The sequence below is a fragment of the Mytilus edulis genome, chromosome 8 (genome assembly GCF_963676685.1).
Source record: "Mytilus edulis chromosome 8, xbMytEdul2.2, whole genome shotgun sequence".
Taxonomy (NCBI): domain Eukaryota; kingdom Metazoa; phylum Mollusca; class Bivalvia; order Mytilida; family Mytilidae; genus Mytilus; species Mytilus edulis.
Window position 1 is genome coordinate 14,649,179 of NC_092351.1, and position 72,089 is coordinate 14,721,267.

A 72,089-nucleotide genomic window follows, 5' to 3' on the forward strand; every position below is an offset into this window, starting at 1 on the left:
TCTTTAAATCAGTTAAGCGTTTGTAAAAGTCAAGTTCATCAATGTATTTTAAGCATTTACCTGAAACAGATTGAAAATAATCTATGTAACTTAGAAGCTTAGAATATATTTTTGAAAATGGTTGACACAAACGTACTGATGATTTTAAGAGTTATTTCCCTTAACCTAGGTCTACCTCCTTAACTCAATCAAAAAGGCTGTTTATTCATAGTCACATTGAAGTTAAGCCTTAAACTACAATTGACAAAACTGGCACAGATATAGAGGAAGAGACCCGTACCAACTTACATGTTCCGGTTTTGAAAAACAAAATGTTATAGCAACACTCACAATAATTGGAAATGAAATCCCTTCAACCAAGTTATATTTTTTAAAGTCAACGCATTGTTATTTGCATGTAATATTACAATATAATTTTGAATACTTAGTTTCTCTATCATATTCACTCATATATTCTAGGATGGATTGTGTATGGAAATCGCACTGCCTACGGTATGTACAATATATATATATATCAATATGTTTTCGTTTATAAATGTTTAATCCTTTTATTACAAAAGTAACGGACAAGATGCATTTTGTGGTTCTGTAAAAAATAACAAAAAGACTGGATGACATTACTAATGACATTTTATACGCAGCGGAGGAATGGTTAATTTGTATATTAGTGAAATTTGTAACTAAAATGAGCTAATTGAAAGAACGTTTTCCTTTAATGAATACTAGTCACAAGCGTCAATAAAAATATGTTTGCCAGTATATTGATAAACACAAGAAATCGATCCCATAACTGTATACATATCTTTTTGGTTGTGTTTTTTTTTATCATTTAAGTACCATCCAACACGCAAAAATGTTTGCATGATTTTCGTTTCTGTATAATTCCTGAAAATATTAACATACTTTAAACCCAAACAAAGTTATTTCATAACAGTACAAACATTCAATATCTATTTTTGAATATGCATAATACATGTAGTTTTCAATATAATTTAATGTCAGTTTGAGTCCCATATCTTGTCTTGTTCAAATAGTAACACATTATAAAAGAATGCAAGATTTTGATTAGTTGGTAGCCAGTTTCTTTTATACATATTTTTATCTTTCCTTCTCATTTTAAATTTGCATTTTTTAACCACTGCCGGTAAATACGACACAAATCCCCCTCTATGCAACGTATTTGCCTTTTTGGTTATTCCCTTTTTAACCTCGCAAACCTCCTCACGCCAAAGTTATTCGGAAGATTTCTCACCTTATTCCAATTATTACGGTACCATTTTAAGGCAATATTGATTGATAGAAGTAATCCAAAAACTTTAAACAAAAACATCAGACAACAAGACTGTTCGACACCAATATGGTGTTTCTATCCAGATGAACGAGAGATACCATGAAGTTAAATTAAGACATCACAAGCGTATCTGTATAATTCCCGCGGTACTATGATAGTCCCTACTTACCATCAAAGTTATGCATACACATATGTATGGATAACATCAAACTATGAACCTAAAATTCTGTATTGTTAGTGTGTTTGGTTGTACAAACCGGATTAACATGCGTCAGCTATAAGAATTTAAAAGGTAGAATATGTCAATGGTGAATGTAGTAAAATCCCTTTGCCACACAAAACAGCCAACACCATTTCTAAAACGAGACAGAAAATATACTTAGAAACCAAATTCAACATTAAGCAATATACATGGACACCAAAAGAACAATGAAGAACGAACCATATCCCTCAAACTCTGGTGGTCAAGATTGCCATCTCTTCGTTATCAAATTTTAGTCCACAGTCGCATTTAGGAATGTTTTATTTCACATTAAAAATGAGCCATAGGGCTTATTACAACCTGAACGCATTATAAAAAATATCCCAGTTTAGTGTGTTGGGTAAAATAGGGGATACATATGCTGCAAATCTTTGCAGAAAAACCATATTATTTTGACGGTATATAAGTCATATAATGCATATTTTATTTTTTGTTGTTGTTGTAGAACACACCTCGAGGTGTCGAAATTGCCCAGAGAAAGACCTCCCGGTCGTGATAAATTATTATTATATATGTTAAATCCTCATGGTCTTAGTCAATTTCTATATAAGAAGAGATAAAAAAAAAAAGTACAAGTCACTGTGAAAATCGCATTTCACCAAAACATTTTGAATGGCCTACTTAATCAATTTTAAGAAGGACACGGGTTATGTTCTTCTCATGTATTATATATAATATATTATATCTTATGATAGCATGATACTAAACCCCTAACGGAAGGGATTGTGCCTGATATTCATATGATGAAGACATAATCTTTCAATCAGTTTAATTGAGGTCTAGAGCTGGCATGTCAGTTAACTGCTAGTAGTCTATTGTTATTTATGTATTACTATCATTTTGTTTATTTTCTTTTTCTTCTGACATCGGACCCGGACTTCACTTGAACTGAATTTAATGTGCGTATTGTTATGCGTTTACTTGTTTACTTTGGCTAAAGGTATAGGGAGAGGGTTGACATCTCATAAACATGTTTGATCCCACCGAAATTTTTGCGCCTGTCCCAGGTCAGGAGCCTCTGGCCTTTGTTAGTCTTGTATGGTTTTTAATTTTAGTTTCTTGTGTATAATTCGGAGTTTAGTATGACGTCCATTATCACTGAACTAGTATACATATTTTTTAAGGGTTCAGCTGAAGGACGACTCCGGGTAAGGGAGTTTCTCCCTACATTGAAGACCAATTGGTGACCTTCGGCTGTTGTCTGCTCTATGGTCGGGTTGTTCTCGATTTTACACATTCCCCATTTCCTTTCTCAATTTTATTAAATTAATATTTCCGCAAATCTTGCAATTATCTTGTATGATATCTGATTTGTACCTTCGGTGAAGTGCTATCTCTTTTGAAATCACATGAAATCTTCTTTTTGATATAAACAATGTAATTGCATAAAACAAAGAAAGCATTTTAATTTTCAATTTCAGGGCATTTCGGAGCAAAAGATTTTAAAAGAAACTATGCTGTTATGCTGAACGTGTCTTGGGCTGAAGCATTCGATAGATGTACACAAAATATCAACTCTGGACGACTTTTTAACAGACCGAGTGCTGGAATGAATATGCATTTACAACATGACAGAAGTGTTCTCAAGCAAAAGGGGTGGTAGGTGAATGTATATGTAAAAACAGTGTTCATATGACCAAAGATTTTGTGTGTTTCAATATTTTGTTTATAACAGTCAAAACAATGGGATTATACATTTAAATAACATTGATATTAATGAGCATATAATTTAATGACTGAACTGTTTGAGACCAACACAAAAAATATGTAGGGCGGATTAATGTGAGTGACACCATTGTCATGCGGGCTGATAACGATTTTGTTTTTGTCATAACGAGGATATTTTCATTACATTATCATACAAAAAAAAATGAATTATATTAGCAAATAAATCGACATTCATTAGTTCCTGTATTGAACTTTAATTGTATACATTTTTATTGAAGGCAAAATGGTGATACTTGGTTAGGAATTATGAAAACTGATAAAAGCAAATGGTTAGCAGCCACACAAGATAACTGTGAAGATGTTATTTCCGGATCAGTTATGAAAAAACTACCTCCTTTAACTCCAGGAGTCTCTCAGTGCCTGTTGTTAAATATGTCTGGGTCTGGTTATAACGACATTTACTATACAGCATCATGTGAGGAGTTACATCCATTCCTTTGTCAATCGCAGGATATTGTAGGTATAAAATACAAATATAATACTACTACAATTGATTAATTGTAGGCTGCTTAACGTTCATAAAAAATAAACAATACATACAATAACTAGTTAATGTTATAGGATCGATCAGACCGAAAGGACTGAAAGTCAGACTACCACTTGAAAAAAGTGCAACCTATGGACCTTTTAAAAAAGTTTTTGCAAGAGTTCATGAGGAGAATGGCACGCTATTTCTTGCTATACAAAGAGTTTGGTTTAACACCCGCGTGTCGGCCAGCCTTGGATCTTAATTGAAACATTCTGCTCGGGTTTTAAGTTAGTTAGACGAAAGAAACAACCATATATCAAATTATTTTTAAAGATACTCAAACCCCTACCAAAAAGCTGCTGATGTGCCGTCATACTTGAAACAATCAGTTCCATCTTCATTCACATATTTACACAAAAGACACCAATGAATTGATATCTAGCTATATAAAAAAGTAAAATAACGAAAATATGGAATTCCAAGGACACTTAAAAAACGGAAATTTCATAATTTATTTTTGGTACTAAATGTAACGATCAACATACAATGTACATGAACATCATATAACTGATATACATTTAATTTTATCTTTTAAAACATTCATATTTAAACAATGCTTGTTTAAAAAAAAACACATTTGTTTTAATTAAAATATTTGCTTTACACTTATTCATTTATACAGGAACTGTAAATACAACCATGTATAGTGAGATGATGGTTAAACGTGATCTTTTTAACTTCGTACGTCTAACAGTAATACATCACGCTGTGAACGAAGCAAATGATTGTCTAGTTAAGATTAACAATAATGCTGCAGCTTTTGCCGCGGTTTATAATCAGTCAATAAATGTTTGTGAGGTATATGTACATAATCCCACAGTAATATATCCTGTCCGAGTACAAATGGAAAATCAAACAAATGTTACGAGCTTCGTGAAAACGAAAGGCCATGAAGGTACGTAATAATATAATTGTATACTACCAAACTCATGAAAAATTAGATCTTCATCTTGTAAAAACCTATTTTTGTTTGATATCAATATTTTACATTAAGAAGACACTTCAGATTTAATATTTTAAAAAAAAATATGACTTCCTTCTTTCCAAGATGAACATTAAAAGTCACCACTATTAAACGTAAGAAATACAAATTAAACATAAAAAATCTCTATCAAAGTCTAATATCTTCTCTAAACGTTAGGAATTTCGGTTCTCAATGCTCTCCCTTCTTACTCTATTTGGCCTTTTATTTTTTTATTCGAGCGTCACGGATGAGTAGATGAAACACGCGTCTGGCAATCAAAATTTCAATCCTTGTATCTCTAATGAGTTTATTTAGGTTCGAAAAAAAGCCAACACTGTTCCGCAAAATTCACAAGCAATTAAAAATATTCATGAAAGTTAAGATGTCATCTATAACACTTTCGAATTTTACTTTTTGGAAGCGTTGACATGACAGTCCTAAGAAAAGATGAATCATTAAGCTCATTATGCAGTGGAAAATTTAAAGTCCACATTTTTTTTAAATGCTACGCAACTAGGCACTTTCATCATAATCATTTTGACAATGCGTTGACACGGTTTTGTTATTTCGACATATGACTTTCATCATTATCAAATTAAACAATAGCTTATGATTCATACATTAATATTCTATGAGTTGCCTATTGGAAACGTTATCATCATTATTTAGGATTTTTTATTTACCGTTGCTAAGATTACTCAAAATTGCTATCAATGAATGAAAGAAAACACTATGTAGTTCGAATTTCATTATGTTTGTATTTTGTATGTATTTAATTTGTTTATAATTATTCAATATGACACATACAAAAGGGCTAAAAAACTGAAAACAACACGTTATAGATATCGGTCGTATGAATCGCTTTTCTAGATTTGTGTTTTTTTGGGATCACTCAAAACAAAATAGTTTAGTGCCAAGGATGTTTAAGAACTGCAGCAGCCAAGGAGATTTTTATCAAAAAATAATACCGAAAAGATAAAGTTAAGATTGTACACTTCATATCTGTATACATTTATGCATGTTATGCATTGTACTGCAATGACAGTAATTATAAATAATAAATTAGTTATGATGAAAATTCATGAAACGTCTTATATGAAAAATATAATTACTCTTACGCATTGTACATAAAGAATGGCACTTTAACTAAAACAAAAATAACACACACAAACTATGTACTTTATCAGATGCAAAGACTGAAGGAAAATACAATAAAAGCCTGCTAGGAAAAAATAAATAAATATTTTTCTCACAAATACCTTTTATCAGTTATATAATTTAACAAAGATAGAAGAGTATTTAAAGATAAGACAGCTTGATAAATATGGCAATTCAATGGTCCTTGAATCATAAATTTAAATCTTAGAAGACTCTTAACAGTGTTGCGATACATATATAGTATGAGGTATATACGTACAATCATCAGGGTTTTGTCTTATTTCTAGTATTCTTTTTTTCACCTACGAATACATTTGAATGTTTATGCAAATATACTGTTATGAATTATCTGTAAGCTGCCAACCAAGCATATTTTTTCACTACCAATTTTACTTGGGAAGTTAGATGAGTAAACGCATTTTTTTCTGTAATAATATCTGAAACAAGTACTGTAATATCTTGACTATCAAAACAAATAACTAGATCATTCATTCTTAATTATGTACAAAAAGGAAAAAATGAAAACAACAAGTTAAAAATGTATGGGTACGACGCACTTCTCTAGATTAACTTTCATCTTGAACGCTTAAAGCCGAATATTTGAGAGCAGATAATGTATAAGAACTGACATAATTGATGAGCTATAGCAGCCGAAAGGATATCAAAAATGATTTCTGGCGTTCAATGAATTACTAGAACTAGTTTAAGCTAAAAGTGAATGTTTTGTAGTTGTAGAAACTACTGATAATAGCTCATACGATGGCATTCAGGTGAAAAATTCACAGAAATGTGAGTACATAAGATATTTGAAAGCTTGTTCATTTATTTTAAATATGCAGATTCGAAAATTACAAAAGAAAAGAAAAGAGATTTTCCGTTTTGAGTTTTCCTTGCAATTCGGTATTTTTTTTACCTTTTGAGACGTGATTTAAAAACTCTTTCGTGTAACCTGAGTTAAATTTAAACGCAAACAGTTCAATTTGAAAATTACTACTTTTCCTTTGAATAATTGTAGTTCAGGCATATTAGAACTTTTTAAATATTTTCAAATAAGCATTTATATTTAGGTATATCAAATCGACAATTACTGTAAAACCAAAAGGTGAAAGACAACGATAACAAAGTATTCTATTTTTGAAGGTATCAATTATGGACTATCCTCGAACGTATCAAGTACAACAAACATACCATATATAGCTAACACAACTACCGTACCAGTTACCATGGCAAACCCGGGTAAGTCCGTACCACGTCAACTATCAATCAATGAACAGTGTATATATAGCATCTACATCTAATCTAAAACCTATCATGTGTAGTACCGTAAATTGAAACATTTTGGCATCCCGATATTTTGGCGGTTGTCTCTCGAAAGGCATCTGTTTTATTTTGATGTCTGCAATTTTGGTGCTTCGTCCAATTGATATGTTTAACTTTGAAACAATAGTAGTTAGCAAACTCATTCATATTTGTCATTATATACACGTTTAATGACTAATAGACATTTGCGGAAACTGGCATACACCTACGATTAGGATTACAATTACACTTACAGGTAACATTTAAATTTTGGGCTTTCTCAAGGTGTAAGACAATATAAAACAATTCAAACGAGAAAACTAACGGCCTTATTTATGTAAAAAAAAATTGAACTGTTATAGTCCTAACTTGGTACAGGCATTTTCTTATGTAGCGATGTTGAATTAAACCTGGTTTTATGGATAGCTCTCATTGTATGACAGTCGCATTTGAAATACCATTATATTGGCAACATTTTTTTAACAAAACAAACAGACATAATAGGTAAAAATGTCAAAAATATGGGTACTGCTTGTACAGTCAACATTGTGTTATTATCTTAATCGTTATAACAACAAACAAACATGTAACACATAAACACAGAAAGCATAAAGACAAAGCACATTAGCAAACATGAGGAACAAGACAAAAATTTACTTTAGAACAATAACAATCATGAGATGAATATAACATACAAGTGATTACTAGTTAGACCACTCAGACACAGGTTTTTGTTTTAAATACTATACATGTAAATGACAGTTTTAATTTTTTTAAGGAACTGCTAATGAAATGGTAGACTGTGTTTGTGTTTGTAAAAATTCCACTACAAGTCAAGGAATACCTATTTCATTACCTGATCTACGAATCGACAAAACAACGTTGTCATCACATCAACGACGTTTTATATCAGTTGCAGACCATAGACTTTCTGCTACGATGATTGGTTTGTCAGGCGCTCTAATTCTAACAAGTTTGATTCTTGCAATTATTGTACCAGATTTTATTCTCTTTGCAAAACATATAAAGCATCATTATAACAAAAGAAATCCTAAACATTAACGAAATAACTATTTTGTAGTTTTATATTTATTAACTTTTTGATTAAAACAAAACTTTGTTTTGTAAATATATATTTCAATCCTATAATTCATCTTAATTCAGTGACACTAAAATTATTTATCTACTTTAAAGATCAATATGTTCCAATTATTGATTTCGCTGATAACAAATCGTTTTTAGATAGCGTCTTCCAAATTATACATGTGTTATTGGATCATCCCATTTCTATGTAGCAACATTTCAGCAGCACCTGTATATGGAGAATATGTGTACACCTAAAATCTGTGTAAGGCCTCAAATCTGTGTTCGTTTCTCAAATATGTGACCCATCTTTACGTCTATCCCTAATATATGTCCGTTTAATAAAGTTACGTCCTCAAATATTTGTGCTTTTTTTTCCTATTTGTTTTAATTTTTCCATTTAAATTTATGCTTGGTAATTAAGTGCGGCCTTATAGGGTTTTTGTTTTATTGTGTCATTTCCATAATTTAATGTTAAGTTGGGATGTGTTCTCCATGTGTGTGGTTTTAAAATTGACAGGTGTTTCATTATTGTATGATTTACATTTTATTGTAAAACTACAACATAACCACAATGTTTGCTTTTCTTGATTCAGTGATTAATTGATCTGAAGTTGTTATCGTTACCTCCCTTTATTCATTGATTACAAATACGAAATAACCTGAGACAAAATGACATCTGTATACACGCAGCTAAAGGTGCAATTACGAACTTCAATACAGATTGGGATTATAAAGGACATAGATTTGAGACAATAAAGGATTTAGATTTGAGACAATACAGGACATAGATTTTTGAGTCAATAAAAGGCATAGATATGAGACAAGAAAGGAAATAGATTTGAGACAATAAAGGATTTAGATTTGAAACCATACAGGACATACACTTTTAAGTCAATAAAAGGCATAGATATGAGACAAGAAAGGACATAGATTTGAGACAATAAAGTACATAGATTTGAGACAATAAAAGGCATAGATATGAGACAATAAAGGGCAGGGATTATCCATTTGGTATCTGCCATCTCTTTTTATAAATTTAATGTGTCCGCAGGATTTTATTAATCGATTTATGAATTTCGAACAGCGCTATACTAAGGTTGCCTTTATTTCCTGGAATACCTTTCAAGCATCGCTCAAAGCCAAACAATTGAAAGAAAAGTTATTGTAAAATAGGTTTCTTGATGAGTCTTATGTCGTACTAAATTATAATCCTGGTACCTCTGATAACTATTTACACCACTGGGTCGATGCCACTGCTGATGGACGTTTCGTCCCTACGGTATCACCAGCCTAGTAGTCAGTATTTCGGTGGTGACATAAATTAACAAAACTTTGAAATATCGAAAAACTAAGGATTTCTTATCCCAGGCATAGATTACCTTAGCCGTATTTGGCACAATTTTTTGGAATTTTGATAAGCAATGCTCTTAAGCTATGTAATTGTTTGGCTTTAAAAATATTTTAATATGAGCGCCACTGATGGGTCTTATGTAGACGAAACGCGCGTTTGGCGTACTAAACTATAATCCTGGTATTTTTGATAACTATTTCTTATATCAGCAGTTTTCACATATATATATATATTTGAAGGACTTTTTTATTTGGAACGTTCGGTTTAATAGCTTGCTTTGAGAAAGTCCTTTACTGAATATGCATAAAGCGACACCGGCCGTAGATCTTTAGAGCCACTAATTTATTTCTAGGAAGAGAATCAGTTCGATGACACCATTTTATATTTCATATTTCATAAAGCATAATCAATGCATAATTGGTAAGGTGTACACACAATGTAGAGAATATAATAGAACGATGACCCATACTTAACATTATATTAAAAAAAACACATGTTTAAATCTAAATTTTGGTAAAATATTAGGAAATCCTATCTGAGGAAATACATATTGATGATCCACTTCAACAAAAGTAATGGGGTAGTTCCTACAAGAAAGTCTATAGCAGTGTAAACTTTTAAAAGACACCGTAACAAACCAATCACCTACATGATTCGGTTGTATACGGAACGCGCTTGTGTACAACATTTTAATTCTGGTACATGTTATGAGTTTATTTATTATTATTGAAGAATTTGTCTCTATATAGATCGTATAAATTTTTTAAAGTATATCTGAATGTCTTTCAATTTGAATCATGGGTATATTCATTACAGGGTGGGAATAGAAATGTATGTAAATCCTTTTTAATCTCTTTCTATTAGTTTCTTATGAAAAAAACCTACAAATTACCTTGCTCTAATGAAACTAATGAAATCTATAATGCAGACAAATTCACTATGTCATCCTCGTGAATGACTGTTTATGTAAATTACTCCCCCTTTTCTTAAAGCATTAAAGCTTCAGTATCGTTACGTCATTATGAAAACATAGTCTGTTTCCACAGCATAGTAATTATCATGAATAAGTAAGTCTTGTATAAGTATATTCATTATAGGTCGTTAAAGAATAATATATAACTGCTAGCAACCTGTGAAAACTTGATTTTTCTAGTTACTTCCCTTTATTCATTACGACTTGATTACAAATACGAAATAAGCTGAGACATACTGACATCTATATACACGCAACTAAAGATGCATTTACGGCCTTCAGTACGGATTTGAATCAATATAGGACATAGATTTGAGACCATACAGGACATACATTTTTGAGACAATAAAAGGCATAGATATGAGACAATAAAGGACATAGATTTGAGACAATAAAGGACATAGATATGAGACAAAAAAGGGCATAGATATGAGACAAAAAGGGCATAGATATGAGACAATAAAGGGCTTAGATATGAGACAATAAAGGACATAGATTTGAGACAAGAAAGGGCATAGATTTGAGACAATAAAGGACATAGATTTGAGACAATAAAGGATTTAGATTTGAGACAGTACAGGACATAGATTTTTGGGTCAATAAAAGGCATAGATATGAGACAAGAAAGGACATAGATTTGAGACAATAAAGGATTTAGATTTGAGACCATACAGGACATACACTTTTAAGTCAATAAAAAGCATAGATATGAGACAATAAAGGACATAGATTTGAAACAATAAAGGCATAGATTTGAGACAAGAAAGGGCAGGGATTATTCATTTGGTATCTGCCACCTCTTTTTATAAATTTAATTTTAGTTTTATTTATCGATTTCCTCTCAATCGATTTATGATTTTCGAACAGCGCTAAATACTACTATTGCCACTTATTATCTGGAAAACCTTTCAAAGCATCGCTCAAAGCCAAACAATTGAAAACCAGGTTTGTTTAAAATAGTTTTCTTATATCAGCAGTTTTCACATATATATACCGTATATGTATATATATTTGAAAGACTTCACTATTTGGAACTCTCGGTTTCATAGCTTTCTTGGTGAGAGTCCTTTTTTATATATGCAAAAAGCGACACCGGCTATAGATCTTTTGAGCCACTAATTTATTTCTAGGAAGAGATTCAGTTTAATGACACCATTTTATATTTCAATTTCAAAAAGCATAATAATAAAACTATCTTATCATATTTTTTTTAATATCTAACAGATCTTACTATTTACAAACAAAACGTGTTTGTAATTAGTTATTATAATCCTGGTACCTTTGATAACTATTTACACCATTGGGTCGATGCCACTGCTGGTGGACTTTTCGTCCCCGAGGGTATCACCAGCCCAGTAGTCAACACTTGGGTGTTGACATGAATATCAATAATGTGGTCATTTTTATAAATTTCCTGTATAAAAAACTTTGAACTTTTTGAAAAACTAAGGATTTTCTTATCCCAGGCATAGATTACCTTAGCCGTATTTGGCACAACTTTTGGGAATTTTGGATCCTCAATGCTCTTCAACTTTATACTAGTTTGGGTTTATAAATATTTTTGATTTGAGCGTCACTGATGAGTCTTATGTAGACGAAACGCGCATCTGGCGTACTAAATTATAATCCTGGTAAAAATTCAAAGTTTTGTAAACAAGAAATTTATAAAAACGACCACATTATTGATATTCATGTCAACATGTTGACTACTGGGCTGGCGATACCCTCGGGGACGAAACGTCCACCAGCAGTGGCATCGACCCATTGATGTAAAGCCAAACAAGTACAAAGTTGAAGAGCATTGAGGATCTAAAATTCCAAAAAGTTGTGAAAACGACTTAGGTAATCTATGCCTGGGATACTGTAAGAATAATCAATGAATAATTGTTTTTGGTGTACACACCTAGTAGATCAAATGATAGAACGATGACCCATACTTTACATTATATTAAAAAAAAAACATGTTTAAATCTACATTTTGGTAAGTATTAGACAATCCTATCTGAGGAAATAAATATTGATGATCCATCTCAACAAAAGTAATGGAATGGAAGTTGTTCCTACAAGAAGGTCTATAGAAGTGTAAACCTTTGGCTTTTCTACCTCAGGCAAAGATAACCTTAGCTGAATTTGGCACCACTTTTAGGAATTTTGAATCTCAATGCTCTTCAACTTCGTACTTTATTTGGCTTTTTTTTTAAAACTTTTTGGATTCGAGCGTCACTGATGAGTCTTTTGTAGACGAAACGCGCGTCTGGCGTATATATAAAATTTAGTCCTGGTATCTATGATGAGTTTATTTACAAAGCAATCACCTTCATGATTTTGTTGTATACGGAACTCGCGTATCATGTACAAAATTCCAATTCTGGTGTATGTATTGAGTTTATTTATCATTAATCAAGAACTTGTCTCTATATAGATCGTATTCAATTTTTAAAGTATATCTGAATTCCATTTTATTGAAATTATTGGTGTATTCATTACAGGGTGGGAATAAAAATTTATGTAAATCCTTTTTAATCTCTGTATTAGGTTCTTTTGAAAAAAAAACCTACAAATTACCTTGCTTTAATGACACGAATGAAATCTATAATGCAGACAAATTCACTATGTCGTCCTCTTTAATGACTGTTCATGTAAATTACTCTCCCATTTCTTAAAGCATTAAAGCTTCAGTATCGTTACGTCCTTTTGAAAACATAATTTGTTTCCACAGTATGGTTATTATCATGAATAAATAGATCTTGTATCAGTATATTGATTATAGGTTGTTAAAGAATAATATATAACTTCTACATGTAGCAACCTGCGAAAACTTGATTGCTACCTTGAGATGTTAAATGGTTTTTTTTCCAAACACATCATGGAATAAAATAATTCACACGTCATTTTTGCCAATATTTTATTGCATGCAATCAGAACATTTGTATCTTACCTTAATTTTTTAAACAGAAAAAATTATAATTAAACATAGAAAATATAAATTCTATCCAAAACAAGAGATGACAAAATGATACTACTGATAGAGTCCATGCAGTCAGGATTCTACTTCGTCAAAATTATCTCCCAATATCGCCCCCTAATTTTTTTTAATCATAACAAAAAGTAAAATCACAAAAATTCTTAACTCCGAGCAAAAATAAAAAAAAAAAGGAAAGTTCATAATCAAATGGCAAAATCAAACGCTCAAACACATCGAACGAATGGATAACGACTGTCATATTCCTTTGTACTGTGGATTAAACATGGTTTTATATCTAGATAAACCTCTAACTTGTATGACAGATGCATCAAATTCAATTATATTGACAATGATGTGTGAACAAAACAAACCGACATATATAATAGGTAACAATCTCAATATTGTGTTATTGTCAGCAAAACATTTTTTCTGTGAAAAAAATTCTAGTGGAACAAAAATCACAGGAAATATGTTCTGGGTGATTTATTTTCAAAGATGATTTCTATATAACTTGTTCAATCTCCATGAAATAAGGTCCACATTTTACCTGGTAAAATAAGTAATGGGTTGGTGAGATTTGTTCCTTACCTTGTGAAATAAGTTCAGGATTTGTGAAATTTGTTCCTCACCTGGTGTAATAAGTTCCTTGTCTGTGAAATATGTTCCACTGGTTCAACAAGTTGTCTTATATACTGAGCATTTGTCATTAGTGAGTTTAAAGTTATCATTCAAGTGCATGATAAAAATAAGTATAATATTAATAAAAATAAAAACAATATACAATAAGTAAAAAGTGTAACTCTTCCAATTCTATAATTATATATTCCGTAAAAAGTATTCAAATGAAACTCTTGAGCAAGAAAAGAATAAATATTAAGAAAAATCATTCAGTAAAAAAGTATAGTTAAAGATAAACATATGACTGATCAATTATATCAAAAGATACACTCTTATGAAACTGTGCCATGACCTGGGTACCTGTATTACTAGAACATGGTACCATGATAGCTTACAGAAACAAAGGAGGAATACCACATAAAACATACATACAAATTATGATACATTACCATTACTTTTATTTCTTATCCGCATCTTAAAAGTACAGTTATGCATTCAATTGCAAATGTGTCCCATGCAAGCACACTCAGTACTTCATTTAGCTTGCATTACCATGTAAGCGTAACAAGAAAAGGTTTTGCTGTGCAGTATGTTACAATGGTACTTATTGTCTGTGACATAGATTTTAGCGGAACTTATTCATTGATTTCTATGAAATATGTAGTTCTATGTTCTTTAAAAACAATATCACAGGAACTTTTTTTTTTACTTTTTTAAAACTCTTAATATTTATTGGAACAAAATTCATGGAGCTATGACTTTTGTTCCGGAACTTATTTCACATATGGTCATAAAATTAGTTCTGGAACAAATTTTACAGGGATGGAACATATTTTTTGTAATATGAATCCCGTTGGAACATTTTTCATTACTATCTTAATCACTATAAAAACAAACAAATATGTCATAAAGAAGCAAAAGGGATATAGACATACCACAAAAATGAAAGAGAAGGATTATCAAAGGAGTAGGTCCGGTAAGGGCCGATTTTGGCCCCAAATTTCAGTTTCATCTAACGAGATATTTAGAACACCTTTTAAACACTTAAGTGTCTATTTCAATTGATTCGATTAGTTTATGTAAAAGATTTTAACTGATTCAGTCATTAAAAACGCTCCGATTGAAGCTTTAATATGAAAAATCTATCAAATATGCCAAAAAACGTCTTTTTTCAGATGGTTTTCTTCAAAAATGAAAGTGGCCGCATCCGTGTTCATCCTCAACCTTTATATATGTTATGTATTATCATTAAATACAACTTACATTTCAATATTATGAATGAACACGAATGCGGCCACTTTCATTTAAGACGGAAACCGTCTAAAATTTAACTAAAATGCTATAATTGTGAAGATTTCAGTAATTAAGCATGACTTTATGATGCTAGTACACGATATATGTACATTGTATTGTCAAAAACAGCACATATTTATGTAGCAGAAGCATTCTACTTTCCAAAAAATAGCTAAAAGATTACATTTTCACAATTTTGCAAAACTGCTTAATTTTGGGGCCAAAAAGGGGTCTTACAGAACCTACTCCTTTACCATGACACAATAATACAATGAAGGAATGAGTGAGTACAGATCCACGTCATATGTATCAAAGAAACACAAAAAGGTATATAGACAAAACACATTAGGAATGAGTGAGTACAGATCCACGTCATATGTATCAAAGAAACACAAAAAGGTATATAGACAAAACACATTAGGAATGAGTGAGTACAGATCCACGTCATATGTATCAAAGAAACACAAAAAGGTATATAGACAAAACACATGAAGGAATGAGTGAGTACAGATCCACGTCATATGTATCAAAGAAACACACAAAGGTATATAGACAAAACACATGAAGGAATGAGTGAGTACAGATCCACGTCATATGTATCAAAGAAACACAAAAAGGTATATAGACAAAACACATGAAGGAATGAGTGAGTACAGATCCACGTCATATGTATCAAAGAAACACAAAAAGGTATATAGACAAAACACATGAGCATAAATGAAAAAACAAGAATAAAAATAAAATCCATCGTTATTATCTTTAGCTCTTGTAACCGATAAATATATCCACATAGCACCATCACGATCCTGATCTGCCAGTGGTGTTTAACACCACGAATATATCTACTATCTATAAACCTCATTAAATGAATTTGTATGATTTTGGTTAATTTAAAAATATTGGTCTATCGGTTGTCAGAGAGAATTTTCGAAAAATCCAAAATCATTTAAAATATTATAATTTGATATTTTGTTGAAACAGACAAAAATATTTCAGAGGTTGGAGACAAATAACCTAAAAATGCTGGATAACATATACAAAAAGGTGTATCGTTAAGTACATTAAGTAGAACTTCTCTTGACCCATATAATTTATTTTATTTGTACTGTTAACTTTTCATGTGTAAAATATCAACATAGAGCCTTTATATATACAAAAAAATAGAATCTCAAGCAAAATTATAAATTAAACTAAAGTTATACGTAAGACAGAATAGTCAGCTCAAACACCCCTGGATATAAAAAAAAAGGTGTCGGAAATTTTCCGGTGAATTTTTTGTGGAAATTCTTTTCGGTGAAATTCATTTAAAAGAGGGACGAAAGATACCAAAGGAACAGTCAAACTCATAAATCGAAAACAAACTGACAACGCCATGGCTAAAAATGAAAAAGACAAACAGAAAAACAATAGTACACATGACACAACATAGAAAACTAAAGAATAAACAACACGAACACCATTTAACTGTCATACAATTTACAGGTTATAATATAAGGTCAATACTACAGTTTTATGACCTTACTGTAGTTCTAGGTTTGTTTAGACTTTTATTGTTGAACAGTTTACGAAAACTTTGAAAAAAGGAGACTTTACACAAAAATAATCGTATCATGCTAACATGTTCTATTTGGAAATCATGAACTCCTTTTCTGTTTTAACACATATTATGTAACCAGTAGAAGAGAAAAGATTGCCACGAAATGATTCTTGCCTTATAACGGAACTTTCTCACAATAGACGAATCCGTTTGAACTATAAACTTGTACAAAATCTGAACCAACTGCATCAAACGTAAATTCTAAAACAAAAACAGTCATCAAGTTATTCAGCATTGATCGTCTTGACAACAGACCAAAGTGAATGTCAAAGGTTAATGTTTATACCTTAAATCTCGTTATGTGATACAATCGGAGGTAATTAAAGTAGGGAAAAAGTAAATTGACTTAATGTTCGACCCAACTCTCAACGAAGATAATCCCTTTGACATGGCTGAAAAGCAATTGGAAGGTTCCACCAACGGAAACGAACCTCGCGTCTTGAATGTCGTCTTAACTGAAAACTATACAACACTAGGACCTCTAGTCTTGAATATTTTCTTACTAGTTGAGCAGGACATGCTGATCCTTCAGGAGCTGCTAGATTTTCCCACTGAGTTTATTGGGTTTAATGCTGCTCAATGTTAGAAGTTTTATGACGTGTTTGGTATTTAGTTTTTCTAGATCTGTTCGTCTATTATTTTGGATGTCGCCCCTTTTGGGGTTTATGTAACTGTTTTATGCGTTGTTTTCTTTTATCTTGATTTGTATCTTCGTAATAGATTCATGCTATTTGAATATATGTTCTTCCCTCTAATTTCATCTCATATTACTTCCATTTTTTGGTTAAATGTCATCTTGTTTAAAATTTAGTTTTAAAATTTGTGATACGACCTACAAAGGAACTGAAAAATATAGGTACAAAATATTTGTACGGGAATGAATTGTTTGTTTCGTTCACACAACTGTTATTCCATCACTTATTTTAACCACTTATATTCGTACAGATGATAACAACTATCACATAACTTGAGAGTCTTTTCATACGAGTTTGCAATCTAAATGCTATACTTTCAATAATTAATTGAACAATTTCATTAAAAATTATAAAAGTGTAAGTCTATAAAAGCTATGGATCTATTTTAATAAACCTAATAATATAAGATAGCCAGACACTCTTTAAACGACTTAGGCAAGGAAAAAACAAATAAGACAAGCCCATTGTTTAGATCTTAGAACTCAACATAGTTTATTCGAATGAAGTTACAGTCAAATGATCATACTCAATAAAACGATAATGATATATTAAATTCCGGTGCATCGTAGTTATGTCTTTAGAATTCATTATTTTTTTTAATCTTTTAGTAATTTTTTTGCCCCTCAATTATCAATAATAAGATAATAACACGCAAATACAGAAGATGTTGAAATATAGCTAGCATTAGGATTAAACCTAGATTTACAATGAATAACTTCAATGTAATAGATTTGAATGTAAATGATATAAATCTTACACGTACGAATTTGTTCATCAATTTTTTTTAACGAGATAAATTGTAAACTGTTTAACTTAAGAATAACTGGTGTTCTTATAATGTCTGTATTGTTACAAATAAATCACTGCGCATATAACATAGAAAAGGGCTTTAACTAAAAAAAACCCGCATCTATTCAAATAACTGCACTAACGAAACATCCGTGAGCATCAATGAAAGGGAATAGTTTACAATATGGTACTGGATATTGATGCTGTTCATTTTACCCTTACGTAATTAATTTTCGTTTGGAAAAAGAGAAACACAGAAAAGAAGAAAAGAACATTGTGTTTGCATGTCATAACTTACATCCGTGTCAGTAAAACTTGTTTCATATATTATTCCGTCAAGACATGAAGGATTGTATTTGATCAACTTGACGTATTAGTTGATCATTTTGAAATGATACATTACTTTCTGAAGATGTTAGTGGTACTGATAGTAGTTATCTTCACATTCTTAACAGGTACGTGCGACATATTTATTCTTTTTATTTTGTTTAACAATTTACACTTAACTGTTTGCTTTCTCAATATTTATTTTTTTTGTTTTAGATATAATGTATTCATAGATACTTTTCTTCTCAGTTCTTTACTCCATTAATTATTGAAATTGCTCGCTGACTTGTTAATAGATGTATTTTAGGCAGAAGTAAAATGTAAAACTGTTTTTGATCAATTAAAACAAATGTCCAACAGACTTTTTATTTATTTTTTTTTAAATCAAGTACAACACATCTAGAAAACTAGAGGCTCTAAAGAGCCTGTGTCGCTCACCTTAGTCTATGTGAATATTAAACAAAAGAAACAGATGGATTCATGACAAAATTGTATTTGGTGAAGGTGATGTGTTTGTACATCTTACTTTACTGAACATTCTTGCTGCTTACAATTATCTCTTTCTATAATGAACTTGGCCCAGTAGTTTCAGTGGAAAATGTTAGTAAAAATTTACAAATTTTATGAAAATTGTTAAAAATTGACTACAAAGGACAATAACTCCTTAGGGGGTCAATTGACCATTTTGGTCATGTTGACTTAATTTTAGGTCTTACTTTGCTGTACATTATTACTGTTTACAGTTTATCTCTATCTATAAAAATATTCAAGATAATAACAAAAACAGCAAAATTTCCTTACAATTACCAATTCAGGGGCAGCAACCCAAGAACGGGTTGTCCGATTCATCTGAAAATTTCAGGGCAGTTAGATCTTGACCTGATAAACAATTTAACCGACGTAAGATTTGCTCTAAATGCTTTGGTTTTTGAGTTATAAGCCAAAAACTGCATTTTACTCCTATGTTCTATTTTTAGCCATGACGGACCTCTTGGTTAGTTGGCGGGTCACCGGACATAATTTTTAAACTAAATACCCCAAAGATGATTGTGGCCAAGTTTGGATTAATTTGGCCCAGTAGTTTAAGAGGAGAAGATTTTTGTAAAAGATTTCAAAGATTTACGAAAAATGGTTAAAAATTGACTATAAAGGGCAATTAATCCTAAAGGGGTCAACTGACCATTTCGGTCATGTTGACTTGTTTGTAAATCTTACTTTGCTGAACATCATTGCTGTTTACAGTTTATCTCTATCTATAATAATATTCAAGATAATAACCAAAAACAGCAAAATTTCCTTATAATTACCAATTCATGGGCAGCAACCCAAGAACGGGTTCTCCGATTCATCTGAAAATTTCAGGGCAGAAAGATCTTGACCTGATAAACAATTTTACCGACGTACGATTTGCTCTGAATGCTTTGGTTTTTGAGTTATAAGCCAAAAACTGGATTTTACCCATATGTTCTATTTTTAGCCATGGCGGCCATTTTGGTTGGTTGGCCGGGTCACCGGACACATTTTTTAAACTAGAAACCCCAATAATGATTGTGGCCAAGTTTGGTTTAATTTGGCCCAGTAGTTTTAGAGGAGAAGATTTTTGTAAAAGATTTCAAAGATTTACGAAAAATGGTTAAAAATTGACTATAAAGGGCAATAAATCCTAAAGGGGTCAACTGACCATTTCGGTCATGTTGACTTGTTTGTAAATCTTACTTTGCTGAACATCATTGCTGTTTACAGTTTATCTCTATCTATAATAATATTCAAGATAATAACCAAAAACAGCAAAATTTCCTTATAATTACCAATTCATGGGCAGCAACCCAAGAACGGGTTCTCCGATTCATCTGAAAATTTCAGGGCAGAAAGATCTTGACCTGATAAACAATTTTACCGACGTACGATTTGCTCTGAATGCTTTGGTTTTTGAGTTATAAGCCAAAAACTGGATTTTACCCATATGTTCTATTTTTAGCCATGGCGGCCATTTTGGTTGGTTGGCCGGGTCACCGGACACATTTTTTAAACTAGATACCCCAATAATGATTGTGGCCAAGTTTGGTTTAATTTGGCCCAGTAGTTTCAGAGGAGAAGATTTTTGTAAAAGTTAACAGACGACGACGACGACGACGGACGACGACGACGACGACGACGACGGACGACGACGCAAAGTGATGAGAAAAGCTCACATGGCCCTTCGGGCCAGGTGAGCTAAAAATTAACTACTTTGAAAACGTCTATGAAGCAACAGGTCTTTATAAGAAATAAAATTGTTTGCGTTTTACACAAAAGAAGTTGACTCGAATAGCGAAGAATACAACATAGTACAATAGATCGCATCAACCACAGCACATGTGTGGTTTGACGTGCTCGTGATATCACCGGAATAACTATTATAACATTTGTTTGGTATATGTACTGTAAATAATTATGCGTAATTAGATATTTTACACTTTACGTTACCCAAACCGGATTCTTATTCAAAAAGTAATAAGAAAAAAAATCAATCATACTCATTTTGGAATTGAGCTTAACGGAAAACTTAACGGCTATGCCAGAACGATAAAATATTGTAGGAAATGTGGAACACTTTTGTGGATATTGCTAATATAAGATAAACCAAAGCTTAGTCATTAGTTCATGTAAAACTGTATACATCCTGCAATCGACTTTTGTAAAAGACAGATACAGAATGTCAGATAAGATGAACCGATAAACGTATACAAAACATTTATAGTCTCTTGGTATCCTGTTTTTGTTGCGATCAAACTGTTATGTTCGAATAGCAGTTTACGTAACAGTTCAGTTTTGGGTTAACGTTGTATTTGGCAAAATATTTCTGTTGATGGTTGTACTCAATGCTCTTCATCTTTGTTACTTTTTAGCTTTTAAAATATTTAATTCGATCAAATGTCGATTGAAGATAAAAAGCAGGTTTCGCGTACAAAAATTTAAGTGTATTTAAGTCATGTGAATTTCATTCAGCAATGATTTGAATGCAGACACTTATATATTTAACCTCAATGTTAAGTTGCGGGATACAAATAGCATGTACAGCGTAGGAAAATATGTAAAAAGTAAAATCACAAAAATACTGAACTCCGAGGAAAATCAAAAGTGAAAGTACCTAATCAAATAGTAAAATCAAAAGCTCAAACAAATCAAATGAATGGATCACAACTGTCATATTCCTGACTTGGTACATGCTTTTTTTTATGTAGCAAATGGTGAATTAAACCTGGTTGTTTAGCTAACTTAACCTCTCACTTGTAATACTTGCTTAATCTCTGACGTGCATGACAGCAGCATCAAATTCCATTAAATTGTCAACGATACGAGAACAAAACAAATAGACATAATAGGTAAAAATGTCAAAAATAGGGATACAGCAGTCAACATTGTGTTTTAATCTTAATCACCAAAAACACAATTGTATGTAATTTATGTGTGATTGCTGAAAAAAACAAGAACAGCTCGGAGAGCCTCGTTTTTTTTCTCTGATATAAAGCTCGTGGTACATGACATAATTTTAAAAAGTAAAATCACAAAGATACTGACCTCAAAGGAAAAATTCAAAACGGAAAGTCCCTAATCAAATGGCAAAATTAAAGGTTCAAACGCATCAAACGAATAAATAACAACTGTCATATTTCTGACTTGGTAAGAATGTAAAAACAATTCAAACAAGAAAACTAAATGTCTTGTTTATAACAAAGTGATTTACGATAAGTAAATATAACAGACATGAATTTGATATAAGACGGTTTAGGTGTAATACCTTGATTTTCGCCTATTAGTCTTTGTTAAATTGGCACTTTCAAAAAAATTGTACAGTATTTACCTTTATTTCAACCAAAGAAATATTTTGCATGTATAAAGTTTAATCCTTTCCAGTGCTACAGTGAAAATTTCACACTACATTTCATTGCATATAGGAAAGTAACCATCACCGGAAGTTAACAACCCAATTTTTACACTGTTATTTACTGGTTACCTGCTTTGGTAACTATGTAACCTTAAGTTTCCAAAATATTTTATAAGACAATCAAATAAAAAAAGAATGAAGCTTTCAGAAACCCAACATACATGTTTATGACTCAGAAAAATTTAAGTGCATTGAAATGCAGGGTTAATTTTCTACAACTGTCAAATTCAAGGGAATATTTTTTTAGACCTACTTTCGTACACAACCGGATGTGACGTACCATGATTTGGTGGTATTACACCTTTATATTCCTAACGTTTCAGTCCTTTTTGGTTGTTTAAACAATTCAATCTTTTTGTTTTAATTTCTAGATAAAAACTATCACTTATAAAATGATGATCTCAATAATTATTATGTTAAAAAATGACATCCAGTAACTGTATACCATAGATAACATAGTTTGATAATATTTACAGAGTTAATAGAAGGTACAGTTTTAGATTACGGTAAGTCTATTTTCCTTTTTTTTTATATCATCTACTTCTTTTCTAATGACAAGTGTTTAGCCTTTAGTATTGATCATTTTATTATTTTATTGTTATCATGAGGACAACAGTTGTTAAATATGTGTTTTAGAATGTCTTGTATTGGTTGTTATATTTTAATTATCCATGTTTCTTGTTTTTGTAAAATCAATGAAACTATACAAACAATCTATTGGTGTTGAAATATTAACTATTTTGTCGTTGAGAAATCTCGGTTCGAAAGTCAATGCCTGTCGGTTCAAATCCTGGCTGATGCATTCTTTGTTCGTTTTATATACCGTTTTAGGGGGAACAGGAGTGTGTTGTTTGTTTGTTAATTATTGAATTTTGTGTACCTATATATTATATGTATATATGTTTTCTTTCTTTAAATTATTTTAGGTCACTTCGGAACAGGAGTTTTGAAAAGAAATTATGCTATCATGACAAATGTGTCGTGGACAGATGCTTTTGATCTTTGTCTACAGGAATATCCCCCAGATGGACGACTATTCAGGAAGTTCTCAGCCAGAACAATACATCATCTGATGCATGATAGATTGATACTGAAACAAAATAATTGGTGAGACAAAAAGCTTGCTATTGTATGTGATACCCTATTATAGTACTGATTGAGAACGACATAAATACTATCACTTTTGTCAAAACAACAGGAGATGAAGGTATTTAGAATACGTTGATTGATAATGTGGCTATCCCGTTTTGGGTATCATGCCTGTCACCTCGAGAGAATCGAAAAAAAATAATTTAAAAAAATGAATAGAACACTTCAAATTATAAGTAAAAAAAACCAATGAGGGTTGTTTGACAACTAAACATGACGACAAAAAGATGAATTCAGCTACTTAATTGTGAACGTTCCATTTCTATGTAGCAACATTCCAACAGTACCTGCTATGAAGTATATATCTCCGAGTTGATATGATATTTCAATAGTTGTGTTTTCTATCATAATTTCTTTGATGTAGATTTGCTTTTCAAAAAATCTATTAAAGAAAGAGTTCTAATTGGTGATATTGAAATCACCACTTCGAAAATTTTCTTCGTGTGTAAGGTTTTTATTCTGACCAAACGGTGAATGTCTTAGGGTGGTCATATTTTTTTACCCAGTCAAATCCTGTCGGTTAACCAAGAATGACCTGAAATGAATACTGACATTTGTGTGAAATGTTTAAATTTAATTTTCAGTAGTTTATCTCATAATTACGTTCTTGATATTTTGGATGGAGAGTTGTCTCGGTGGATCTCATACCACACATTCTAATTTATCTATTATTTACGTTTTATTTTGTGTTCCTCGTCAAATTGGCATATATTGTTTTGTTGTAGGTCTAGTATGGATCTTTATCCTAAATTTGTGCTTCGTTTCATCCACTTTTTTCTTAATTTGTGACGTCTGATTGTATCTAGTCTCAACATTAGTTGTCGAAGAAATCGATCTATTGAACAAATGTCATGTTTACAGAAATTTTTCTAGATTACCTTTCTTGTTACAATTCTATCAAATATATTACGAGTAATAGTTATCGATTCTCACAGATTTCTAAATATTTTTGCCTTAAGTTTGATTCCAAAGAAACCTTTATTTTAGATTACATTAGCCGTATTTGGCACAACTTTTTAGAATTTTGGATCCTCAATGTTCTTAAACTTTGTACTTGTTTGGCTTTATAAATATTTTCGATATGAGCGTCACTGATGAGTCTTATGTAGAACAAACGCGCGTCTGGCGTACTAAATTTTAATCCTGGTACCTTTGATAACTATTATTGTACTTGCATCGCCTTTTTATATACTAATTTCAAAGAAAAAGGTTTAAAAAACTTGTAGAGGACCACTACCATTCGGAGGTCAATTGCTTCTAAAGATAAGCCCTTATAGTCTGGCAATTTTAAATAAGTGTACAATTAGCACTGATTTCACATCTTTGTATATACACTGAGCGCATTAATTCTCAACTTAAACGCAGAATGAATCAAAGTAAAGTGTGGCTCATAATATAACATTAAACGTATCAATTTTCCGGCACCAGAGGCGCAATTAGACAATACATGTCTCTTTAGTGATGCTCGTGGCCAAAATAGTTCAAATCCAAAGCATTTATAAAAGATGAAGAGCTATAACCCAAAAGGTCCAAAAAGTATAGCCAAATCCGTGAAAGGAATCAGAGCTTTGCATAAGGGCGATACATTCCTTAATTTATAATAATTTCTATCACTACAGATATCTTTATATTTCATTAACCTTTTTTTCATTTCTCCAAATGTGTTTGCTAGTTGACATATTCACTGACATCGAAGGCACATTTTTTGTCAGTGCATTGGACACATTATTATGTTCTCGATTGGGGTCAGTGAATTTGTGGTTCAACATCTATTATTAAGACACAAGTCATCGTACTCCCTCTAACAATAGGAAAAATATAATTTAAATACTTAGTTGGTAATCCAGGAGTTCAATGGTGACATGACTGTGCCATTTTAGACCTTGGGAACCGGAAAAAAAGAGCATGTACTCAATTAAACATTTGTTTGACATGATCTTAAGCTGGATTCAAACAAGGAATGCAAGGAATTTAAAAATTCATTTTTCGGGGGTAAACGTTTGCAAGTAACTTTAATTTTTCTTCTTCATAAAATACAAAGGCATAAACTATGGTGTTACGATACAGTCATTAACTACTGGAAATATAAAAAATACAGAGCAAGCATTCAACGTAATCCACACACACGGTTGGTGATACTACAGGTAAAACCTTTGACGATGAATCAAAAATGAAAAAGGAGTGAACAACTAACTGATATCATTCATACACAAAGGATCACTTTATAAATTTTTAAACACATGCTTTACTTAATTATTGGATAAAACTCATTGTTTATTATTTGGTCTACCGATGATGCCTTTTATTTTATCCATATCAGGTTTTGAAATTCATTAACTACTAATACATTCTAGAGACCATATTCACCTATCTTTGTCAAAAACGACAGAAATCTGTATTTTGCTCGATTGTTCATTGTTCGAGCTTTTTATTGTAGCCATTAATATTTGGTACCATTAAAACGTTTAATCCCGCTGCAAATGTTTTCACCTGTCCTAAGTCAGGAATCTGATGTACAGTAGTTGTCGTCTGTATATGTAGTTCATACGTGTTTCTTTTTTCTCGTTTTTATATAGATTAGACCGTTGGTTTTCCCGTTTTAATGGTTTTACTCTAGTAATTTTTGAGGCCCTTTATAGCTTGTTGTTCGGTGTGAGCCAAGGCTCCGTGTTGAAGGCCGTACCTTGACCTTTAATGGTTTACTTTTATAAATTGTTATTTGGATGGAGAGTTGTCTCATTGGCACTCAAACTACATCTTCCTATATCTCTTTATATTTAATGTTTTATATTCTATCGCCTATGATGAGTCTTGTGTGCGTACAGAATGTTTTGACTGGTATTTAGTATGAGTTTATTTGCACGATTGAAGACCCCCCTCCCAAATTGAAGTTATGAACAACTAAACTTTAATATAGCATAATAAATTCATGCTGTAAAGAATAAGTTTAGGTAACACAGAGATTTGACAACTAAATGATATCGAAACATATATGTTTACAGAAAGAAAATTTGAATTAAAAATCTAAATATGAGTTCCTTACATCTTAACTTGAAGAAGACAACTGTTGAACTAAACTGCATCACGAGCCTTGGATTCTTCTTAATATTTCGTATGAAATTACCAAGCAAAATATTACTCAGTTACTTCTGTTGCAGCATTTTATATAAGCTTGAGGCGGAAGATACTAAACGGATAGTATGACAAATGAGTCGAAAATCTACTGACAATTCCATAACGAAAAAAGACCACAAGACAAACCAGAATCTACAAAACACATAGAAAACTGAAGACAAAATAACAGGAACCCCACCAAAAGCCGATGGTGATCTTATGTGCTCCGAAAGATTTCATCGAGGGCTTCTCTCACTTTTGCCCTATATGAAATTAACTGACCCCGTATATATCGTTTTCCTCATATTAGTCATCGCTTTAATTGTTTATTGTAGATCATTTCAGATATGAAACATAATTTATGTGATGAGTTCCTGTTATACATGTCTCATTAATCGAACACTATTTGTTATCCCGCAGGTTCTATCACGCCACAGAGCAGTTCGCCAATCAGATCTTTTTTGATTTCGAGCATAACTACACAAGAACCTATTTTACCTCTGACCAATACTCCTACAAGTTCTATTATGGCTCAGAGCAGTAGTCCTACAATGTCTGAATTAACGCAGACAGGTACTACGTCTGGATCCATCTCAAACAGTACTTCTACAGTTTGTGAACGCACGTGTATTCCTCCAAACTTTACTCCGAGCAACGCTTCCCAGTTAGTATTCTCTGATTTGCATGTAAACAAAAAACGGTTAACATCATATCGTCGCCGCTTTATTTCAATTGCTGACGATAGGTTTTCTACCATGGTAATAGGGTGGTCCAGTGGGTTTATAATATTAATAGCTGTATTGATGATTATTTTACCAGATATTGTTTATGTGATGAAAGCAGCAAGAATAATGATCTGCTCTAAAGGAATATAAACAGCTACTGTAATATGTAATATCAATGACGGGCTTATTATTATTTTTTTCTCAAAATAAAATTGTTACTTTTAGTTTGATATATGTCTATCCCAAAAAAATCATCATGTATTATGAAACTGAATTCGTGATTAACAAAAAAGAGTGAAAAAAAGAGGCAGAAGATCTCAATAATTTGATCAAAATCAAATTAAGTCCACGAAAAGTTGACAAATAAAAACGAAAACGACTCAAAGACGAACAAGTGTCTACAAAACACAACAGTATAAAAGAGGGACGAGAGATTCCAAAGGGACCGTCAAACTCATAAATCTAAAACAAACTGACAACGCCATGGCTAAAAATGAAAAAGACAAACAGAAAAACAATAGTACACATGACACAACATAGAAAACTAAAGAATAAACAACACGAACCCCACCACAAACTAGGGGTGATCTCAGGTGCTCCGGAAGGGTAAGCAGATCCTGCTCCACATGTGGCACCCGTCGTGTTGCTTATGTGATTACAAATCCGGTAAATAGTCTAATTCGGTAGGTCACATCCATGAAAGGGAAGGGGATTGTAGTTACGACGTAAAGAAGCTATCCGATATCATTTGTGAAACGGTTATTCCATAACGGTCAACCAACTCGTGATGGCGTCCGTAAAATTTACGAAGGGATGATTTCAACTTCACCATTTGGAACTCTTGGTTTAATAGCTTCCTTGTGAGCAGTAACCCTCTATCAAGAAAATCATGATAGGAAATGCAAGCACGGGAATATCGTATCAATTGGGAGATATATACCCCGTATGCAGGTGCTGCTGGAATGTTGCTACTTAGAAATGGAAAGTTCACAATTGGAAAGCTGAAATCATCTCTTTTGTCGTAAAGTTTTGTTTTCAACCGACCCTCATTGTCAATTTCTAGATGTAAGTCAAGATATGAAGCCGACTTAACTGTATCTGTAGTATCCTTTATCTCCAATTCGATGGGATAGATGCGTTCCACATAGTCACAAAATTTTGAATTGTTTAGTGAAAGAACGTCATCTATATAGCGGAAAGTAGAGTTAAAGGATATAGCTAACTTCTTATCTTTCTTCCTAAGAAGTTCCTGCATGAAGTCAGCCTCATAATAATAAAGAAACAAGTCGGCAAGTAGAGGGGCACAGTTTGTTCCCATTGGGATGCCGACAGTCTGTTGAAAAACACGTCCTCCGAACGTTACAAATATGTTGTCAGTAAATTGTAACATGCAGCCATGTTTTAGCATAAATCTTAAAAATAAACAAATTTGCTCTTACCGGAATGTTCTTTCAATACAGAACATAATTTCTTAAAGATAAGATAAGATAAAAGGAGACTACAATAGTATTAAATTTTCCTGGAATTAGTTGACCTTTTCTCTACTGAGATGAAGGGATATAAAATAAGTGTAACATTTGTTTTAGTTCATATTTTAAAAACTGCAGTTTGAACTCTTATATAATAAAATTGGAAAAAAAGTAACATCACAAAAAAATCAACTACGCGGTGGCTGAGTGGTTTAAGTATGCCAACTACTTTATTTATTGGCTGTCCATACTGCGATTGTGATTTCGAATCCCGAATTATAGGAGTTGCTCGACTCCAATTTTGATAGAATATGAATGTCAGTTTTCCTACCGAACGTTTGTAGTTCTATCCGGTAGCGCTGTCATCCTCCAACAATCAAAACTGAACCCCACGAAATAGCAAACTAATGTTGAAAGTGACGTTCAACAGCTTCATGTATCGATCAATCAATCAAATTATCATACAAATTGTTAATTCAGAAAATGTTAGTATTTGCGCCTATCGTGGAAATGTGCTTCCGTTTTTTTTATTCTTTATAAAGTCAGCAACTGATTAAACAATATTTATTTCTTATATCACAAATGATAAAAATGATAAAGATAAAGACGTTATTGAATCTAGTGGACACATTTTCTTAAAAACGATAGTCAATTATCGTTCTTTGCGGAAATTTCTGTACATTTTGTTGCAACGAAAGGATAGTTCTAAAGGTAAAAAGAAAATAGGAATTCAAATTAAGCAAACATAAAAACATTTTTTTGGCAAATAGAACTTCCACCTTATCTTACATTGATATTTGGTACATAGAATGACTAAGAATACACCGTAGGCAGATGAAAAGAATATTTAGTTGTTAGTAAGACATTAACACAGTAACATTTGTCATCTCGTTTTGACAAACCTTTCGGATTTGTTTAGTCGTCAATGCTTGTCAACATAGTATATTATTTTGCCTTTTACACTTTTTTGATTTGATTGTAACTGATGGGTGTAAACGAAACGAGGGTTACCGGGTACACACAATGGATAAGCACCGAGCAAAAAAAAAAAACAACAAAAGAACTAAATAACAAAATATGACTGCTCGCAGTTGCTGAAAGATAAATCATTGCTCACGATCTATCTTCGAGACTAAAGTGTCAGTAAGAAAATATATTACTTAAACTGGTCTTTTAAACTTAAGTCTAGTCACCCCTTTTAATGTGGATCAGGGGAGAGTAAATGTTCACATATGAAAACAACAACACAATAAGTTAAGAAAAAGAATTTCATATTAGATAATGTGATGTTCTAACTCTCTCATACCGTTGAATTATATATATACAGATGATACTTGGTTGACCCGATATCAATTGACTTAGATTGAAAGTTTTCCCACCTGTGGTCGGTGGTTCTCTCGTGGCACTCTGGTTTCCTCCACAAATAAAAACTGACAGCCGCCAAATAACACTGAAATGAGTTTCACACTAAACGGTCAGTCATTCCATCAATCAATCGATGCTACTATATATATATATATATTTCAGTCGTCAACTCTTTTTTCAGTAATGCTGGTAAAACTTACTTCAGCAATATTATACTCATAACAAATCGATGGTTTATCATAAAATATAAACCTAAAAAAAAAGAACACAACAGGTTATTTATTTCAGCATTCGAAGATCTTTTTGGGATAAAGCAGGAACGCTTAAAAACCTAGTGTCAAAAACGTTGAAGGCCTTTATGATAAAAAAAAGTACCTAGTAAATAAAAAAGGTACATACATCTATAATAATATTCATAATTATGTTTGCTTTACTACCATAATTTACTTAAAAATCTTACAATTTTTAAATCAGAAAAATGTATAGGTTAACAATCTCTTACAATACTGTTAACATATTTATGCATATGTAAGTAGAAATTCAAATAGACGTACATGTAAATGTAAATTAAAAACATAAGTACAAGTAGCAAATTACATATATTACATTAGAGAAAATGCGATCAATCTTTATAGAAGTACAGGATAATTGATTTTTAATAAGCATTCTACAAAAGTATACGAAAACAACGAAACGAGCTGTATATATCAAATGATGAGGTTATTGGTGGTGATATCCTCTTAATCCTAGAGTGCAAATATCTTTATCACACTAAAATATTTGCAATAAAGTTGAACGTCGGAAACAGATTTATTCGGCTTTTTATGGCATTTGAATAATTTAATTTGGGATTTAAACAAGATAAAATATATCTTGTATGCCAATAATAATGCATACCCATTACTGAAAAGAATAAATAAAACAATACGAAATAGTTTTTTTTACTAAATTAGAATTAATATGAATCTTCAAATATACCCAACCAAACGAGACAAAGGTAATGCCACCGCTACCTCATGAGTGCCTACAAAAAGTTGATTAAGTAAACAGTGATGTTCAAGTTCAAGTTAAATTGATTAAATGACGGTTTTTTAACGTACAGTGTCAATATTTCAAGCAAGTTCAAGACGATACAACATAATTTGAAATAGTGAAGTCTAAAAGAACCATTTAATGCAGCCATATAAAAAGGTTAATTATTCTGTTACTTGTTAAAACGTAGATACAATCAATATCTAAATTATTGATGAACTACATATTTTTGAATTAAGTATGTTATGTATAGTGTAACGTGTGGGTTGTGTACGTAGCTACTCGGAAAACCCTTGGCAAACTGTATGCAAAATTTCACTCGAAAAAACAAAATTCTGTCATTTTCAGAAAATTATACAATAAAAAATCTTGAGTATATACATATTCACCTTCTATATGCATTCAACACTCGGGCCAATATAACAGTTCAAGCTTGAAGTTATACATGTAGATGGAGTACACCTGTATATATAATCAAAATGCAAAATTAAGCAACCTTTCATTCAAAAACAATCCTGACAAAAAAAATGTTTTTTTAATAAGCAGTTTATACTGGAATGTAATTAGGAAATCACAAATGTAACAATGTAAGCAAACTAAAATCTACATTTTTTTAACTTTAATCCCTCACAACCAAAAAAGACAGAGATTTCATTTTCGAGAGAACTCGTAGTTACTTATATTGATGAGAGTTTTTAACGATCGTGACTAGCTGTACAGCCCTCGCACGGTGGGATTTCGGAGTTACTCAAAGCAAATAACAACTAATAGTACATTCATGTTTATAAGTCAAAAAGAACATAACAGTCCAAAAAAGGAAAATTAGCATTAAAGAGTAAACAATCGTTCCTTTTGTAGTATTTTTGTGTAAGTTATCTTGGGTTAAACGAAAATATCTTAATCTACGAAGTAAACGTATACAGTTGTAACTGTTTATATTTGAATCATTTTAACCATTTTAATCACTAAGATTTTTCTGTAGATTTCGGCATTATATTAGAGAATTCTTGGTTATTTGACGAAACAGTATCATCAAAATAATAAAATGTTTTGTTGAATTAATCAAACAAAATGAATAGAATATTTTGAGGTTAGTTGAATTTTGGGAGCCTGTAATTCAGTGTTTGTCATTTATTGCTGTCTATCATTTTTGTTTTTTCGTTCATTGTTTTGTATAGGAATCACGCCGTTAGATTTAATTAAATAGAAAAAAAAACATTTTGATAAGATTTTGGGAAAGTATAGAAATATTAAAACATAAAAATCGAAATGCAAATCAATATTGAATTAACAAGTAAAGTGTTGTACCAAACAGATGCTGAAACACTACATGGTTTTCATAAATTTACACAAAATTTTGTTTTCTTGTCGAAGCCATCTGGTTCTTTTTGAATATTTTGTTTCTTAATTATTGAGCAGTTTACGTGTAGGTATTTGATCACGTGATATGTTTTTTTTAAATGTGATTGGTTAATTTTGTAGTGAGGTGGTATAATTCACTGTTGCGCCAGAGAGTTTTCAATCTGTTCAGAAAATTAACAGAACAATGTTGTTCGTAGGTGTTATAGCAGTTGTTCTTATGAGCAAAGTTTCAGCTACTACCAGTAAGTATACTGACTAATATATAAACTTATAATTAATACACAACCATTTTATTAAACATGTCTAAACGTAAAGAAATAAATTATACTTACAGCATCTTTAACAGAAAAGAAACGGTTATCGCCTTTATTCGGAATATTCGATACTACACATAATTGTCTATAACTGTTTTATAAAATGAACATACATAACATAAATTACTTCCAAAACAGGCGAAGTTGATATAATTTATTTAAAACCAAATCTTTTAAAACAATTGATTTTTTTGCACGAAATTAAAGCTGATTGATATCTTTGACACACGGAAAAATTTCATTTTCTTATTCCCAACTTTCAATATAGTAATAGTTAAATATAGTTTACTCCGGCTTATGGTGTTAATGTTGCCCTTTATAATTAGGAGTTTTTTTTTACGATTTTGCCGATAAAAGGATACAATTAACTTATTAAAAGGTAGATAGGGTGTCTTCCGCCATCTTGGAATTTTGAAATACCAGATAACATTTGGTCTAGATCTTAAATGAAATGTGCAAATGTCGAGAGTAGAAGGTAATTCATATGTAAGTCTTTTCATGCCAATACAGAAAATGACATGTTTTTATCATCTTTACAGATTCATTTATACCAATACTTTTATTATATTTTTTTTAAAAGCATGATATAAACTGAAATTTGAAAAATTATTAAAAAAATCTATGGATTTAAACTTAGATCCCCATCTACCTTAAACATACGTAACTACCCTGGCATTGTTATGATGTAGCAAGGCTAAAATAATTACTTTAATTCCAAATTTTTATAGACTAAATGTTTCTGTTCTTTTATTTATTTCTAACATTTTTCATTGTCATTTACCATGTGCGGTTTGGGTATTTTGTACACTTTTTAGTATACTTTGTAATCTTATAAGAAGTTAGTCCGTTTATAATCCTCTGGGTACTGAACGCATAAGAAAACAAGCTTATCCTATCCAACAAAATTGTGCTAGTCCGTTTTAAGTTGAAGTATTCTGATTATATTTCATTTTTTATATTTTTTCTTTGAAAGGTGTTTTTAAGTCTGGTATCTTTAATAAATTGTTAAACTAAATTCATTACAACTTACTTAATAACCCTTTAGACTTTTTATTTGAAAATAATTTGATAGATTTGTATTTGATTTAATAACAAAATAAGGAAATAAAAATGTGTATAAAATGGAGTGAAAGTTCATTAAGGACAAATCAGAATGCCACTGTATTTAAACAATCAATACGGTCACCGTCACCGTCTTTATCAAGAATCTGATGTTTAGTAGTTGTCGTTTGTTGATGTAGTTCGTAAGTGTTAGATGAGATTAGACCGTTTGAATTCCTGTTGAAATGGTTTTACACTGGCCATTTCCGGGGGCCCTTTATAGCTTGCTGTTCGGTGTGGGCAAAGGCTCTGTGTTGAAGACCGTACTATGACACATAATGGTTTTCTTTTACAAATTGCGACTTGGAAAGAGTGTTGTCTCATTGGCACTCATACCACATCTTTTATATTTATTAATCCTTACTTACAGAACATTTACATACTTTGTATTTAATTTAATGCCACTGTATTCAAACAATGCCGTCTGTGTCCTTACTTATATAATATATACGGTTTTTTTTCAGATTGTGAACAATTCTGCAAACATCTGAGTAAGTTTTTTATGATGTTTTTTTCTATTTTGAATTTGTACGTAATTGTCCTATAATGCAGGAAAAGGGGAAAAATCGCTGCTCTGTTAGGTTGTCTCCCCTTTACCTCCAAAATGTTAGTATACTTGAATGTCGGGGGACTGTCATCTTTCACTAGGAACTACTTTGTCTCGCTATTATGTATACGGGGATTCTAGCTTCTTTCGGAGAATCTGGGGAATACTAGCTCGCTCATGTTCAGGTCTATGTTTGCCTTCTTCTGGCGTGTCCCTCATCTCGGACACTTGTACTTTCGAGGCCTGGTGCTGGTGAATAAAATACAATGATGTTTCAATTATTTATTCCAAACAGCTACATGTATCTACATTGAACGGTGATATGTGATCTAAATAGTAAACTTTGTTTTAACTTATTTGTGTTAATGAAAATCTTTTATAAATTTAAGTTAAGTTTTAGATATCAAAGTCATTAATTCAGAAGATAAATTTTTACTTTTACAATTCAATTGAAAATAGTTTACACTTGTTAAAAATATTTTGCAATACTGTTTTGCCTTTATCCAAAGTTTCAGAAATTCTACAATTCACAATACATTCAAGAAATAACACAATTGTGTAGGAGATTTTGACATAATTTTGAAGATATTTTTCTAATTGTCCTTCCAGTCCGAACCAGATCAATGAACGAAGGCAATTGTCTACAGAGTTGTCTCCTTTGTAATTCGGGTTAAGATTATGTTTTTTATTACAAAATTAAGATAGAAGACAAATATTTCTTATTTAAGGTCGCGACAAATCAACAGTGTTAAAACTAAAAATCACCGATGATAAATAAAATAAAAAATGCTGGACTTTTTTTCAAAGCATATATAGAAGATCGGTTCTATGTGTTGGTGTCAAAACTCACTGCGCGACATGTTATTGCGTAAATTCATATATCAGGTGATACATAGTGCATAGCCGGATACCCTTTACCATATCGAGGCGTATCATTGCAATAGATTTATGACGTTTTAACTTCGGTTTATACGGTATCATTATTTTACCGATGTTCAATAGCTTTTTTTTTTTAAATAATTTCACGTGAACTATTTTTCAACTTGTTTCGAAATTTTATGATCGTAAACATTTATTTTTTATTTACTGAAGTGTTTACAATTGAAACAGTTCTTTGCATTTCAGTGTCTCGAGATTATTACTTTGTTCAAGTGTTTGTCTATAAAAATATGAATATCGTATACTATTTTATTTTTATCAGGTTCTCATCAACTCAGATATGAGAACTGTCTTTGGGATTGTGGAGGTATGTATTTTTTCACAAATGAAGTTTCTATATTGTACTAGATTTTATAGGTTAGATGTTTTCGATGTTTATCGTGAGAATGTGGGTTTTTTTTCATTTGTCCTCTGTGTCAAATTGACATTGTTTTATTTTGCAATTATTAATTAATATTTCATACCGTCTAGAGACTCGGAGAAAAAATTACCTGAAATTTGTGGGATGTTTAACTAGCAATAAAAATGGTTTAGTTTATTAATATTTATTGTCTAAATATACAATAAGATTGGATACAAGTTATAACAACTTAAATAATCCTCTAGAAATAAGTACAATTTACAAAATTTCAAGATGACCAGCAACTATATAATTCCGTACAATATGAAAAATTTATAAAATAAATATAGTATGTTTAAACAGTTACAGTTGGATACGAGTCGAGTACACTTTAAAATTCAGCAATATTAATCAAAGAATCGTTTTGTATTGCGTGTATATCTATATATATTTCTGAAAAGGATTGTGTTTTGTTCAACACTAATTTCGTCTGTTCCAAATAAAGTATGTATTATGGTAACTAAGTGTTGATTGTTTTCAGAAGGCTGATTTCTTTAATTTATGTAGAGTGAACATTCTAAGGAAAAAAATATTCGAATCTTTTGATTGACACCTACATTCACAACTTTGGTCATTTACTAAATGAACTCTGTATAAATCAGCTTTTAAAGGACCACATCTGTGCCGTAATTTTTATGCCATTAATTTTTTATCATGCTTCCAATGAAAAAATTATTTAGGTACCAAAAATGATTTTAACACTCCAATTTCCAATCTAAAAAAGAAAACACCGATCAAAGCAAGGAATATGACAGCTGTTTTCTATTCGTTCGTACAGTCTAACGTCTAATTTTGTCATTTTTATGGACTTGCTCCTTTTTGAATTTACCTTTGAGCTCTGTAATTTTGTTAATACTTTTTTACTCTCCCATTTAATTTTCTCTTGTTGTTTGTCTCAAACTTTTACTACAATTTTGATCTGTGAACCATACAAATGTATGATTTTTGTAAAAGACAGATTCAATCCAAACCCTTCTTGGGCGATGTTTGTATTTATCATGGCTGATTGATTTTTTTAAAATATAAAACACGAGTGATTTGGTTATTGTTTAACCTGTCTACCTTGCACAAAGGTAATGCCTCTACATTTCATTGACATTTTCCTAAGATTATCAATTCAAAATATGGAAATATATATAATGTGCCCTCAATTCCCACCATTTATTCAACAATCTGTGGAAAAAAAATATTCTTCAAACGACTCACCTGTGGCGCTCTTATGAAAAAACAACTAAATAGACAAAATAAGTACGAAGTTGGAGAGAATTGAGGGCCCAAAATTGCAAATACAAATTTACTTTCTGTACGTGTACTGGAAAGAAGATAACAATTCAATCGAATCGTCAAACAAGTTTTCATTGTTTGTTCCAAAAGCTTTTCGACAAATGGAAACGAGGCTTTCAATATTTTGGAATTTAACTTTCGTGATATAGGCAAATAGTTGAAACTTGAGTGTATAAAATAGTTTTAAGCAATAAAGATTTTTTATGACTAGATTTTTAAATCAATATTAATTTTCATATTTACCTTTGAACTAGTATACACTACTCCTTAAATACTTGCAACTGAAAATTCGAAGTTTGGCTATTTTTGGAGCACATGTTATCCTTATTCAACTGTTTTTTTTTGTAGTTGTGGATGACTGCAAGAAATGTGAAGGTAAGACAATTAATTGACATCAATATAAGTCAAATCTTTAACTATAATGTAAAATCATAATAACAGTCCTTGTCACTCATCTACAACATCAAAGCATTCAGAGTTAAGAGGTGCATTGTTAAAACTTTCTTTTTAAATCTTAATCGATAGTTAATATTTCGATTACTTAGATCATTACGACTGTAATGTTCTCTGTTTAGACGATGACCATACGATGACCTATAGTTGTAAACTGTTATTGCATTAAGTCCCTGTGGCAGATTTTGCAAATTAGCACATTTTCGTATGTTTATGAATAAGACGGACTCGATTAGGCACGCTATTTTAGTTTTTTTAGTTTAACATAATGAATAAATATAATTTAGTGTTGGGTATTTATAGTGATTTATGAAACAGCTCATTTATTAATTTATTGGTACCATAAGACTTTTTTTATTCCGCATATAAAACATATGGTCCTACTCATAAATCTGAACATTTGTCATTATTGCATTAGTCTGGTGTGACTTCATCTATACCGTGTGTGATATATATTATTTTCTTTTTTATTGGTGGAATTTTGTTCGGTTACCAACTTGTAACTACTTCGTCAGCGATTCTGTAACCAAATAAAATTGGGAATGGAAATGTAAAATGTGTCAAAGGAACAACAAACCGACCAAAGAGTAGAAAATATCCAAAGGACCCCGATGAGTCTTCAACACAGTGCCTAAATACCGTATCCGGAGGCAGGCTTCAGCTTGACCCAAATTTTGTTTATACTAGATCAGCGAAAACAAACGTCACACGAAACTCCGAAACATATAAATAAAAACAAATAAAAATACTAACAAAGTACCTTAGGAAAGACGCAACAATGCTTGTATTAGATGTCAATTATTAATAGGGGACATGCTTTCTACCTCAATGTTATGGTTTGTTCTTACGGTGTTATCACTTTTTTAGTTTTAAATATTAAAAACTTATCACGTGTTTGTACGCCCCGTAAATAGAACTGCAATAAAACTGCTTATAATCGCACAACACTGAAACACTATTGAAGGAAATACACTAGTCTTATATACTTACTACAGCGCCAAGATGTGAAGACAAACCAGATGCCTGCAATGCAGCAACTGAAAAGTGTAGAGATACTGATAATGGGAGAGTTTGTGACTGTAAAGATGGTTTCGAGAAAAAAGACGGTCAATGCGTAGGTAAATACATTTAAATGTCTGTTTAAAGTCATATGAAAAGATAATGTTTATCCAATTCTTAAACCAATGCATGTATATATCATGAATTTAGTTTTCTGTGGAATATTCCATCATTTATTATGCAAAAATATCGTATAATGGTCATTTACTTTTTGTCTCTGCCTGTTATGATATAACAAATATGGCAGCTAATTGATTTTCTTTAAACCGTAGTTTATCGACTGTCACCTTATAGTAAACAATCAACAAAGAAGCATAGATATTGAGCACGTGTATAACATATACAATCAAATAACAGTTTTTAATGACAGATCTTTGCGTATTGCGATCACCGGATTTTAACGAGAAGGGTCATGCTTAGGTCACTTGAATACGGAAATGATTTCGGCGAATTGCTTCCTGGAAGCAAGCAATTCAAAAAATATACTTCTTCTAAATGTGGACATATTACAGAATTTTCTTCAATAAATATAGTATATGTAATAACGTTTTGTAATGAAAACTATCCATTTAGTTAAAACATATGCATCATTTCTTTTTAATTTGCGGTTTCATATGACATTAAGAACTAATATCTTTCCAGTTTTGCCATAAATGTTCTAGGTATTATTATTCGAGTGTTCACCATTTTTTTTTCTATTGACACTGTTTAAAAGAAACTTACGTACTTTATTTGTTTGGTTATACATAACGGAAATACACAAATTAGTGCTTTCAAACAAAAAGACTTACGATTTTATATATATATATATGTGTAGTAGGTAATTTAATGGTTCAGTTAACATAAGTTATCAAAATGATTAGAAATTTAACTGAGGGTCACCAGAGATTACCACGTTTTTTTTTTTTAATTTGGAAACATTTTCTAGTCAACTGTTACATGTATTTGGGACTGTCGTTTATACAACTATGATCATTTTTATATGGTATCATAAGTCAAGATTATTTAATCTGAAAAAAAATATGATCATTTTTTATTGATAGGTTAAAGGATGTTCTTTCTAGAGTTTTAGACACGTTCTGTTTAAACTAGAATTTTATACAGAAAATAATAAATAGAATCCTGAGATTTCAAGTTTGAAATATGTTGCAATTAAGAAGAAATGTGGTTAAATATTTATTTTATTCTAAATCTAGAAATTAACTGAAATTTATTTTTCATTTTTATGTGCTCGGATATTAATAACAGTTATATCAAGAAGTATGTTTAATTCCAGATTGATGCACACTGTCAAATTTTAATTATTAAATTGAAGTTATTGATCGACAATTTTCATTTTGTGTTGAATTGATTTTAATATATAGTAATATGTGTTTTGTTATATTCATATAGATATCGACGAGTGTGCCACAAAACAAGATACTTGTGATCGGAGTAAACAAATATGTGAGAACCTACCAGGATCATTTAAATGCACATATTGTCCAGACGGAAAAGTCCCTGTGAACAACGAGTGTATAGGTAATTTAAGGCCACAGTAGTTAACGGATGTTAAAATTTAAAAAATACACAAATTCAGAAAACATGATGAAATTTTTACGACCAATATATATATATATATAAACATAAATACCTATAAGAGATTGAGTTTCCTAAATTAATTGCAAACCTATTCAACGAGAGATGACAGTAATTTCCACTTTTTGGTTAAATACTGCGGGTCGAAGTATGTTGTTTTAGAGTAGCAGACGTTTCTGTATTGTATTCATTCATTAGACCGAGTTATAAAAGACACTCTCCATACTACGGTAGTTAACTGCTACTAAATGTTGAATTCGCATAAGCAGGATCTGCTTACCCTTCCGGAGCACCTGAGATCACCCCTAGTTTTTGGAGGGGTTCGTGTTGTTTATTCTTTAGTTTTCTATGTTGTGTCATGTGTACTATTGTTTTTCTGTTTGTCGTTTTCATTTTTAGCCATGGTGTTGTCAGTTTGTTTTAGATTTATGAGTTTGACTGTCCCTTTGGTATCTTTCGTCCCTCTTTTCGCAATTAAAGTATTGCGAAATGGTACAAAATTCATTCCTCTGCCATTGAAACATTATTTCTTTAAAATGAATGTATATAACGTTCGAATTATATTTTAGTGAAAACATGTGACCATGTCCAGTGTAAGGACAATGAAGTTTGCGTAAATATAGGGGGACCAAAATGTCAATGTGCAGCGGGATACTATTCTACTGAAAACGGATGTAAAGGTAAATAAAGGCTAAAATAGTTACCCGATGTTAAACTTTCGTTAATCTACTAAGAATAGGCAAATCATAGACATAAAAAAGAAACTGAATAATATCAAGACAAAATGTTACCAAATTCGAGAACATGTATATATTCGTCTAAATATATAGATATATAATTCGTGTAAACATCAGCCTAACAATGTAAGCTCTGTAAATTTGCATTAGCAACTTTTTTGTTATTCCCTCGCCGGGATTCGAACTATAAATGTATATATGTTACAGTGAATTTGTATAATCAGTGATTATGTAGAATCCCTGTAATTTTCAGAGATTATGTAGAATCACTGGCTAGTTTAGGGATTATATATAATCACTAAAATTTTCGGGGATTATGTATAATCACTAGAAAAAACGTCAGGGATTCTACATAATAACTGAAATGAAGAAAAAGTTTTATTTATAAAGAAAATGAATGAAATTGAAATTATTTATTCTATAAAATCACATAAAAACATCATAATAAAGTAACATCAATTGTAAAATGCTAAGCACAATATATCAAAATGATAACCCAATTTTTTTTAAATAATATGCTTCACATCTGTTGTTACCACAATATCCACATTTTAGAAAACCTTTTCCTGCACATATCGAATCAGATTTTAACGACACGTCTAAGTGAAATAAAGTGTTCAGTAAAACATCTGAAGGTTCCCACAACAAAAGATGGGAATTTGCAACCTTGAACCGATTCGAGCAAGAAAGATACCATGTTTTGTAGTCAGGTGATATCCTTTTTCAGACTTTTTTTTTAAACAATTGTCATAATGTTTTTCGGGTTTCCTTTTCCTTTTTTACCATGTGGAATTGCTATGAGAATATTACACCAAATGCAAGATTCCTCTAAAATTTGTTTATATGTGTCAATCCTAAGTTCTGCCTGTTTTTCCTACATTTAGATGCCTAAGTTCTCACAATTTGAATGTCTTGTTCATTTAAACAAACAAAAACATCCACACAAAACAGATGTTCCATAATCTTCTTCACCATTTGCTTTACATGTATCACAAATAACATGCTTTGTGGTTTAAAAATAGAGCATAAATAAGGCCGTTAGTTTTCTCGTTTGAATTGTTTTACATTTTCATTTCGGGGCCTTTTATAGCCTGACTATGCGGTATGGGCTTTGCTCATTGTTGAATCCGTACGGTGACCTATAGATGTTAATTTCTGTGACATGTTTGTCACTTGTTGACAGATGTCTCATTGGCAATAACACCGCATCTTCTTTTTTTACCTGAATATTCATTAGACGCTGGCTTTTAATAAACAAACAATACATGTAAAGCTATTGCTATAAAGGGAATGTTGATATTATTAATTTTGAAAGTCTTCAACTTTATCTCGAAACCCTGTGTTGATTATATCTTTTAGATCATCCTCTGTGTTTGAAAGCAAAATTATTTCAACTGGCAAGGTCTATATTATTTTTTTTACAAAGGATCATTAAATTATTCATAATTCCTGAAATCATATTAGGGAATTTGTAAAATAATTATTAAAAAGTTCAGTGATTATGTAAAATCACTGGTCATTTTCAGGGATTATATATATTTACTAATGGTTTTAGTGATTCTACATATTCCCTGAAAAATCAGGCATTCTACATAATCCCTGATTATACAAATTCACTGTAACATATATATATATATATATATATAAATAACCAAAAGCCTTCTTCAGTGATTTGACACTGAAGAAGGCTATTAGTTAAGCCGAAATATTTGTCAACATATATAGCACAAGCAACATTTTCCAAAAGACCAAAAGAGTGAATATATTATAACAAAACGCATTTGACTAACAGGTCGAACAACTGATGTTCTTTAACCCTGCTGACTGCCATTACTGATTCCAAAACAAATTGATCACAAGGTGTAGCAAAATGGATCCTTATATTAATTTTGATACGATGTAGAAAATAATAAATGTGCGGCAAAGATGATAAACCACAACCAAAGGTGCTAATCGTTTTACACCATATCCGGATTTCGACAATTAATGTTTTTCAGTGATGTTAGGGATCGAAAAGTATTTGGAAGACCATTTAATTAACCTCAATTTAGGATAGACTCTTGAATTTTAAAGAGTCAAAATAGGATGAACGGATTATATAAACCGGAGGGAAAATATAATACAAGCCCAAACGATATAAATATAAACAAGTCTAAATTGAAAACAACGTTCAAACCTATGATTGCGTTGGATAAAAACCGCAATATTTATATGTGTGAATGTAACAAATTTCGTTTTTGAGGGGTCTAAATACAGCACAAACAACATTTTCCAAAAGACCGAAAGAGTGAAAAAATATATTATAACAAAACGCATTTGACTAACAGGTCGAACAACTGATGTTCTTTAACCCTGCTGACTGCCATTGCTCATTGCCAAATAAATTCATCACAAGGTGTAACAAAATGAATCTCTATATTAATTAAAATACGAAGTAGAAAATAATAAATTTGCGGCAAAGATGGGCAACCACAACAAAGGGTGCTAATTTTTTTAACACCATATCCGAATAAAGTATTTTGGATGATGGTCGTAACCGACACAAGATGGTCGTAACTTTTGAAAGACGATCGTAACTTGAGTATTTAGACGAAATTTTATAAAAGCATTTTAAAATTACTTTGCACATAACCGTGTTTATAAACTCAGATGTCATATATGGTTTACTACAAACAATATTATGTGTTACTCTAATTATGGTATGAAGAAATTAATTTAAAGAATTCTAAAACATACACCGTTCTGATGTATTCCAAACACCCATTATTTAGGAGTAGTAGTGGAAACTGATCAACTCGCAGTAAGCCAAATAGTATGTTAGGGTTGAATATGTATATAATTTCTACTGTACGTTAAGGCATACAATGGTTTAATACACGTGTATTACCTCATATTTTTTTTAAAGATTTTTTTCATTTCTTTACGACCTTTTATACGCCCGTCAATTTTTTTTTGTTTTAGACACGGACTGTTTAAACTAGAATTTTAACAGGAAATGATAAATAGAATCCTGAGATTTCAAATTTGCAATATGTTACAATTCAGAAGAAATGTGGTAAAACAAATTGTTATTCTAAATCTAGAAATTAACTGAAATTTATTTTTCATTTTGATGTGCTCGGATTTGAATAACAGTTATATAAAGAACTGTGTTTAATTCCAGATTGATGCACACTGTCAAATGTTAATTATTTAATTGAAGTAATTGATTCACAATTTTCATTTTGCGTTCAATTGATTTTAATATAAAGAAATATGTGTTTTGTTATATTCATATAGATATCGACGAGTGTGCCACAAAACAAGATAATTGTATTCGGAGTAAACAAGTATGTGAGAACCTACCAGGATCATTTAAGTGCATATATTGTCCAGCCGGAAAAGTCCCTGTGAACAACGAGTGTATAGGTAAATTAAGGCCACAGTAGTTAACGGATGTTAATATTAAAAAAATATACAAATCCAGGAAACATGATGAAATTTTTACCACCAAAATATTTTTATATATAAACATAAATACCTATAAGAGATTCAGTTTCCAAAATTAGTTGCAAACCTATTCAACGAAAGAGTGACAGTAATTTCCACTTTTTGGTCAAATACTGCTGGTCGAAGTACACATGTATGTTGTTTCAGAGTAGCAGGCGTTAAACTATAACAATCTTGAAATATATAAGATTGTTATAGTTTAATCTAAGTAGACTGATATATGGTTCATTTTACATCACAATCATACTGATGAAGGATATCTGTTATCCGAAATTTTTATATATAATTACATTTATAGTTCCTTTTTTTGGTTATTGGTATTGTTGTGTACACTTTGTAGGCGTTTATATATATATATTTACTATAGATAATTTAGCTGATCTGTAAAAATAACATCTTCCTGCCTTATATATCATGTACTGTAGTACGACGCTAGATTAAAACTGACGTGGAAAGGTAATACCCGGCCACCGAAAGCTTCATTTTATGAAGCCCAGGTGGTCGTCTGGTCTAGCGGGACGGCTACAGTGCAGGCGATTTGGTGTCACGATATCTCAGTAGCATGGGTTCCAATCCCTGCGAGGGAAGAACAAAACATTTTCCAAAAGACCAAAAGAGTTAAAAAAATATATAGTATAACAAAACGCATTTGACTAGCAGGTCGAACAACTGATGTTCTTTAACCCTGCTGACTGCCATTGCCGATTGCCAAATAAATTGATCACAAGGTGTAACAAAATGAATCTCTATATTAATTTTAATACGAAGTAGAGAACAATAAATTTGCTGCAAAGATGGTTAACCACAACAAACGGTGCTAATGTTTTTAACACCATATCCGGATAAAGTATTTTGGATAATGGTCGTAACCGACACAAGATGGTCGTAACTTTTGAAAGACGATCATAACTCGAGTATTTAGACGAAATTTTATAAAAGCATTTTAAAATTACTTTGCCCATAACCGTGTATTTAAACTCAGATGTCATATATGGTTTACTACAAACAATATTATTTGTTATTCTAATTATGGTATGCAGAAATAAAGTTAAAGAATTATAAAATATACACCTTTCTGATGTATTCCAAACACCCATTATTTAGGTGTAACAGTGGAAACTGATCAACTCGCAGAAAGCCAAATAGTATATTAGGGTTGAATATGTATATAATTTCTACTGTACGTTAAGGCATACAATGGTTTAATACACGTGTATTCCCTTATATTTGTTTTTAGATTTTTTTCATTTATTTACGACTTTTTATACGCCCGTCACAATTTTTTGTTTTATACACGGACTGTTTAAACTAGAATTTTAAAAGGAAATGATAAATAGAATCCTGAGATTTCAATTTTGCAATATGTTACAATTAAAAAGCAATGTGGTAAAAACATATTTTATTCTAAATCTAGAATTAACTGACAATTTTTTTTTCCTTTTGATGTGCTCGGATTTCAATAACAGTAATATGAAGAACTATGTTTAATTCCAGATTGATGCACACTGTCAAATTTTACTTATTTAATTGAAGTAATTGATTCACAATTTTCATTTTGTGTTCAATTAATTTTAATATATAGTATTATATGTGTTTTGTTTTATTCATATAGATATCGACGAGTGTGCCACAAAACAAGATAATTGTGATCGGAGTAAACAAATATGTGAGAACCTACCAGGATCATTTAAGTGCATATATTGTACAGCCGGAAAAGTACCTGTGAACAACGAGTGTATAGGTAAATTAAGGCCACAGTAGTTAACGGATGTTAAAATAAAAAATATACAAATCCAGGAAACATGATGAAATGTATACCACCAATTTTTGTATGTTAATTTTAAAAGTCTTATCTACATTTTTACTTCACATCCGAACAAATGCCCAGAACTAAAGAGTTTTTCAGCATCATGAAATTCAAATTTGACTTAAGAATTTGAAAATGTTTATTCAAATGACAGAAAAAGATTAAACAATGTTTTAATCAAACACATTCACAGCACCTGCATATCTTTTTTATTTATTATAACAAGTTATAAAGATTACCTCAAAAATAGTAGTTACTAGTAACTATAGGTTGAATTCTCAAAATGAGTCACGTGACGTACAATCTTCATTCTAATGCCAAAGTGCAAATAAACACCAAAGGGACCAAAATGTGAATGTGTGAAAGGATACTATTATACTGCAAATGGATTTAAAGGTAAATAATGGCGATAGTAGTTAACCTATGTTAAAATGAAGTAATCGTTTATGTAGACTACAAATCAAGGTAAATAATGGCGATAGTAGTTAACCTATGTTAAAATGAAGTAATCGTTTATGTAGATATAAAGGCGATAGTAGTTAACCTATGTTAAAATGAAGTAATGGATTTAAAGGTAAATAAAGGCGATAGTAGTTAACCTATGTTAAAATGAAGTAATGGATTTAAAGGTAAATAAAGGCGATAGTAGTTAACCTATGTTAAAATAAAGTAATGGTTTATATAGATACAAATCTAGGTAAATAAAGGCGATAGTAGTTAACCTATGTTAAAATGAAGTAATGGTTTATGTAGATTACAAATCAAGGAAACAAAACAAAAACTTCTATACTACGGAAGTTACCAGTAACTATAGGTTGAATTCTCAATATGAGTCACGTGACGTACAATCTTCATTCTAAAGCCATTGATACATAAAATTACAATGCAAACGACGTTCGATCTATATTTCAGTGAAAACATGTCAACACCATGTCAAATGTGGTGAACACCAAGAGTGCAAACAAACAATAAATGGACCAAAATGTGAATGTGTGAATGGACACTATTATACTGTAAATGGATGTAAAGGTAAATTAAGGTGACACTAGTTAACCTAGATTCAAATCAAGGAAACAAAACAAAAACTTTGCACAAAATGTATCAATAGCCGAGAGAGAATATTAATCAAAAGTAGAATAATTCAGAGGAGAATTCAAAACATATATAGTTACTTCATAAACTTATTTTATATACTACAATTTTTCGTAACAAAAAACAAATGATTATTATTATAAAAACCGATTAAAGATACAAACCAAAACATTAGTCCGTATATACTCACATATGGTGCTCGAATAAAAATAATTCATTGGGCAAATACCAGTCGAAGTTGAACACCAACAAAACGAAACATTCCTACAAGTTCTACCAATTGCAGCAGAGCCTGTGGCTGTGGTTAGAAATGCTTAAACATGTTTCGAATAATTAAACACGTCAAGAAAAGTAAATTTCTGAACAGAAAATGAACATGTAATGTCAACACCAAAACAAACGCACAACGGGTCTGATTGTAAGTTCAACTAGAAAATAAATACCCTTTTTTTTCACTGGATCAAAATTCACATTCCTTTGAGAAATTACGAAACACAAAACCCTATATGCATGTTTATGCAAACGATTTCTTTTTCAGTGAAAACATGCGCACATCATGCTTGTAAAGACAACCAGGTTTGTAAAAATACAGATTATGGACCCAAATGTGAATGTCAACAGGGGTACTATTACCATGAAAACGCGTGTAAAGGTAATAATGTTTTCTATTCATCTTTGATATATATAAGAACAGTTACGTACCTTAAAAAGATCAATAAATGTATATGTTTAAAACAAATTTTTACTCAATTGTCCTTAATTTGTGCTTATCAAGACAATTGTTTTAGGTATTACCTGTTTACGGATGACAAGATCACTTTCGTAAATGCGTACCGCTAAGAACAAAAATGTGTTATGCTTAAATTTCTAATGTATCTATCAAGATAAAACAAACATTGCGTAATGCTATGAATTTTAAACAGATCTATATTGTTTCCTTGACCGGATAAACGTTTTTTTTTTTAATAAAGAGATTCATTACTCTTAATATATTGAATTGTTTCTTTTTATTTATCTTGTTCCTATTAATCAAAAACGATGCACATCAGATTTTTAAGAAAAACCAAAACGAAATAATAAGATGTGATGTGATTGCCAATAAGATAACTCTTTTCTGGAGAGTAAATGGCGTAAAAGTTATATTTACAGGTCACCGTACGGCAACTACTGATGAGTTAAACCCATATCGCACAGTCAGCGGTTTTGCATTAGTGAAAAAAAAAATTTAAAGTAATTTTCAATTATGTATTATATTTCAGCTTCTACGAAATGTCCTCATGTGAAGTGTAGATATAATGAATACTGTTACAAAAAAACTGGAAAGTGCTATCGTAAGTATCGGCATTAGTTTGTCAATAAGAAAAAATAATACAAGGCCCTCAAACATTCGATCACACAGATTTGTATTTCCTTATTTCTTATCAGTTTAGAATTAACGTATTCACATAAAAGTTAAAATGAAGAAAATATATTCCATCGAAAAACGTCGCACATGCCAAAATTCATTTTGCTTTACCTTTTGTACATTTTGGTTTTGTCAGCACTTCATATTTTGAACAAATTTTTTTCAAATAATTTGGCATCGAGCATCACTGAACATAAAAAAGAAGATGTGATTTACTCGACATGAGCATTGTAAGCAGAAAAGTTGGGACTATTTAGTTCTGGTTATGTCGTTCAAACAATTTGGTCTCCATTAAAATAGTTCGTTTATATGAGTTCGATTCGACATTTCAGAATTTGAAGGACCATAGATAATCTCATAGTTCGTACCAAAAAAAAAAGAAACAACGTCACCTCATTGGTTTAGTTTTAGTTGTTTTGGATGTTGTTAGCCAATGATAGTATTTTGGGGTTCAATTTTGTCAATATTACCGAGAGTGGATTAGATTTTGAAACGATGAATTCCTGAGCATTTTTTCTGGGAAAAAAACCGTATAACGATCAGCTACAATTCTCTGAGTAGTAAACGTGGGCGATTATATGAATACACTGAAGAAGAAACAATTCAAATGTTAGTATTATTGAGCAATTCGCCTTAAAGCATTGTTTGGGTAATCGCGAACACCCAAATGAAATAACGTTACGTCATTGGTTAAATTTCAATTGTTTAGAACGTTTTAACCAATTACAACGTTTTTGGTGTACGGTTTTGAAAATATTGCAGAATGCATTATATTCTGAAACAGGGAATTGATAACACATTTCAATTTACATATTCTTATCTTGTAGTATGTAAAGTTATCTGCAAGCAATATACAGAGGGAAGTAAGTCATTTATTTTATCATATTTTTTGTTGGGGGGAGGGGGCAATTAATGTAGTGAATGGAAACGGTTCTGAAAATTCCGATGACCACTTTTTTTTTTTTATCTTTATCAAAACGGTAAAAAACAAGATAATTATAAAAGGCAAGTCGGAAACATTCAATTTTCATTTTGAATGCACTCTATTAAGTTAAAAATGATGGTGTGAAAGATTAAATCGCAAGATATTTAAAAGAATTTTGAATCTTTCACGACCAAAGCATCCTTTTTTATTAAGCTTCCTCAAAACCGCTCAAAATCAAATGTCACAACACGAAGGAATATGCTGATGCATAACTAAGTTGTCATACAGCAGCAACACGAAAATCTTTATATTTCACTGAAGAAAACTCCTGCAACATAATAAAGTCAAAATCATCAAAAATGGTTAGTTTAAACATATTTTATTGTTAAAAATGATAAATGGATAAGACACAAGTTTTTCAACTTAAAGCGGTTGTCGTGTACATGTATACCATCTTGATATTATATGCATCTCAAATATGCTATCTTAGTTTTCCTATATTTGCTACATGTAGTGTCAATTGAATAATTTATTACCATTCAATTTTATTTTATATATTTTCTATGATTATTATTTGTGTTTATTTTATGATTTTAATCTAACAAGTCTGTCATGTTTTGTTTCAGCTTATATGTACAAATCATGTTATTCCTTTTACTGCAATGGTAAGCTAGTTTACATATATTGGTGATAAAGAATAAATATTGTTAATTTTTTTTAAGAAGTAAAAGGACAAACCATGATCAATCATGTTCAAAATATATTGTAAAACGAAATAACCCTAGTCAGAAATATTAAACATCTATAATAAAAGTAGAAATACTTCATATTTCTGGAAATAAATGTAACCTTATAACATTAGTTAGTAGCTTATGCGTTCAAAAACCGAATTACAATTTTTTATGACTGTATTCTTAGTTTGCAAAACCACGAAATCAAACATCAGCGAAAGTCAATCCGTCTTCGAGTTAAAAATAAATCCTCGAAAATCTGTACTTGTAATCAAACCACATTATATTAAGTTGCTTAGACACGAAATAGCGACATTTTTTCCATTGTCTAATACAAACACAGATAAATACACCATAAAATAATGTATTAATTCGTTGCTTAGATTTGTATTTATAAATGAATTTGACAATTATAACAAACACATACTTTTATTCAGATTTCTATAACGACAGCGTATCTTTTATAAAAAAAATCTATTTGTTCCTTATAACTTAACATATACATTAAAGACATTGAATAATATGTAGTGTTTTCTAAATACAGACCTAAACTTTTATGCATACATCATTAAACCAACTATTACCATTCCAAGAACTTGATTAAGGACATGTGTCTACTAAAACTCTGAACGATGGTAACCAGTTTATAGGTCCTCGATGTTCAAAGTCTTGAAAAAGTTATTTATTTGCATGTCATTAATACCAAAGATTTTAAAGTTATATATTATTGCAACATATTTTTTTCATTACTATTGTATGAACGTGTATTCTATAATTGATCGGATTTTCTTTGGTAAAAGGAAAACAAGTTTAATATTCGAATGGTTCGTCGTTTATATTATTATAAGCATCACAGATTAGTCCGATACAAGAATAAATGAAACTAATGTGGCTTCGTCTGACATCTTAATTTAATCATTTAAATTATTTGGTTCAAGAGTTTTGGGTTTCCTTTATATTTGGGTATTTATGGTAGATTTTAATCATGTTTCCTTTATATTTCAGGTGACTATGGTAGATAGACATCTTGGTCATGTTTACATATATTCTGTACTTGTTTGCCGACTAATTGATTCGATATTTCCAAGTTAATCACTTTCTACAAATTTTGATTGTTCTGTTTTGTTTTTACCTTGTTTTACGATCCAAAAAAAACAAATTTAGAGAAATTTTCAGATCAGGAGGAACTTTTAGGCCAGAGATGAAGGAAAACAAATTCTACTATTGAAATAAAATTTTAGTTAAAACAAATATCTTTCTTGTTATTTTGCATTGCATGTGCTGGAGTCCTGTTGAAAGTGTTTTATCAGATAACATCTCTTGATATAAAACAAACTTGATACCATGAATTAAGTCAAAATAGTTTACCGATGTTCATGTAACATGATATAAAAAAAAAGATGTGGTATGATTGCCAAGGAAACAACTCTCCAAAAGAGACCAAAATGACACAGAAATTAACAACTATAGGCCACCGTACGGCCTTCAACAATGAGCGAAAGCCCAAACATCCTTGTCAGCTATAAAAGTCCCCGAAATGACAATGAATCATTAATAAGAAAAATCGTGGTAACAAACAAAAAACAGAGTGAATTGCATGACGAACAAAGTTGACTGCGTGGACAATTTTTAGAATCGAATTCTGATAGAAATAGCGTCTATGTTATAAAGGTACTTACAATTCAATATTGTTTTTATATTGTGTCATAGTTCGAACTGATTTCTGCAGTGAATGTTTACTTAATTTTTTTGGTTAAAATAAAAAAAAAAGTAGATGTGGTGTGTTTGTCAATGAGATAAATCTTCACAAGGCACTCAATGGCACATAATATCAAAACTATAGGCACCAGTACGATAATGAGAAAGGCCCATATGATATTGTCAGCTATCAATGGTTCCGAAATGACAATCATAAACCAATTCAAACGAGGATATTAACGGCATAATTCATGTACAAAATAATGAACGAAAAACATATATGTAACACAGCAACAAACGAGTTGAGACATTTCAATCGATGTTTTATACATTGTCTTTTATGTCGTAATGTTACTCTACTGTCTCTGGTTAGGATGAAGGTTGGTGCCTGTTAAAACGTTTAAACCCTGTCTTAAGTCAGGATCCTGTTTTTCAGTTGTTGTTGTTTCTCGTTTATGCATACAGATTAGACAGTTTGTGATCCTGTTTTACACTAGTCATTTTAGTGCCTTTGATATCTTGTTGTTCAGTGTAAGTGAAGGCTCAGTGTTGAATGTAGCACTTTGAACTACAATGGTTATCTTTTTATTCGTTGTGATTTAGGTGGAGAGATGGCATTCATATCACATCTTCTTATTTATATAAATCTGTGGCAGTGGGAATTTTTTCTAGTAAAGCTTTGAATTCTTTCGATCGAACAATTAATACGAAAAATAGACCTTATGAAGGAAGAGGGACGAAAGATACCAGAAGTACAGTCAAACTCATAAATCAAAAATAAACTGACAACGCCGAGCTAAAAATGAAGGAACAGACAAACAATAGAACACATGACACAACATAGAAAACTAAAGAATAAGCAACACGAACCCCACCAAAAACTAGGGGTGATCTCAGGTGATTTTGAAGGGTAAGCAGATCCTGCTCCACATGTGACACCCGTCGTGTTGCTTATGTTATAATAGTTATCAAAGGTACCAGGATTATAATTTAGTACGCCAGACGCGCGTTTCGTCTACATAAGACTCATCAGTGACGCTCATATCAAAATATTTATAAAGCCAAACAAGTACAACGTTGAAGAGCACTGAGGATCCAAAATTCCAAATATTTGTGCTGAATACGGCTAAGCTAATCTACGCCTGGGATAAAAAAAAATCCTTAGTTTTTCGAAAAATTCAATGTTTTGTAAACAGGAAATTTATAAAAAAAAAAATGAACACATTATTGATATTCATGTCTCAAATCTCAATATCTCAAAATCATCAAAATTACCAGCAAGCCAGTTGAAATTGTGAAACGGCAACTACCCCCACCCCCTCCCCAATATTAGAGTTTTTGCACTTTAATGCAATTTGTCTAGGCCTGTGTTATTCCACGTCCGAGATTCAAAAATATGCAACTTACCGTATACCTGATCATACCTGTCTTAGAAAGAATTTTATTGCTTATTACATACAGTCTATGAAATAATTTGTCCTGGTGGCTTCTTTGGCAACATTATTACATGGGTAAGTATGGAACATTGGATAATGTGTAAGTTGTTCTGTAATGCAACGCTATAGATAGCCGAAATCTGACAGAATAGAAATGTGCGATATGAATTTGGTTCTAATTGTGCACCAGTACTGGCCTACTTTCAACTGAATATTGATCATGTTCAATCGCTTAATAACCAATATTGCATTGAGTGTTTACATCACAATAACGGACCTCAATAACGGGCATGTGCTCCTTACACAGTGTTTTGCGTTTTTTAAGGAAACACCTTTTTGAATGGAAAAACTCAGTAGACAGCAAATTGATCAACACACAAGATCAATAGAAAAAAAATTGTATTCATGAATTATATTCTAGACTACAATGTTGGCGTATGGTCATAGTGGAAAATTAACATATACCCAGCTAACGAAACTGGGTCTTTGTGACCTCTTGTTAATATTTCAGTCGAAGTTTGTATTTTATTGATCATAACAAAACAATCATGATCATTCATGATTCTCTAAAATGACAACACTGTGCGTGCTTTTTTCAATGACGATATAGTACAGCCTTATTAACCACTTAATTGCATACCAATAACCTTTTATGAATAAGTACGATACAACCTACATCAGATGTTTGTTAACTCTTATGTTTTTGGTTTCAACGAATGTATCTTTAGTATAAAAGTAAGATTTTCTTTTTATGCTTTCCTCCTTCAACCCAAACAAACAACGAGAGGTTTACCTTTCACTTGAATGAATCGGCGAGTATCTCATGTATTTAACATTTATTGGACCATTTGGGCAATGCATAAATGAAAAGAGAAACAAGAAGTTGAATTGATATATTTTTACTTATTCAGAGTAAAAATGTTTCTCATACAAAAATAAATAATATATAATATATACATATACATTTTCCAACAAGATAATAACAGATATAATGTATTATATGTCTCTGATGATAATGAATGCAAAACATAAAACGATAATAAAATAATACAGAATACAATAGCTTGGCCTAGGAAGGGGTCAACTAAGCCACCAGGAAAGATGCAATAAAATAAATCTTTCCTACCCCTCAAAGGCCAAGCACTTGGCAAAATTCAAAACTGTTCGTCATATTTAATGTTTAACCAGTTATTTATGCCTTCACAAGATGTTCAATTTCTCATATTTGCTATATTAGTTCTGGCTCAATCTATGTTTGTAACTAACAGTGAAAATACTGAATGTGATTAAGAATATTTGAAAAACCTATAAATAAGTTGCAATACAGTACCAGCCCAAGCAAGTTCTGCAAAAAAACAATGAGACAATGTCCTTGTTAACAATCTTTTCAGTGATTATATATATATTACAATATAAAATTTAAAATTTCTTGCTATTGCACAATACTTAATATAATAATTTTGGATCCTGATTTGGACCAACTTGAAAACTGGGCCCATAATCAAAAATATAAGTACAATCATGTTTAAATTCAGCATATCAAAGAAGCCCAAGAATTCAAGTTTTGTTAAAATCAAACTTAAACGGTTTAATTTTGGACCCTTTGGACTTTAATGTAGACCAATTTGAAAACGGGACCAAAAAACATACACAGTTAGATTTGGCATATAAAAGAACCCCAATTATTCAATTTTTGATGAAATCAAACAAAGTTTATTTTTAGACCCTTTGGGCCCCTTATTCCTTAAAGGGGCACTAGCTGCCAAATTCATGGTCACCGATTTGACTCAAATTCTCATATTTGATTTATAACAATGTAAAACATTTATCCAAACTATCAAAAGTCTAAAATAAACAGTTTACAGAGCATGGGGTAGATAATATATAGGTTCGTTTCGTGTGTATTTTAGTCCAGACGCCATCTAATTAACTATCGATTACACCTCAGATAACCATATAAGCGATATAAACATAATATGCTTAGATTAAACCAACACGTGCAATTGAATTTTTATAGGTCTGTTTGATTTTATTTTATAGATTAAAAATAGATGTTTAAGAATGATTTTATGTGCATCGACTTAGTAATCAAATGATTTACCGTAGTTTCACTTTCATTGTTGACATTCTTTTTCTTTAAATAACCAGTACATGTACAATGCATGTTTTGTCAATCTCTAGCCAGGGAACTAACTATCAATGTTTCTTAGCGTAATTTGACAAAATTGAACCTTTTTGGCTGCAAAAAGCGAATTGTTATTTCACTATTTCACTTTCATTATTGATTGAACAAAAAAAATCAAACTTTAGATTTTTTATATATCTCGTAGCTAGTGCCCCTTTAACTGTTGGAACCAAACTCCCAAAATCAATCCCAACCTTCCTTTTATAGTCATAAACCTTGTGTTTAAATTTCATAAATTTCTATATATTTATACTAAAGTTATGGTGCGAAAAACAAGAATAATGCTTTTTCACCCCGAATTCCCAAACAAGTGGAACCAAAACACCCAAAATCAATACCAACCTTCCTTTTGTGGTCATAAACTTTGTGTCAAAATATCATTGATTTATATTTACTTAAACTAAAGTTATAGTGCGAAAACCTAGAAAATGCTTATTTGGGCCCTTTTTGGCCCCTAATTGATGGGACCAAAACTTCTCAAATCAATCCCCACCTTTCTTTTGTGATCATAAACCTTGTGTTTAAATTTCATACATTTCTATTCATTTAAACTAAAGTTATAGTGCGAAAACCAAAAGTATTCGGACGACGACGACGACGACGCTGACGCCAACGTGATACCAATATACGACCAAAAAAATTTCAATTTTTGCGGTCGTATAAAAATCAATAGTCTTGGCCTAGTTTTTTGTAGGAATACCTTTTCAGGTATGAAAATAGATGATATGACGTATTGTAATGTACTATAATTAGCATCTATCGGGCTATTTAAAACACACTTTACCTATCTTATCGAATGAAAAGAATTCACGGGAAATTGGCCATACCTCTTTGACACTTTGAAAAATATAACGACGTGTAACAGTCAGGATTCTACTTCGTCAAATTATCTCCCCATTACGCCAGTTAATTTTCACAATCGTAGAAATATGGAAGCCATTGTAGGGATGAAGCACTGCAAATTTTGCTCTTGAAAACCGATAATTTATCCACATAGCACCAGTACGATCCTTATATGTCAGTTGTATTTTAAAAGATAAATGTATCTACTAGCTAATAAGCATCACTTAATCATCTTGCAGTCTGAATTCATTCAACTTAAAACTATTGTCTGATTGGTTGTCTGGTGGAATTTTCGAAAATTCTTAAACATTTATAAAAATTATAATTAAATATTTCGTGGAAGGGCAGACTAAAACATTTCAGTGGTTCAATATTATAAACCCTAGTTATCACACAACAACAAAATTTTTTTTTTCGAACATATGCATTTTCATCATCCAACTTAAAAGACTGTCGTCAAGTACTTTTAGTAAACAAAAATAGCTGTTCGACCACACACCTACTCTGTTTTTGTGATTCATTAGATAGGTATTTCACTTGACCCATATATTTTATCTTTTCGTACTGTGATAGTTTTATGTTATAAAGTCAGCCTGTAGCTTTGATATATAAAAATAATAGAATCTGAAGCGAGATGATATATCAAATACTCTTGCTTTGAACGTTTCAAAGACAAAATATACTCCTCAAACACGCCTTAACATAAAAAGGTGCACTCGATTTTCTCTTTTCGATACATTTGTTACCCATTTTGGGGATTTTTTTCTTGAGTCACATAATGGAAGGGCAGACAAGAAAATTACTGAACTAACAGATTGATATGTTCTCCGTGCGTGGTAAAATTTAAAAAAAATCAGAGGTTATGCATTTTCTACATCCAACTTGATACATACCCATGACGTCGACTTGCTATCTAATTGTTCTGCATTACTATGTAATAGATAAATTGAAAACTTATGCAAATTGTGTTTTTAAAATAAAACACTTCGTAATTGAGGAGAAAATTGTCGTTTTATTCATTTCTATTTACATTTAAAAATGTTGTGACTATAGTCTATACTAAACATTAAAGTAAGCACTTATCGCCTTCTATAATAAAGAGCTTCGATTCTTTTGTTCTATTTCAACTGGGTTTCCGACTGGTAAGAGTATTTGAAATCAGATATACTTTTTGATTTTTTAATTTCACTGGATAATGAATTCCACATTTTTGGACCACTAAAAGAAAAACTTGGTTTGTATAATTCTGTATTTGATTAAGTGACAATACAATTATCCGATGATGAAAGTCGAGTATTGTACTTTTGTTTACTATTTGTAGGCACAATAAGACTTATGAAAGTCGAGTTGATAGATGTGATCTGGATTAAGCTGACGAAGGGAATTATGACCAATTGTGGTTACCTGAGGTTTCCAGAAAATATGCGTTTTGCAAAGCTTATATGTGGTAACATGCAACTGGTACAATGACCATGTACAGTAGTGCAATGGTTCCCTGCGGCAATCTGACCATTCACAGTAGTACAATTATTCCCTGAGGTAACCTCACAATGCACAGCAGCAAAATGGTTCATTGAGGTAACCTGACCATGCACAGTAGTACAATGATTCCCGGAGGTAGCCTACCATGCACAGTAGTGCAATGGTTCCCTGAGGTAACCTGACCATGCACAGTAGTACAATGGATCCATGAGGTAACCAGAACATGCATAGAAGTGCAATGGTTCCCTGAGGTAACATGACCATGCACAGTAGTACAATGGATCCATGAGGTAACATGACCATGCACAGTAGTACAACTGGGCTGGTTCCCTGAGGTAACCTGGTCATTTATAGTAATTTACAGATGACCTGAGTTATCATGGTCATGTACAGAAGCACATAGATGTGATCTGGATAAGCTGACGAAGGGAATTATGACCATGTAAATCAATTGTGGTTGCCAGAAGTTTCCAGACAATATGCGTTTTGCAAAGCTTATCTGTGGTAACATGCAGCTGGTACAATGACCATGTACAGTGGTGATCTTAGGTAACCTGACCATGCACAGTAGTTCAATGGTTCCCTGAGGTGGCCTGACCATGCACAGTAGTACAATGGTTTCCTGAGGTAACCTCACCATACACAGCAGTACAATGGTTCCCTCAGAAAACATGACCATGCACAGTAGGGCAATCGTTCCCTGAGGTAACATGACCATGAACAGTAGTACAATTGATCCTTGAGGTAACCTGGTCATGTATAGTATTTGCAGATGACCTGAGTTAACCTGGCCATGTACAGTAATTTACAGATGAACTGAGGTAACCTGTCCGTGAACAAAAGCACAGAGATGTGATCTGGACTAAGCTGACGAAGGGAATTATGACCATGAAAATCAATTATGGTTACCTGAGGTTTCCAGAAAATATGCGTTTTGCAAAGCTTATCTGTGGTAACATGCAGCTGGTACAATGACCATGCACAGTAGTGCAATGGTTCCCTGCGGTAACCTGACCATTCACAGTAGTACAATTGTTCCCTGAGGTAACCTCACAATGCTCAGCAGCACAATGGTTCCCTGAGGTAAGCTGACCATGCACAGTAGTACAATGGTTCCCTGAGAAAACCTGACCATGCACAGTAGTACACTGGTTCCTTATGGTAACTTGACCATGCACAGTAGTACAATGATTCTCGGAGGTAACCTTCCATGCACAGTAGTACAATGGTTCCCTGAGGTAACCTAACCATGCACAGTAGTGCAATGGTTCCCTGAAGTAACATGACCATGCAGAGTAGTTCAATGGATCCATGAGATAACCAGACCATGCACAGTTGTACAATGGTTCCCTGAAGTAACCTGAACATGCACTGTAGTATCATGGTTCCCTGAGGTAACTTGATCATGTATAGTAATTTCAAGATGACCTGAGTTAACATGGTCATGTACAGTAATTTACAGATGACCTGAGGTAACCTATCCGTGAACAAAAGCACATAAATGTGATCTGGATAAGCTGACGAAGGAAATTATAACAATGTAAATCAATTGTGGTTGCCAGAAGTTTCCAGACAGTATGCGTTTTGCAAAGCTTATCTGTGGTAACATGCAGCTGGTACAATGACCATGTACAGTGGTGATCTTAGGTAACCTGACCATGCACAGTAGTACAATGGTTCCCTGAGGTGGCCTGACCATGCTCAGTAGTCCAATGATTCCCTGAGGTAACCTCACCATTCACAGCAGTACAATGGTTCCCTCAGAAAACATGACCATGCACAGTAGGGCAATCGTTCCCTGAGGTAACATGACCATGAACAGTAGTACAATTGATCCCTGAGGTAACCTGGTCATGTATAGTATTTACAGATGACCTGAGTTAACCTGGCCATGTACAGTAATTTACAGATGAACTGAGGTAACCTGTCCGTGAACAAAAGCACAGAGATGTGATCTGGACTAAGCTGACGAAGGGAATTATGACCATGAAAATCAATTATGGTTACCTGAGGTTTCCAGAAAATATGCGTTTTGCAAAGCTTATCTGTGGTAACATGCAGCTGGTACAATGACCATGCACAGTAGTGCAATGGTTCCCTGCGGTAACCTGACCATTCACAGTAGTACAATTGTTCCCTGAGGTAACCTCACAATGCTCAGCAGCACAATGGTTCCCTGAGGTAAGCTGACCATGCACAGTAGTACAATGGTTCCCTGAGAAAACCTGACCATGCACAGTAGTACACTGGTTCCTTATGGTAACTTGACCATGCACAGTAGTACAATGATTCTCGGAGGTAACCTTCCATGCACAGTAGTACAATGGTTCCCTGAGGTAACCTAACCATGCACAGTAGTGCAATGGTTCCCTGAAGTAACATGACCATGCAGAGTAGTTCAATGGATCCATGAGATAACCAGACCATGCACAGTTGTACAATGGTTCCCTGAAGTAACCTGAACATGCACTGTAGTACCATGGTTCCCTGAGGTAACTTGATCATGTATAGTAATTTCAAGATGACCTGAGTTAACATGGTCATGTACAGTAATTTACAGATGACCTGAGGTAACCTATCCGTGAACAAAAGCACATAAATGTGATCTGGATAAGCTGACGAAGGAAATTATAACAATGTAAATCAATTGTGGTTGCCAGAAGTTTCCAGACAGTATGCGTTTTGCAAAGCTTATCTGTGGTAACATGCAGCTGGTACAATGACCATGTACAGTGGTGATCTTAGGTAACCTGACCATGCACAGTAGTACAATGGTTCCCTGAGGTGGCCTGACCATGCTCAGTAGTCCAATGATTCCCTGAGGTAACCTCACCATTCACAGCAGTACAATGGTTCCCTCAGAAAACATGACCATGCACAGTAGGGCAATCGTTCCCTGAGGTAACATGACCATGAACAGTAGTACAATTGATCCCTGAGGTAACCTGGTCATGTATAGTATTTACAGATGACCTGAGTTAACCTGGTCATAAACAGTAATTTTCAGATGAACTGAGGTAACCTGTTCGTGAACAAAAGCACATAGATGTGATCTGGACTAAGCTGACGAAGGGAATTATGACCATGTAAATCAATTATGGTTACCTGAGATTTCCAGAAAATATGCGTTTTTCAAAGCTTATCTGTGGTAACATGCAGCTAGTACAATGGCCATGCACAGTAGTGCAATGGTTCCCTGCGGTAACCTGACCATTCACAGTAGTACAATTGTTCCCTGTGGTAACCTCACAATGCTCAGCAGCACAATGGTTCCCTGAGGTAACCTGACCATGCACAGTAGTACAATGGTTCCCTGAGAAAACCTGACCATGCACAGTAGTACACTGTTCCTTGAGGTAACTTGACCATGCACAGTAGTGCAATGGTTCCCTGAGGTAACATGACCATGCAGAGTAGTTCAATGGATCCATGAGATAACCAGACCATGCACAGTTGTTCAATGGTTCCCTGAAGTAACATGACCATGCACAATAGTACAATGGTTCCTTGAGGTAACCTGACCATGCACTGTAGTACCATGGTTCCCTAAGGTAACTTGGTCATGTATAGTAATTTCAAGATGACCTGAGTTAACATGGTCATGTACAGTAATTTACAGATGACCTGAGGTAACCTGTCCGTGAACAAAAGCACATAGATGTGCTCAGGATAAGCTGACGAAGGGAATTATGACAATGTTAATCAATTGTGATTACCTAAAGTTTCCACACAATATGCGTTTTGCAAAGCTTATCTGTGGTAACATGCAGCTGGTACAATGACCATGTACAGTGGTGATCTTAGGTAACCTGACCGTGCACAGTACTACCATGGTTCCTTGAGGTACCCTGGTCATGTTTAGTAATTTACAGATGACCTGAGTTAACCTGTCCGTGAACAAAAATACATAGATGTGATCTTGACTAAGCTGACGAAGGGAATTATGACCATGTAAATCAATTATGGTTACCTGAGGTTTCCAGAAAATATGCGTTTTGCAAAGCTTATCTGTGATAACATGCAGCTGGTACAATGACCATGTACAGTAGTGCAATGGTTCCCTGCGGTAACCTGACCATTCACAGTAGTACAATTATTCCCTGAGTCAATCTCACAATGCACAGCAGCACAATGGTTCATTGAGGTAACCTGACCATGCACAGTAGTACAATGATTCCCGGAGGTAACCTACCATGCACAGTAGTGCAATGGTTCCCTGAGTTAACCTGTCCATGCATAGTAGTGCAATGGTTCCCTGAGGTAACCTGACCATGCACAGTAGTACAATGGATCCATGAGGTAACCAGATCATGCACAGTAGTGCAATGGTTCCCTGAGCTAACATGACCATGCACAGTAGTACAATGGATCCATGAGGTAACAAGACCATGCACAGTAGTACAATGGTTCCCTGAAGTAACATGACCATGCACAGTAGTACAATGGTTCCCTGAGGTAACCTGACCATGCACAGTAGTACCATGGTTCCCTGAGGTAACCTGGTCATTTATAGTAATTTACAGATGACCTGAGTTAACATGGTCATGTACAGTAATTTACAGATGACCTGAGGTAACCTGTCCGTGAACAAAAGCACATAGATGTGATCTGGATAAGCTGACGAAGGGAATTATGACCCATGTAAATCAATTGTGGTTGCCAGAAGTTTCCAGACAATATGCGTTTTGCAAAGCTTATCTCTGGTAACATGCAGCTGGTACAATGACCATGTACAGTAGTGCAATGGTTCCCTGCGGTAACCTGACCATTCACAGTAGTACAATTATTCCCTGAGGTAACCTCACAATGCACAGCAGCACAATGGTTCATTGAGGTAACCTGACCATGCACAGTAGTACAATGATTCCCGGAGGTAACCTACCATGCACAGTAGTGCAATGGTTCCCTGAGGTAACCTGTCCATGCATAGTAGAGCAATGGTTCCCTGAGGTAACCTGACCATGCACAGTAGTACAATGGATCCATTAGGTAACCAGATCATGCACAGTAGTGCAATGGTTCCCTGAGCTAACATGACCATGCACAGTAGTACAATGGATCCATGAGGTAACAAGACCATGCACAGTAGTACAATGGTTCCCTGAAGTAACATGACCATGCACAGTAGTACAATGGTTCCCTGAGGTAACCTGACCATACACAGTAGTACCATGGTTCCCTGAGGTAACCTGGTCATTTATAGTAATTTACAGATGACCTGAGTTAACATGGTCATGTACAGTAATTTACAGATGACCTGAGGTAACCTGTCCGTGAACAAAAGCACATAGATGTGATCTGGATAAGCTGACGAAGGGAATTATGACCATGTAAATCAATTGTGGTTGCCAGAAGTTTCCAGACAATATGCGTTTTGCAAAGCTTATCTGTGGTAACATGCAGCTGGTACAATGACCATGTACAGTAGTGCAATGGATCCATGAGGTAACAAGACCATGCACAGTAGTACAATGGTACCCTGAAGTAACATGACCATGCACAGTAGTACAATGGTTCCCTGAGGTAACCTGACCATGCACAGTAGTACAATGGATCCATGAGGTAACAAGACCATGCACAGTAGTACAATGGTACCCTGAAGTAACATGACCATGCACAGTAGTACAATGGTTCCCTGAGGTAACCTGACCATGCACAGTAGTACCATGGTTCCCTGAGGTAACCTGGTCATTTATAGTAATTTACAGATGACCTGTGTTAAAATGGAAACCTTCCATGCACAGTAGTACAATCATTTCCGGAGGTAACCTTCCATGCACAGTAGTAAAAGGTTCCCTGAGGTAACCTGACTATACACAGTAGTGCATTGGTTCCCTGAGGTAACATGACCATGCGCAGTAGTACAATGGATCCATGAAGTAATAAGACCATGCACAGTAGTACAATGGTTCCCTGAAGTAACATGACCATGCACAATAGTACAATGGTTCCCTGGGGTAACTAACCATGCACAGTAGTACCATGGTTCCCTGAGGTAACCTGACCATGCACAGTAGTACCATGGTTTCCTGAGTTAACATGGTCATGTACAGTAATTTACAGACGACCTGAGGTAACCTGTTCGTGAACAAAAGCACATAGATAAGATCTGGATAAGCTCATAAAGGGAATTATGACCATGTAAATCAATTGTGGTTACTAGTACCTGAAGTTTCCAAACAATATGTGTTTTGCAAAGCTTATCTGTGGTAACATGCAGCTGGTACAATGACCATGTACAGTGTTGATCTTAGGTAACCTGACCATGCACAGTAGTACAATGGTTCCCTGAGGTAACCTCACCATGCACAGCAGTACAATGGTTCCCTGAGGTAACCTCACCATGCACAGCAGTACAATGGTTCCCTGAGGTAACATGACCTTACACAGTAGTACAACGGTTCCCTGAGGAAACCTGACCATGTACAGTAGTACAATGGTTCCCTGAGGTAAGCTGACCATGCACAGTAGTACTATGGTTCCCTGAGGTAACCTGATCATGTATAGTAATTTACAGATGACCTGAGGCAACCTTGTCATGTACAGTAATTTAAAGATGACCTGAGGTAACCTGTCCGTGAACAAAAGCACATAGATGTGATCTTGACTAAGCTGACGAAGGGAGTTATGACCATGTAAATCAATTGTGGTTACCTGAGGTTTCCAGAAGATATGCGTTTTGCAAAGCTTATCTGTGGTAACATGCAGCTGGTACAATGATCATGTACAGTGGTGATCTTAGGTAACCTACCCATGCACAGTAGTACAATGGTTCACTGAGGTAACCTGACCATGCACAGTAGTCCAATGGTTCACTGAGGTAACCTGACCATGCACAGCAGTACAATGTTCCCTGAGGTAACCTCACCATACACAGCAGTACCATGGTTCCCTGAGGTAACATGACCATGCATAGTAGTACAACGGTTCCCTGAGGAAATCTGACCATGCACAGTAATACAGTGGTTCCCTGGGGTAACCTGATCATGCACAGTAGAACAATGGTTCCCTGAGGTAACCTGACCATGCACAATAGTACAAGGATTCCCTGAGGTAACCCAACATGCACAGTGGTACAATGGTTCACCGAGGTAACCTGGTCATGCTCAGTAGTACAATGGTTCACTGAGGTAACCTGACCATGCACAGCAGTACAATGTTTCCCTGAGGTAACCTCACCATGCACAGTAGTACAATGGTTCCCTGAGGTAACATGACCATGCACAGTAGTACAACGGTTCCCTGAGGAAACCTAACCATGCACAGTAATACAGTGGTTCCCTGGGGTAACCTGACCATGCATAGTAGTACAATGGTTCACTGAGGTAATCTGACCATGCACAGCAGTACAATGTTTCCCTGAAATAACCTCACCATGAACAGCAGTACAATGTTTGCCTGAGGTAACATGACCATGCACAGTAGTACAACGGTTCCCTGAGGAAACCTGACCATACACAGTAATACAGTGGTTTCCTGCGGTAACCTGACCATGCACAGTAGAACAATGGTTCCCATAAGTAACCTGACCATGCACAGTAGTACAATGGTTCCCTGAGGTAATCTGACCATGCACAGTAGTGCCATGGTTCCCTGAGTTAACATGGTCATGTACTGTAATTTACAGATGACCTGAGGTAACTTGTCCGTGAACAAAAGCACATAGATGTGATCTGGATAAGCTGATGAAGGGAATCATGACCATGTAAATCAATTGTGGTTACCTGAAGTTTCCAGACAATATGCGGGTACCCCAGGGAACCACTGTATTACTGTGCATGGTCAGGTCAACTGAAGGAACCATGGTACTACTGTGCATGGTAAGGTTACCAAAGATCACCACTGTACATGGTCTTTGTACCAGCTGCATGTTACCACAGATAAGCTTTGCAAAACGCATATTGTCTGGAAACTTCAGGTAACCACAATTGATTTACATGGTCATGATTCCCTTCATCAGCTTATCCAGATCACATCTATGTGCTTTTGTTCACGAACAAGTTACCTCAGGTCATCTGTAAATTACAGTACATGACCATGTTAACTCAGGGAACCATGGCACTACTGTGCATGGTCAGGTTACCTCAGGGAACCATTGTACTACTGTGCATGGTCAGGTTACTTATGGGAACCATTGTTCTACTGTGCATGGTCAGGTTACCGCAGGAAACCACTGTATTACTGTGTATGGTCAGGTTTCCTCAGGGAACCGTTGTACTACTGTGCATGGTCATGTTACCTCAGGCAAACATTGTACTGCTGTTCATGGTGAGGTTATTTCAGGGAAACATTGTACTGCTGTGCATGGTCAGATTACCTCAGTGAACCATTGTACTACTATGCATGGTCAGGTTACCCCAGGGAACCACTGTATTACTGTGCATGGTTAGGTTTCCTCAGGGAATCATGACCATGTAAATCAATTGTGGTTACCTGAATTTCCAGACAATATGCGTTTTGCAAAGCTTATCTGTGGTAACATGCAGCTGGTACAAAGACCATGTACAGTGGTGATCTTTGGTAACCTTACCATGCACAGTAGTACCATGGTTCCTTCAGTTGACCTGACCATGCACAGTAATACAGTGGTTCCCTGGGGTAACCTGACAATGCACAGTAGTACAATGGTTCACTGGGGTAACCTGACCATGCACAGTAGAACATTGGTTTCCTAAGGTAACCTGACCATGCACAGTAGTACAAGGATTCCCTGAAGTCCCACCATGCACAGTAGTACAATGGTTCACTGAGGTAACCTGACCATGCACAGTAGTACAATGGTTCAATGAGGTAACATGACCATGCACAGCAGTACAATGTTTCCCTGAGGTAACATGACCATGCACAGTAGTACAACGGTTTCCTGAGGAAACCTGACCATGCATAGTAATACAGTGGTTCCCTGGGGTAACCTGACCATGCACAGTAGTACAATGGTTCACTGAGGTAACCTGACCATGCACAGCAGTACAATATTTCCTTAAGGTAACCTCACCATGCACAGCAGTACAATGGTTGCCTGAGGTAACATGACCATGCACAGTAGTACAACGGTTCCCTGAGGAAACCTGACCATGCACAGTAATACAGTGGTTCCCTGGGGTAACCTGACCATACACAGTAGAACAATGGTTCCCTGAAGTAACCTTACCATGCACAGTAGTACAATGGTTCCCTGAGGTAACCTTACCATGTACAGTAGTACTATGGTTCCCTGAGTTAACATGGTCATGTACTGTAATTTACAGATGACCTGAAGTAACTTGTCCGTGAACAAAAGCACATAGATGTGATCTGGATAAGCTGGTGAAGGGAATTATGACCATGTAAATCAATTGCGGTTACCTGAAGTTTCCAGACAATATGCGTTTTGCAAAGCTTATCTGTGGTAACATGCAACTGGTACAATGATCATGTACAGTGGTGATCTTAGGTAACCTGACCATGCACAGTAGTACAATGGTTCACTGAGGTAACCTGACCATGCACAGTAGTCCAATGGTTCACTGAGGTAACCTGACCATGCACAGCGGACAATGTTCCCTGAGGTAACCTCACCATACACAGCAGTACCATGGTTCCCTAAGGTAACATGACCATGCATAGTAGTACAACGGTTCCCTGAGGAAATCTGACCATGCACAGTAATACAGTGGTTCCCTGGGGTAACCTGACCATGCACAGTAGAACAATGGTTCCCTGAGGTAACCTGACCATGCACAATAGTACAAGGATTCCCTGAGGTAACCCAACATGCACAGTGGTACAATGGTTCACCGAGGTAACCTGACCATGCTCAGTAGTACAATGGTTCACTGAGGTAACCTGACCATGCACAGCAGTAAAATGTGTCCCTGAGGTAACCTCACCATGCACAGTAGTACAATGGTTCCCTGAGGTAACATGACCATGCACAGTAGTACAACGGTTCCCTGAGGAAACCTAACCATGCACAGTAATACAGTGGTTCCCTGGGGTAACCTGACCATGCACAGTAATACAATGGTTCACTGAGGTAACCTGACCATGCACAGCAGTACAATGTTTCCCTAAGGTAACCTCAACATGCACAGCAGTACAATGGTTGCCTGAGGTAACATGACCATGCACAGTAGTACAACGGTTCCCTGAGGAAACCTGACCATGCACAGTAATACAGTGGTTCCCTGGGGTAACCTGACCATGCACAGTAGAACAATGGTTCCCTGAGGTAACCTTACCATGTACAGTAGTACCATGGTTCCCTGAGTTAACATGGTCATGTACTGTAATTTACAGATGACCTGAAGTAACTTGTCCGTGAACAAAAGCACATAGATGTGATCTGGATAAGCTGGTGAAGGGAATTATGACCATGTAAATCAATTGCGGTTTCCTGAAGTTTCCAGACAATATGCGTTTTGCAAAGCTTATCTGTGGTAACATGCAACTGGTACAATGACCATGTACAGTGGTGATCTTAGGTAACCTGACCACGCACAGTAGTACAATGGTTCCCTGAGGTGACCTGACCATGCACAGTAGTACCATGGTTCCCTGAGTTGACCTGACCATGCACAGTAGTACAATGGTTCCATGAGGTAACCTCACCATGCACAGCAGTACAATGGTTCCCTCAGGTAACATGATCATGCACAGTAGTACAACCGTTCCCTGAGGAAACCTGACCATGCACAGTAGTAAAGTGGTTCCCTGAGGTAACCTGACCATGCACAGTAGTACCATGGTTCCCTGAGGTAACCTGGTCATGTATAGTAATTTACAGATGACCCGAGGTAACCTGGTCATGTACAGTAATTTACAAATGACCTGAGTTAATCTGTCCGTGAACAAAAGCACATAGATGTGATCTTGACTAAGCTGACGAAGGGAGCTGTGACCATGTAAATCAATTGTGGTTACCTGAGTTTTCCAGAAAATATGCGTTTTGCAAAGCTTATCTCTGGTAAAATGCAGCTGGTACAATGATCATGTACAGTGGTGATCTTAGGTAACCTCACCATGCACAGCAGTACAACGTTTCCCTGAGGTAACATGACCATGCACAGTAGTACAACGGTTCCCTGAGGAAACCTGACCATAGCACAGTAGTACAGTGGTTCCCTGAGGTAACCTGACCATGCACAGTAGAACAATGGTTCCCTGAGGTTACCTGACCATGCACAGTAGTACAAGGATTCCCTGAGGTAACCCACCATGTACAGTAGAACAATGGTTCCCTGAGGTAACCTGGTCATGTATAGTTATTTACAGATGACCTGAGGTAACCTGGTCATGTTCAGTAATTTACAGATGACCTGAATTAACCTGTCCGTGAACAATAGAACATAGATGTAATCTGGACTAAGCTGACGAAGGGAATTATGACCATTCAATTGTGGTTACCTGAGGTTTCAAGAAAATAAGCGTTTTGCAAAGCTTATCTGTGGTAACATGCAGCTGGTACAATGACCATGTAGTGGTGACCTTAGGTAACCTCACCATATTCTAACATACAGAGGTATTCTGAGGTAACATAATTGTATACAGTAATTAAGAGATGACATTAGGTAACATGTTCACTTGGCCATGTATAGAAATGCAGAAGTGCCCTGAGGAAAACTTAAAAATAGTGTTTTGTAAAATTTATATAAACTGGGGTAATACGAGTATGTGCAGTAATACAGAGTAACCCCACCATGTACAGCAATACAGAGGTGATATTAGGTAACCTCACAATGTTCAATCATACAGAGGTGACCTGAAGTAACCTCACCATGTGAACAATCATAGAGATGGTCTGAGATACCAAGCAATACACAGTAATTTAAAGATGACCTAAGGTTACCTGCCAATGTACAAAAGTACACTGGTGATGTGAGGTAACCAGGGCATTATAATAATAATATTTGAGTTTTGCATAGCTGACATATGTTAACATTACCAAGTGCAGTATTTCAGCGGTTACCTGAGGTAAACTCACCATGCAATGTAACACAGTGGTGACATCAGGTCACCTGACTATGTACAGTAATACAGTGGTGACCTAAGGTAACCTCACCATGTAAAGTATTACAATGGTGACCTGGGGTAACCTGAAAGTATTAATGTTTTGTGAAGGTGATCGGGGGTAACATGACCATGTCATATTCTTATTGTTAAATAACTTGAACAAATATTGTATTCCAGAGATGACTAACACAACAATATGTGTGAAATGAAACCTGATCCTATATATTTTATTGCAGAGGTGACCTTGGGAACCATGGTATAGTTCTGGATTCAAAGTTTGCATTAAGTAATCCCATTATGTACGGGAATGCAGAGATGGTCTTACATTAAAGGAGTACTTCATACACAAATTGTAGTATCCTCCACAATTTGAAATATGTCATGATATACTCACCTTCTGGTTTTTCTTTGAAAATAGCCAACATCTCTAAAAATAAGATTGCAAGACAATTAACATTTTAAAAAAGCGGTTATGTACTATATAACCTGTGCTTGTTACTACGTTACTTTCAAAGTAATGTCAAATGAAAAAAAATACATATTGTTTGTACTGTTATGTTTCTCTTCTTTAATACTGGTGAATAAAATCATTACAGTGTGTACTGGCTGGTCATCATCGCGTATGATACGATTTTGACACGCATACACAGCTAATGAATATTATGCATGAATATAGATAAGATCAGCACGTGTAGCCATAGACTGAGAGTTGTAGAATTGTAGTGTAAATATATAGATGCAGTTTATAGAATACAAAATTAGATCAGAAACATGGTTATTAACTATTTTAAAGCCAAGCGAGTAAAATACGGATCTATTAATACATGCTTTGCTTAAATCATAAAGATTTATTATTATTTATACTATGATTTAATTGATGGAATACTTTATACATATCGACTGTTTGTACAACTATTATGAAAAAAAAACGTATATGTATGTGCCTGTCCCAAGTCAGGAGCCTGTAATTCAGTGGTTGTCGTTTGTTTATGTGCTACATATTTGTTTTTGTTCATTTGTTTTATATAAATAAGGCCGTTAGTTTTCTCGTTTGAATTGTTTTACATTGTTATTTCTGGGCCTTTAATTGCTGACTATGCGGTATGGACTTTGGTCATTGTTGAAGGCCGTACGGTGACCTACAGTTGTTAATTTCTGTGTCATTTTGGTCTCTTGTGGACAGTTGTCTCATTGGCAATTATACCACGTACATCTTCTTTTTTATATGTATCATTATTGAACGCATACATATCGTTATCTAGGTTCTTCTATTTTAATTGTATATACCCCTTTCGAATAAACAAAGAATGGTACACAAAGAAGCTTTTAATAAAATACATTTTAAACAAAGATAAGAAAAACCAACGAAAGTGGTAAATATTTAACAATTTTGCATTAGTGTTAATGGTAATCTTACAGTGCAATATGCATGCAGGACACTTAAATTCAAATAATGCCGTGACAATTTATAGCGGTATTTTTTGTAACAGCTCAGTGGCGGATCCAGTGGTGTTCTTGGGGTAG

The 72,089-nt window shown here is 33.4% G+C and overlaps 1 protein-coding gene across 4 annotated transcripts; it reads left to right on the top strand.

Moving 5' to 3' along the window:
* Nucleotides 1-33,124: 33,124 nt before the first annotated feature.
* On the top strand, nucleotides 33,125-52,181 carry LOC139484889 (latent-transforming growth factor beta-binding protein 1-like). Of its 4 annotated transcripts, XM_071268917.1 has the most exons (15): nucleotides 33,125-33,311; nucleotides 34,949-34,975; nucleotides 36,233-36,277; nucleotides 38,003-38,029; nucleotides 39,103-39,225; nucleotides 40,559-40,687; nucleotides 41,314-41,424; nucleotides 44,761-44,889; nucleotides 46,583-46,711; nucleotides 47,690-47,806; nucleotides 48,408-48,521; nucleotides 49,129-49,200; nucleotides 50,102-50,137; nucleotides 50,826-50,864; nucleotides 51,936-52,181. In XM_071268917.1, the coding sequence occupies exons 1-15, from the start codon at nucleotides 33,254-33,256 to the stop codon at nucleotides 51,950-51,952; spliced, it is 1,173 nt and encodes a 390-aa protein (XP_071125018.1). In that variant the 5' UTR covers nucleotides 33,125-33,253; the 3' UTR covers nucleotides 51,953-52,181. The 4 variants fall into 4 exon arrangements, with proteins under 4 accessions (XP_071125018.1, XP_071125019.1, XP_071125020.1 ...); XM_071268918.1 differs by lacking the exon at nucleotides 41,314-41,424 and having other exon boundaries at nucleotides 33,190-33,311; XM_071268919.1 differs by lacking the exon at nucleotides 46,583-46,711 and having other exon boundaries at nucleotides 33,197-33,311.
* Nucleotides 52,182-72,089: the final 19,908 nt, after the last annotated feature.

What these genes read in the sequence shown, in the direction of transcription:
- LOC139484889 (XM_071268917.1), top strand. Translation starts at nt 33,254, where the DNA reads ATGTTGTTCGTAGGTGTTATAGCAGTTGTTCTTATGAGCAAAGTTTCA. An exon ending in TACTGAAAACGGATGTAAAG is followed by an intron (nt 41,425 to 44,760) that starts GTAAATAAAGGC and finishes ATATTCATATAG; the next exon opens with ATATCGACGAGTGTGCCACA. An exon ending in TGTGAACAACGAGTGTATAG is followed by an intron (nt 44,890 to 46,582) that starts GTAAATTAAGGC and finishes TTATTCATATAG; the next exon opens with ATATCGACGAGTGTGCCACA.